The sequence below is a fragment of the Podarcis vaucheri genome (assembly GCF_965113315.1).
Source record: "Podarcis vaucheri genome assembly, chromosome: 7".
Taxonomy (NCBI): domain Eukaryota; kingdom Metazoa; phylum Chordata; class Lepidosauria; order Squamata; family Lacertidae; genus Podarcis; species Podarcis vaucheri.
Window position 1 is genome coordinate 74,944,969 of NC_138765.1, and position 52,397 is coordinate 74,997,365.

Sequence of the window (52,397 nt, forward strand, 5' to 3'; positions counted from 1 at the left end):
GGAAACTGAAATATGTCCTGTTTTAGCTTTTTGGTGTTCGCTTTTGTGTTGTACCCATCTCTGCTTTTTCTCCTTGTTAAAACGAATTGATTCAAAACTAATCCCTCAATGTTTCTCCAACTCCTGCTTTACTCAAATTTACGTAGTTTGAGTACAGCTAGAATGGAGCTACACTGAAAGGAAAGAATCTGGTTGTTTTAAATACCATTTAGTGTTTGACTAAAACTCATTTGTTTGCTCTGGGTTTGCAGCCTTTAGAATTACCATCATGCTTAATTCACCGTGAATTCTGCCACTCAAAGGTACCTTATCAAGATCCGTTCTGACCTTGGGACATTTCAAGATCAGGAATCCTTCCAACAGCAACAAATACCTTTCAAGATAAATTTTGAGAGTGGCAGGCATGAGCATAAAGTGATGAGTTGTCCTAATTTGTTACAAGAACATGGCAACACTCCACAAACTTAATGGATTATGCTGTGTGTGGCAGGGGGAAGGGAATCCTACAATGGGCCAGATAGATAGATAACCATATTTTTCACTCTATAAGACGCACCAGACCACAAGATGCACCTAGTTTTTGGAGGAGGAAAACAAGGAAAAAAATATTCTGAATCTCAGAAGTCAGAACAGCAAGAGGGATCGCTGCGCAGTGAAAGCAGCAATCCCTCTTGCTGTTCTGGCTTCTGGGATAGCTGTGCAGCCTGTATTCACTCCATAACACACACACACATTTCCCCTTACTTTTTAGGAGTGAAAAAGTGAGTCTTATAGAGCAAAAAATATGGTAGGTATGTAGGTAGATAGATAGACAGACAGACCGACAGATAGATGGCACTTGGAAATTTTATAGTAGTTTGTATGGTACACAGAATTTTCAGCCTGGGTTTCTGAAGGGACACAAGTTGCCAATGATAAGAACAAGAATTAATAATACTGGGCATTTACAGAGCCCCTCACTTATATTAACTTGCTGCCACTTAATAATAATAATAATAATAATAATAATAATTTATTATTTGTACTCCACCCATCTGGCTGGGTTTCCCACAACCTTGTACGGTAGGCTGGCTGAGAGCAGGCTGAGCTTAGTGGAGCAATGCCCTGTTCTCCCCACTGAACCAGCCTTCACTGGGTGATGGGAAAGGTGATGCGCTTCTTGAGATCCAGGGAGAGTTTCTGCTAGGGTAAAGAGCACAGGACTTGATGAGCAGATAGCCTCTCCTAGGGGTTAGGGGAGAAATTTGGTTGGGTTCGCATTTTCATGTGGAACTCCCTAGTTCCTGAAACGAGAGGACCAAAACAGAACCCCCGTTCAAAGCGTGTTCTTCTCCTAAGATTGCAGGTGCAGTTCTCCAACCAAACAGTGTCTCCAAAGAACATCTGTTCATGCATAAAGTAGTGAAAATAGGGCATATATCGGGAGAAAATTGCACGCAAATGCTGGTGAATTTCCATCAGGATATTTGGCTTAAAACTGAACCTAAGCTTGGAAACAATGGAAAAGGAGAGAAAATGAAACTGGCAGATTTGACCCATCTTTAGCCTGACCTGGTATTGGACAATTTCTTGGGCTCCTGAATTAAGAGAAATAGAAAAGGTACTGTTTAAATATATGTGTATACAGGCTGAAGAATAGGGGAGTGTGGTCTGCACAGAGTCTTGATTCTCTGGATAAAGTTTTTGAGAGTGTTGTGTTTTTAAAAAAACGCACTCCAAATTACACACCAAATCCTGGCTCTGAATGATTCCTGTTGCAAGCCAATGATATATTTCTGCTTCTAATGACTGAGCATCCTTGATCTCCGCTGTTCTTTCCTAATTTGGGCTCTGGACCAGTGGCTTTTGGCAAGCCTGCTCCAGCTGATCCTCACATGATCTGTGCTCGTAGTTTAAGGACAGGAGGTGGCAGAAAGGAGTTCCTGACCTACAGCTTACTTCTCTGTGTTTTCCAAGGCTTTGACTCACAGCAACTCGAAGAGGCTTGACCAAAATTCCTGATAGCTGTTGAGGTTTGTGTTTGTATTTATCTGTAATATTTATTACCCCAACCCACTTCACCATAGTGACCCAGGGCAGGCTTCAACAATGCAGTATCGAGGTGTATAAAAAAAAACAGATGACAACATTCTGTGTCATGTCCTTTCCCCTTGCCATACATGAAATGGCAACCATCTGGTGCTTCCTACATATTGTAAAGACTTATATTTTCGTCCAGACTTTCCGTGACCCATAGGACTAGACACTGATTTATGCGAGTCAGCCCCTGGACTCTCCAGTTTTCTATCCTGTTTTATTGATTTTTAGGCTATATTTTTGTTGTTGTTGTTGAAATGGATCTTGCTTTTCTATTGCATGTAGCCTACACCACTTGGAGATTTTAAAATATATTAGGTGGTTTAAAAAATGCTTTTAAACAAAACAAATAAGGCCGATGTAATCGTCAAAACAAATAAAACGGTTCAAATGGGAATAGAACAATTTGAGTTTTCTTCCACTAAGTGCACAGCCTTTGGAAGCAATGCACCTAAATTAGTCCTGTCCATTACTTTTGATAACTCTTGAGTAGGATTGACGTTTTTTATTATCAGTTATTAAATTTTTATACCGCTTTATACCCGTGGGTCTCTGGGCGGTAACAACATAAAAAACATCATAGAAAAACAAAATACATAATCAAAATAACACAGCCCAATAAATTCAGCAGAAGAGGTTTTCTCTTTCACACACACACACAACCTTAAGTATCAAAGAGGTGTGTCTTCAGCTTATGGTAGATGCAAGGTGCATGTCTGTGGGTTCAGAGTGCCAGAATCTGGGAGCTGCTGCAGAGAAGCCCATATCCTGTGTTCCCAATCCTCAAACCTCTGTGGGTGGCAGTGCTACCAAGAGGACCTCCTCTACCAGCCTTAAGAAGGTCAGTACAGATGGAAACAGACTTTCAGATATTTGAGGCCTCTGGGTTGTGTAAGCAATACTCAGAAGAAACCCACTTAAACTGAGTTAGCCATGGTCAGTGGGTCTGCTCTGAGTAGGGCCAGCAGTGGCAATACACTTACCGTAAGCTCTCTAGGGTTGGGTTCTTGCCCAGGATTGCTGTGTTAGGCTGTAAATCCTAAGGATGCTTGACCTGGGATGGCGTAAGGCCCGTGGCGATCATGGGCACATAGCTCCGAACAAATGTGTGTAAGACCGCACTGTTTAAAAAAAAAAAAGATTTTGAAATTGAAATGAAAATTTTCTCTCTGGGAGGCATCCGCCTGTTTGGCTTCCAATAGTTTTGCTCTTGGAAAACGTGTGTGTGTGTGTTCCTATTTTCCCCTTGAATAATAATTTCATCTCAGGGAAATGTATGTCTTCCAGCCACATCATGGAATTTATTTGTCACCTGAATTCATTTTAATCTCTTTTTATAAGGAGAAGTGGGGGAACCCCAATTGCCTATTACAGAGTACAGTGGTACCTCGTTCCGGAGGTCCGTTCTTAACCTGAAAATGTTCTTAACCTGAAGCACCACTTTAGCTAATGGGGCCTCCCGCCCCGCTGCTGGCACACGATTTCTGTTCTCATCCTGAAGCAAAGTTCTTAACCTGAAGCACTATTTCTAGGTTAGCAGAGTCTGTAACCTGAAGCGTATGTAACCTGAAGCGTCTGTAACCCGAGGTACAACTGTATTGCAAGGAGCCCAAAATACAGATGCATCATTAAGATTAAATGTTGTCCTCAAATTAAAGCACAAATAACTCCAGGAATTGGGGGGGGTGGAGAGAGAGATAGGGAGAGAGAGACCCTGCCAAAAGCAGGATAGAAAGAAAATTCCAGGCCAGTGTCTTAAATATCTGTGTGGCTTGTTAAAGTGGTGCACCATTTTGCCTAAGTCCTGCTGTGATGCCTCCACAATTAACTGCAGGTTTCAGGTTGGCCTAGCGCAGGAATGAGGAGCTTATGTCCTTCCAGATGTTACTGGACTCCTCCTCCCATCATCCGTGATCCATGGCTGTGCTAGTTAAGGCTGATAGGAGATGGAGTCCAATGACATATGGAAAGTGACAGTTCCCCCCATCTAGTGCCTGCTTTCCCAAGCTCTACTCATTGGACCATACTGCCTCTGAAGATCAGCTATGGTTTGCACACTTCCCCCTACCCTGTGCACATATCAACAGTGGATTAAGGTTACCAGATTTTTTGCAATGAATCTGGGGACACTTTTCAACTTCCTCCTAAATAGATGGATTTTGTCAGGGGACTGATTTGTAAATCTGGGGACTGCCCCGGGGAAATGGGGATGTCTGTTAACCTTACTGTAGTTTATACGCACAAACAGGCACATGATTTTGCATATGATATGACGCTTAGTATGGGGGATAAAATAACTTGGTTCCAGGGATGGATTTGTCGATTTCGCTTCTCTCCATTTCTTCCGACTAAACATTTAAGAGGAACTTTCTGATGCTTTGATAGTGGAACAGACTCCCTTGGAAGGTGGCCGAATCTCTTTTGCTGGAGGTTTTCAGCAGAGGTTGGACGGCCATCGGTGTCAGGGGTCACTGAGCTGCGATCCCTGCATTGCTGGGTTTTGGATAACTCAGAGAAGACCCACTGAAATGAATGGGGCCTAAATGAGTCACGACTCGCACCTGCTAATTTCAAGGACTAGCGTTCGGTTGCAAGAAAATTTTTGTGTGTGGATCTTTCTTTTTTCCTTTAAAGCCTAAAGGTAAAGGGAACCCTGACCATTAGGTCCATTCGTGGCCGACTCTGAGGTTGCGGCGCTCATCTCGCTTTACTGGCTGAGGGAGCCGGCATACAGCTTCTGGGTCATGTGGCCAGCCTGACTATGCCGCTTCTGGCGAACCAGAGCAGCGCATGGAAACGCCGTTTACCTTCCCGCCAGAGCGGTACCTATTTATCTACTTGCACTTTGACGTGCTTTCAAACTGCTAGGTTGGCAGGAGCTGGGACCGAGCAACGGGAGCTCACCCCATCACAGGGATTCGAACCGCCAACCTTCTGATCGGCAAGTCCTAGGCTCTGTGGTTTAACCCACAGCGCCTGATGTGCAAATGAAGCAACCTGAACTTAATATTGGATCGGCTGTGGGAGGGGGGGGATGATTGAAAGGAACCCAGAGCGGCGAGATATGCTTCCATCTCTAGCCTAGCAAGCTCATTTCTAGTGAGCCTGATCTCTGAGCGTACCGAGAGCGTCCAGCAGAGGACGCCCACGAGAGCAGCAGTTCCTACATCTGGTAATCTCAATTTCTCAGCCTTATGGGGAGAGGTCGCTCAGGTCCCTTCCTAAGGAGCGGAGGTGTGCTTCGTGTCCTTTTGCACTTGGGTCGTAACTTTTGCAATGGAGAGCTCTCCACCCATAAACGAAAGACACTCTCCACCCATAAACGAGACCCCCTCCCTTCCTCCAACCATCCCCACCCCCCGACTCAAATTTCCTTCCTTTTCTAATTCTGCACCCTTTCACAACAGCAGCAGCACACAAAACCAGCCCTTTCTGACGGTGAAATCACTTTTGTGGGTGTGTGGAGTGGGCGGGGGGGGGTCACTACTGTCTCCAGGTGAGAGGTGTCAGTGAAGATCTGTGCGAGAGAGAGGGGGAGAGGGAGAGAGATGAACGGAGCCTCTTTTCCACTGGGGATTTCCAGGGCAAAATAGGGAGAGGTGTGATGTGTGATGGCTTTTTCTCCCCCGTTTCTTTTCTTGGTGTGTGCTAATACCAAGCTAGAGATCCTAGGAAGAAAAGGCAGAGCGGAGAGCGAGCGAGAGAGAGAAGGATTCCAAATTTGATCAAGCACCATTTTGATTAAAGGAAGGGAGAGTGGGGAAATTTGTGCAGAGAGAGAGGGAGGGAGGTTAGTAAACACACAGAGAGAGAGCACAGGATCTGCAGCGTGGAGAGTCCCCCCCCCTTTCCTCTCTCTCCCCCACCTCTGTCCCTCCTCCCACCCACCCACCCCCCTCCCTCCTTAAGCAACGAGCCTTTAAGATGGAGCGGCGCCACCTCAAATAGGTAAAAAAATCCTTTCTCTATGCAAGCTGGTGGGTGGGAAGGGGAGAGGGAGAGAGAGAGAGTGCGCGCGAGCAGAGGGATCAAAAAAACCACCTTGCTAATTTCCTAGGATGAAATCGACAAGACCCAGTTGCAAGCCCCTTCTTGCAAGCGGCGAGAGCACCCCCCAACCCAAAAGGAGGGTGCCACCCACCCTGCCGTCCCACATCTTAAAGTCCCGGGGCGGGGCTGGCTTGGTGCGGTGGGTGGGTGGGCTGGGGAAAGGAGGGCTACGATTATGATTATGGTTAATTATGATGATGATGATTTAAAGAGCCTGATTTTGGGGGGTGGGGTGGGGGTGGGAATCGTTCGTGCTGACTTTGCAAAAGCACTAGCGTGTTGTTGTCTTTAAATAATAATAATAATTTCTCTCTCTCTTAAAAAAAACACCCATTTTAAACAAAAATGCCTCTAACTTAGATGGTGCAGGAGGTATTTATTCCAGCTTCAATGTCACCAAGAGAGGGAGGGAGGGAGGGGGACAGGGGGTGGGTGGAGAAAGAGAAGCTGCCAAAATCCATCCTCAGGTCACGTTTTGTGGGGTTTTTCATTCCTCCTCTCCATCCCACCCCCCGGGAGGAAAAAACACAGCAGCAGTTCCAGGCAGGCAGCAGAGCCTGGGGTCTCTCTCTCTCTCTCTCTGAGTGTGTGTGTGCGCGCGCGCTCTCGCGTGTGCGCGTGCATTTCCTCCCCAGCGATGGGTCTCCTCCCCATCAAATGGAACAAGACCAGGCGACTATCTTTTTAAAAGACTCCAACATGACGCCACCCCGTGCCCACCAACATCTCATCTTGCCAGCCGCCTTCTTCCATTTTCCCCCCTGCTAAGGGGGGGGGGGGAGGAGGAGAGAGAGAGAGAGAGGGAAAAAAGAGAGCAGAAAGGGGAAGCAATTTTTAACAGCCTTCCCTCTCCCAGTCTTCTTTGCACCAATTGCTCACCCATACCTTCCCCCTCCAAAAAAAAGGATGGATCCTTCTTTTGAGCAGAGGATGCCGTGAAGCTCCAGAGTGTCATCTGATGGCCCCAGAAGCAGAATCTACTCTTTATCATTCTTTCCCACCCCCCTCCTCTCTTTCTCTCTGCATGTTGGGTATTTTTTTTTTATTTCTTACTTGGTTTCGTGTTTTGCTTTTCTTAACAAAAAACAAAAAAAACCCCCACAAATTATTATTTTTGGGGGCTGGATCAATTCCTCTGCCTGGTGTTGGCGGTGCACCGCTGTGATGTGGTCGACCTTTCGCTTGGACGGCTTGAGTGGATCGCATGATTTGCCCTAGGAATCTGTCTCTTCTGCCTACCTGCCGATCTTTTCCATCTATCGATATATGTTGGACTAATCCGAGGAAGAAGAAGAGGAGGAGGAGGAGTTGGAGGAGAGCGGGGTGGAAAGCAAAAGACCCAAACAGACCAACAAACCAGCCAGAAGGTTCAGCTTGGATAAGAAAATAGAGGAGTGCATTTGTGTATGCTTGGAAATTGGGGGGGCCAGGAGCCTGCCCCCCCTTCAGGACTGCAGATCGGTTTGAAGACCTTGTACCTGACCATCTCTGACCTCTATAGGAAAAGCTGGCACCCCTTTCTCTCCTTTTTCATTCTGGGCAAGGGGGTGGGGGGTGGGCTGGGGGGTAGCGACACAGCGGCTGTCCATTTCCAGTTGATGTCCATGAATACAAACACCATGATATTTATGATCTTGGGGGCCTCAATTGTTATGGTAAGGAGACACTTCGATTTCCTCTTCTTTCCTTCTCTCTCTCTCGTCTTCCCCTTCCCCAAATTCTTAGGTGCGGTTGTGGAACGTCAGATCTGTGTGCCCCATTTCAATGTGTGTGTGTGTGTGTGTGTGTGTGTGCAATATATAATTCTGGGGGCAAGTCGTTCTTTCATAGGCCTAGGTTTCCTTTAATATGTATTAGCAATCAAACACGAGAGACTGTTTTATTCCAACACTTCTAGCCTTATGGGGTTGTGTGATTATTCTTATTCTTATTCTTATTATTGAAACAGGCAATTGCGTGCTTGATGGATATGAACGCACTTTTGGACCGATTTCACAATTATATCTTACCGCATTTGAGAGGTGAAGACAGAGTCTGTCACTGCAACTGTGGAAGGTAAGGCCAGCGGCCAGCGGCCATGCACCATCCCATCCCATTTCTTGGGGGGGGGGGAGTTTGTACACTGCATTTCTCACCTCCCATTGGGAGTGCAGGGGTGAGGGTGAGAAAGAGAGAGGCAGAGAGAAATGTGGCCACGCAGAACAAGGAAGGATGAGGGATGTACTGTTTGGGTATTTTGCCAAATTCTAGGGAATCCGTTGCCTTGGAAAGTGGATGTCATCAGGGATCTCTTGAATGTTTCAAACGGTCACAGGAATCACCCTTTGCCATTCTGCCGTACGCTCCCTTGTAGTTTTTCCTCACGACAACTCTGTGAGGTAGGTGGCAATGGCAGTGTCTGTACTGCAGTCTGGAAAGGGCGGTGTTGTTGGGGGGCCTTACCTGGCGAGTTTACCTCAGGTGAGATTCAGCTGCTAGGGTGCCCGTTGCTGAGTTTGTTTGTTCTCATCATTTAACCCATCCACCGATGTGCAAATAATATACGTATGGATATACCTCTGCAAGGTTTGTGGTGATGGCTGGCAGCTTAGACGACTTTTAAAAAAACCCAAAACCCACGAGGGGGACATCAAGCAGATTCGTTGAGAATAAATCGGCAGCTGTTTACTTTTGAGGAGAAAATGGAACCTGCATTGCCAGCAGCAGTCTACCCTCCAGCGCCGAATTATGGGGGGACGGCCAATCAGGGAAGGCTGTCCGCTTTGGGGTTTTTTTTGCTTCTGAGTTCCCCAGTGACATCTTGACTTCCCGCTCTTGGAAGACAGGATGTAGGGACCCGGTGGATCTTTGATCTGACTCGACAAGCCTGATTTATAAGAGCAGTTGTGGCAGGCACACAAATGGGGCGGCAGTGGTGGTGGTGAAAGAGAGGCTGAATTTCCTTTGAAAACACTTGGTGTGTCCCCCCCCCCCCATAGTTCTAAGACAGTGCCGCTTCCTAAGGGTGTTTTGTGGATATCTGAGAAGTTAGAATCGGGAGCTGCTCAGGAATGTACGAAGCAGCCTTATCCTGAGTCACACCATTCGTTCAGTACTGTGTACACTGACTGGCAGCATCTCTCCAGGGCTTCAAACAGAGGTTTCTCCCTCTACCTGGAGGGATTTGAACCTGGGACCTTTTGTATGCAAGGCCGATGCTCTACCAATGAGCTACAGCCTTTGGCTGTGTTTTATAAGCTCTTGGCATCAGCTGAGCATCTTGGCTCCCAGGCTTTCTCTCCCTGCTCCCATTTTGGGGCTTTCCTTTCAAGATCTACAGTTTCCTCACATTTTTAGTGGTGTCTTTCTTTGATGGTGGTGTTGGAGGAAGTGTCGGAACGAGCTTCTGTTTTTAAGAATTCAAATTCAAAGAATTCAAAGGGCAGGTGATGCCCTTTCAGAGCAGAGAGAGGTGAAGTGAAATGGGTTTCAGAGGAGACCAGAAGCCTGTTTCCCATCGCCAAGTGCCGCTAGGTGCCAACTCCCGTCGCCTCTAACCATTGGCCATGCTGGCTAGAGGAGATGAAAGTTGAAGCTCAGCAAGATTCGGAAGGCAAAAGCCTTTGCTCATCAAGGGTACGGCCAACGAGTCTTAGGTGGAAGGAACTAGGTTTGGGGAAGAGTTGAGGGGGACTTGCGTACCTAAAGTGTTGATGCATAGAAACACAGCAAAATGGCTTATGAGTCAGATTGTAAGTCATGGATAGGCAAACTAAGGCCCGGGGGCCGGATCCGGCCCAGTCGCCTTCTAAATCCGGCCCACGGACGGTCTGGGAATCAGCGTGTTTTTACATGAGTAGAATGTGTCCTTTTAAAATGCATCTCTGAGTTATTTGTGGGGCCTGCCTGGTGTTTTTACATGAGTAGAAGGTGTGCTTTTATTTAAAATGCATCTCTGGGTTATTTGTGGAGTGTAGGAATTCATTCATCCCCCCCCCCCCAATAAATATAGTCCAGCCCCCCACAAGATCTGAGGGACAGTGGACTGGCCCCCTGCTGAAAAAGTTTGCTGACCCCTGGGACTCTAAGTAGCTCAGTATTGTCTGCTCTGATTGGCAGCAGCTCTCCAAGGTTTCAGATGGGAATCCTTACCTGGAGATGCTGGGGGTGAAACCTGGGGTCAAAGCAGGTCTCTGCCTCAAACCTGCGATCCCTTTCTTTAAAGATAAGTAAGCCCCTAGTCCTCATGTTTCTAAGACATGAGCTTTTTCCAGCAGGAAGCTGCCTTTGTACTGCATCGGACCATTGACATATCTAGCTCAGTGCTGCCTACACTGACCACCAGCAGCCAGCCCTCCAGGGTCTCCGATGGGGAACTCTCTCAGACCTCCTTGGAAATGGCGCCTATTGTACCCAAGGCCCCTCCCCAATGAAACAACAGCATAGGAACATAAAGGGACTCCTGACCATTAGGTCCAGTTGTGACTGACTCTGGGGTTGCGGCGCTCATCTCGCTTTATTGGCCGAGGGAGCCGGCGTACGGCTTCTGGGTCATGTGGCCAGCATGACTAAGCCGCTTCTGGTGAACCAGAGCAGCGCACGGAAACGCCATTTACCTTCACAGGGATTTGAACCGCCGACCTTCTGATCAGCAAGTCCTAGGCCCTGTGGTTTAACCCACAGCGCCACCCGTGTCCCTTGCATTATACCAAATCAGACTGTTGGCGTATGTAACACAGTGTTGTCTACACTGACTGGCAGCAGCTCGCCAGGGTCTCTCCAAGCCCTCCCTTTCAGATGCAGGCACCCGCAGCCTTCTGTATGCTGCACTGTGGCCTTGAGGAGGACGAAGGCTGGGCCTTTGGTGCCACAGGGCACAGGTACGACTCTAATGGGCTCAAGTTGCCAGAGGGCAGTGTGTGGCTGAATCTTAGGAGGTGGTGAGAGCCGTTCGATAACTGGAATGATCCCACATTGAGCCAGTGGGCATTCCCTGGCTGGGACAGTGGAGGCTGGTGCACTAGCGCAAAGGGGGCCCTGCCCTGCCAACTTCAGCTAGCCCCACCTGCCTGCCATCTTACTAAGATCCAGTCTAGCTTCTTCCTTCTAATTCTCAGGGTTGTCCCTTGTAGAGCTCAGCAGGGAAGAGAAGGATGGCAATGAAGCTGGACTGCGTTGGTTTGGCCTCTTGTGGGCTCTGGTGCCACCTACTGTTCAGCTCCCAGCCTTCCGCCCAAACAGTTGCAACGGGCACCGGTCACCCCTGATTGGGGTTGCCCTGGTCTCCGATTTTCCTGCTGAAGCCAGAGGGGCGAAGTACATTCCCTACAAGACTCTCTACAGCTACGTACAAACCATAGATTGAAAGCACATAACTTCCCCCCAAAGAAGTGGTGTTTGACCCCGCAGAGCTACAGTTCCCAGGGTTCTTTGGTGGGGACACCATGTACTTTAAACGTATGTTGAGTATGGTGACTGAAATTTGGCCTCCAACCATTTAGCCAAAACCTGTCACTTCCACCCATTTGTTCTAGCTCTGCCTTCTGAAGCAACGCTGTACATTTCAAACACATTGAAAGCTTTCGTCAAAGAATCCTGGGATCTGTAGTGCACCCCTCGGGAACTGTAGTATACCCCTAACAGCCTTGGGAAGCTGCAGTGTCCAGGATTCTTTGGGGGGAACTCTTGGGCTCAAAAAGGAGAGCGTGTGATGCTGTGGTGATCATTCAACCTTCTTGTCATGTTGTGGTCAACTTAAAGTGAGCGATGAAAAACTGCACCGCAAATAAACCTAAGTGAGGAGGTGGTTTACAGAGCTGTGCGTCAGGCGCATTGTGCTCCTTTCGCTTGGGAGAAAAGGAACATTCATGCGCGCCGCCAAGGAGCCAATTCGTAGGGGCCAAGGTCCCTTTGGGGCCCCCCAATAAAATATTTAAGGGGGTTTGGCCCCTGTTGATCAGCACTGCCATTCCCGATTATGTGTGGCAGGGCTTACCTCTCCCCCCAAAAAAAATATTTTATTCAAGTTGGCACTCCGACGCGCATCATGTAAAGTTTGGACTCTGGCTGTGCTGTGTCCATGCCATACATTTCTCCAAAGAGCTCTGGGAACTGCAGTTTACCTTTGCACCTCCTGGCACCTTTAACAAACTACAGTTCCCATGATGCTTTGGCAGAGAACCATGTGCTTTAAATGTATGGCGGGGACAACGTTTTGCAGCAATTAGCAGCATGGCAGAGTTATCTCAGGAAGTTGAACGAGAGCAGAGCCACGGACCCTGTGTCCTTTTTGCGGGAGAGGCAGTGTGGTACAGTGGGCGGATTTGTGGGACCTGAACCAGAGATGTCTGCGTTTATTTCATTTAAAAAAATCTATGTTTTTATGCTACTTGATTGATCAAATTAATTTGTTATGCATTGATATCCCACCTTTTTCTGCAAGGATCTCCCGGTAGCATGCAGGGCTTTCTCCCTCCTCATTTAATCCTCACGACAATCTTGTGAGGTAGAAAAGTCTGAGAGAGGTCTCCCAGGCCCTAGTCCAGCACTCTAACCACTAGACCAACTACCCCCTCCTTATATCTAGGCCTTCCTCCTTAAGCAGCCCATGGAGGCCATCAAATACAGAGTGTGAGCGGCAAACAGATTTTGACCCCTTCCCTTGAAAGACATGAACATAATAATAATAATAATAATAATAATAATAATAATAATAATAATAATAATTTGAGATTCATTTTAGACAAGAGACACCTTTAGCTTGACAGATCACTGGGTGGAAATAATGAGAGAGAGAGAATGAGAATTGCTTCCACGTCAATTGATTCAGGACTGTAATGTCAGAAGAGTCGTAAATCTCACTTTGTTATCGCGGTCCATGTGTTTTGCTTCCACTGTGGACCACCGTGCCAGTGGGCTTGCGGTGATTTTCTACTGGTCATTGGTTAGCGTGGGGGTAGGCAGTGGTGACTAGTAGAGAACTGACGGCATGGGGTACAGGTGCTTGGCGTCTAGAGGCACAAACTTGTTGTGTGAGAGAACGTGGGTTCAAATCATAGCTGTCAACTTTCAGATTTGAAAATAAGGGATAAGCAGCCTCACCTGTCCCGGGGGACAGTCTACGGGATATCTAACAATCCGGGATAGCAGCAGGAAGCAGCAGGAAACGGCGCTGGAATAAGGGAATTTCCCACAAAAAAAGGGAAGGTTGACAGCTGTGGTTCAAATCACTGCGCTTTCCACTCAAAGGGCTTCTAGTAGCCAGAACAGGGAAAACCCTTACTGGAGGTCAGTGGAGGCTGGTGCTTCAAGGCAAATAAGAAAATAAGACCCTGCTTAATCAGGCCAGTGGCCCGACCAGATGCCCATTATGGCAAGCCCAAAGGCAAAACCTGAAGACAAGAACCCTCTCCCTTCCTATAGTTTCAAACAACTGACATTCCTGCCTCTGAATGTGGAGGCAGACATAGCCATCGTGGCCGGTAAGGTAAAGGGACCCCTGACCATTAGGTCCAGTTGTGGCTGACTCTGGGGTTGCGGCACTCATCTCGCTTTATTGGCCGAGGGAGCCGGCGTACAACCTCCAGGTCATGTGCCCAGGATCACTAAGCCACTTCTGGCGAAACCAGAGCAGCACACGGAAACGCCATTTACCTTCCCGCCTGAGCGGTACCTATTTATCTACTTGCACTTTGACGTGCTTTTGAACTGCTAGGTTCACCCCGTTGCGGGGATTTGAACCGCTGACCTTCTGATCGGCAATTCCTAGGCTCTGTGGTTTAACCCACAGCACCACCTGCGTCCCAGGTAAAGGTAAAGGGACCCCGCACCATTAGGTCTAGGCGTGAATGTGGAGGCAGAGCATACCGAACATGGTCGGTAGCCTCTGTGAATTTGCCCTGTCCTCTTTTAAAGCCACCCGAGTCGGTGGCCATCACCGTTTCCTGTGGCAGTGAGTTCCACAGTTTAACTATGAAGAAGTGCTTTTGGCTACCTGTCCCGAATCTTCTAATGTTCATCTTCGTTGGGTGTCCAGTGTTATGAGAGCAGAAGGAAAACTTTCCTCTGCCCACTGTTGCCCTGCCACGCATGATTTTATAAACGTCTTGTCATGTCTCCTGTTAGTCACCTTTAAGAAGGGTCTTATTTTCATGTGTATCTGAAGAAGTGTGCATGCACACGAAAGCTCATACCAAGAACTAACTTAGTTGGTCTTTAAGGTGCTACTGGAAGGAATTTTTTTTATTTTGACTATGGCAGACCAACACGGCTACCTATCTACTACTTGTCATGTCTCCTGTTAGTCACCTTTTCTATAAACTATAAAGTCCCCAGTGTTGCAGCCTTTCCTCACAGGAGAGTCCTCCATCCCCTGAATCATTTTGACTGCCAACCTTTTCCAACTCCACAATAACCTTTCGGAGGTGAGGCCAAACGTGGCACTGCCTGCCTGCCTGCCTACTTACAAGTCCAGCTGCTTGGCTTGGCCAGAGTGTAGCCGCTGTGTCCTCAATTCTGAGATGTGGGGTGAAGAGGAGGCCGATATATCATTTGGCTTCCCCGAGGACTGCTCTGCCCAACACCCAAATCCTCCGCTTGCCAGCTTGGTTGTGTGAATTGGCTGCTTGCATGTCCTTTCTTTCCAAAGCTGGCCAGTTGGCTAGGGAAATAATACCTGGCCCGTTCCTCGCCCTCCTTCTCTGGGCCAATTGCCGTAATGTTTCCCGCAAGAGCCAAAAATGTGTCCTGGTTGCCCCAAAGCCTTTCCCCCTCCCCCAAATTAGTAAACGGTCACACGGTCAATTTCACTCGGCCTGGACACAATTCAGCAGTGTACCTGAAGGGGAATCAAGAGGATCCCTGGTTTCTGATCTCAGCTACCAGGCTGGGCATTGCTACCCAGTGGTAAGTGGTGACATGATCCAGCCCTGGTAGGTTTGCCAGCTTCAGGGGTGCGGGAAGGTCATTTTGGACTCTGGGCTTCGTGGTTTCTTTTTTTATACATATATAAATTTTTATTAGGTTTCTTTTAACATACCATTTTCAACAATAATTAAACATACTTTTACATCTTATACTGTTTTTGGACTTCCATCAATCACATCCAATCTATTCGCTTAATATAAATTTCTTACTTTCACTATTACATTTAAATCTCATAACTAAGATCTCTATTCTTTCTCTACTTTGCAATGTTTCATATATTTCTCTTTACAAAACTTCTTGTAGTCCTACTAGCATAATTTGTTGATTACAGTTGCTCTTCAAATAGTTCGTATATTTCTTCCGCTCTTCTGTGAATCTCTGGTCCCGCAGGTTTCGAATCCTTCCTGTCACTTTATCTAATTCTGTGTAGTCCATAAATTTTGCCTGCCATCCTTCTTTCGTCAGAATCTCTTCTTGCTTCCATTTCTGGGCTAACAATACTCTTGCCGCTGTTGTTGCATATAAAAACGATTTAACATCCTGTCTATTAATATCCTCACCTATAATACAAAGTAAAAATGCTTCTGTTTTATTTTTTTAATGTATATTTCAACATCTTTTTCATCTCATTATACAGTGGTACCTCAGGTTAAGTACTTAATTCATTCCAGAGGTCCGTACTTAACCTGAAACTGTTCTTAACCTGAAGCACCACTTTAGCTAATGGGGCCTCCCGCTGCCGCCACACCGCCAGAGCACGATTTCTGTTCTCATCCTGAAGCAAAGTTCTTAACCTGAAGCACTATTTCTGGGACTAGTGGAGTCTGTAATCTGAAGCGTATGTAACCTGAAGCATGTGTAACCCGATGTACCACTGTACAGTATATCATTTCCCAGAAGTTTTTTACTTTCTTACATTCCCACCACATATGATAAAATGTTCCTTCTTTTTCTTTACATTTCCAACAGTTATTATTTGCTTTATACACGGGCTTTGTGGTCTCAATGGGAGCTTAGAGGTAGAGCATATGCCTTGCCTGGAGAAGATCCCAGGCTCAGTCTCCAGCGGTGTCAGGAGCGAGCCAGCAATAAATCACATCAGGCTTGTTGCAGTTAACCCTTTATTAGCAAAAGCAGGATCTGTGCAGGCCTAATGAACACAGCAACTCATTAGATCAGGCATAGGCAAACTCCGGCCCTCCAGATGTTTGGGACTACAACTCCCATTATCCCTGACCACTGTCCTGCGAGCTAGGGATGATGGGAATTGTAGTCCCAAACATCTGGAAGGCCGGAGTTTGCCTATGCTTGCATTAGATCTTGCCCCCATGAAGCAGTTGCTGAGACTGAATGTCCCCACCTCCCATCAGCTGTCTTAAGTCCTCTCCACTCCAGGGTTCCCCCCCCCCAAGCAATCTGAGACTGCGCCTGCGTGCAGCCTGCTGCTGCTCTGCCCGTTTCAGCCCTCTGCTAGTTCTGGGGGGCAAACGGGGAGGGGAGCTTGTTGCTAGCAGGACCAGTGGTCAGGGATGATGGGAGTTGTAGTCCAAAAACAGCTGGAGACCAAGGGTTGGGAAACACTGGCGAAGCATCACGATGCTGAGAGGGCGGATGGGGCCTAAGTCCCTACTCAGTAAAGCGGAGCCCTTGAAGTCAGCACACCTAAGTTAGTCATGCCCATGAACTTCAGTGGGTCTACTCTGAGTAGGACTTTCATTGGATGCAACTCAAAGTCCGGACGATCACGTGCTGGGTTTAAAAAAAAAATGGTTAAGGGCCAGCCATACCGTGAGGAAGAAGTGATAGTAGAAGGTTGCTTTCTTTGTACGACCTTGGAGCACTTTATCGATGGATAAAGTTAGATGGTGGCCATCTGTCACATTCCTGCATTGCTGGGGGTTGGACTAGATGACCTTTGGGTTCCCCTCCAGCTCTACAATTCTGTGATTCTGTGAAGCGGTTTCTCTAAATAGGTAAAACAGTATTTGAAAAAAAATATTCAGAGCATTCCCATAAGCTGAATAGACCTGAAGCTCTTTGAGAGCACCAATTATTTCCAAAAATAAATAAACCATGATGAGAAATACATATTCTGTCATCCTTATGGGTGTGTATGTTTGGGGTGTGTGTGAGCAGCTTAAAGGGGGAAAGACCCCCCCCCCTGGTTCCTTGCCTTTACCTGTTACCATGTAGAGGTGACCTGCTCTAACCATCTGTGCTTTCTTAGGAGGACACACTCTTTTATTTTATGTTTTTAAATCTCCATTGTTTCCCCGTAGTCTCCTGGAATAGCTCTCCCACTGAGAGCCAAGTGCCTTCCCCCTTTCTATTACCTTTATGGATGTCGCTCGCAAGCCTTTAGGAGGAAAACTGGTCTTTCAAGCCAATTCTGACTTCCCTCGAACCGGAATTGTCAATTAATTTCTTTGAAAGAGCCAAAGAAAACCACACACACACACAGGCCTCGTGTAACAAATCATTGCAGGCTTTTTGATCTGCTTTACGAGAGAGAGAGAGAGAGAGAGAGAGAGAGAGAGAGAGAGAGGCATAAGATGTATGTGGAGATCAGGATCCAAAGGGGTGAGGAAGGGCTGCTCCGTGACAGAGCACGTGCTTGGCATGTAGAAGGTCCCAGGCTCACAACCCAGTGGCATCTCCAAGTAGGTCTGCCAGGCAGGCCAAGAGCATCACAGACTTTGAGATTTTAGGGCCCAAACTTGAGACCTAGGGGTAACTCACAGGGGTAGGCCCTGGAGATGGAGGTTAATTGGGAATGGGGAGCATGTAATTTGCACACAGCTCCTGCGGGGCTATAGCTTGCAAGCTGCATGTACAGCCTTCTTAGTACACATATATATTTATTAAATATATATGTTTATTAAAGGGGCTCTCTCCCACTTGCCCAGTCAAGCTCTGCTCCCACCTCCCCAGCCTATCAGCTGGAGAATTCAGGTCAGACCAGGAGCTCTGGCAAATCTCAGCTGGGAGAGCTTCCCTGTCTGGAACCCTGGAGAACCGCTGCCAGCCTGTGTAGACAGTGCTGAGTTAGATGGACCAATAACTTATGGTCCTGTGATGTGGGTTCCTTGTTCTTTAAAACCTGGGGGAAAGGACCATCGCTGTCTGGAAAGTCAATCGCTGGTGTTTCCAGTTTAAAAGAGGATCAGGTTACATAGGGGTGAGGAACTTCAGATCTGGTGTGTGTGTGTGTGTGTGTGTGTGTGTGTGTGTGAGAGAGAGAGAGAGAGAGAGAGAGAGAGAGAGAGAGAGAGAGACCCTGCCAAAAGCAGGATAGAAAGAAAATTCCAGGCTCGTGTCTTAAATATCTGTGTGGCTTGTTAAAGTGGTGCACCATTTTGCCTAAGCCCTGCTGTGATGCCTCCACAATTAACTGCAGGTTTCAGGTTGGCCTAGCGCAGGAATGAGGAGCTTATGTCCTTCCAGATGTTACTGGACTCTTCCTCCCATCATCCGTGATCCATGGCTGTGCTAGCTAAGGCTGATAGGAGATGGAGTCCAATGACATATGGAAAGTGACAGTTCCCCCCATCTAGTGCCTGCTTTCCCAAGCTCTACTCATTGGACCATACTGCCTCTCAAGATCAGTTATGGATTGCACACCAACCCCTACCCTGTGCACATATAGACTGTAGTTTCCACACACACACACACACACACACACACAAAATTTGGAGTATGAAATGGTGCTTAATATGGGGGATAAAATAACTTGGTTCCTGGGATGGATCTGTTGATTTCACTTCTCTCCAGTTCTTCTGACTGAGAGAGAGGGAGGGAGAATGCGGCCCTCCAGGACTCTGTTTGGCCCCCCAGGTGGCAACCCTCTCCAGCCCTACTTTGAGTGCTTTGGCCTGGCTGAATTGTGTCACTGAAGTACAGTGGAACCTTGGGTTACAAACGCTTCGGGTTACAAATGCTTCGGGTTGCAAACTCCGCTAACCCGGAAGTAGTTGCTCCGGGTTGCGAACTTTGCCCCAGGATCGTAATGGAAATCGCGCACTGGCAGTGTGGCAGCAGCGGGAGGCCCCATTAGCTAAAGTGGTGCTTCAGGTTAAGAACAGTTTCAGGTTAAGAACGGACCTCCGGAACGAATTAAGTTCTTAACCCGAGGTACCACTGTACGATGATGCCTCTTGCTAGCTGGATAGAGAGATGTGTGTTTCGGGTGTTGTGTTGTGGGTGCAAACATCTGACTTGTGCGGGCCAGGATTGCAGCTAACAAGCAATAATAAAAACAAGTTGAATGAATACAACTTAAAAACAATATTAAAATACATTAAAATATTGAAACATTAAAATGCAGCCTCATCACAGGAGGAGAAAGGAAAAAGGAAAGAGGGGGAGGGAATCAAACTGATTCTAAGCCAAAGGCCAGGTGGAAGAGCTCTGTCTTACAGGTCCTGCGGAAAGAAATCAGATCCCGCAGGGCCCGCAGAATAAAATAAAATAAAATAAAATAAAAGTTCCCTGCTCCTAGGTTAGAAGCAGGTGAAGGAAAAGATGGAAATTTGATTCAGTTTGCAATAAAAGCTGAATCTATCAATTGCACGCTTTCTGAAGCAACATGAGAACCAAAACACAGCCACTCTAAAGAAAGAGGCACTTCCCTGAATTTTGCAATGCAGTTCGTCATCCAAACAAGGTTAACCCGAAATGCATCTGTTAGGGGAAAGCATGCATAAAAGGGAATGTATTATTGGTAATAAACATACAAAAACGCAATATATTATGAGAAATTGCCTGCAAAAAAGTATACAAAAATGTACACAAGATAAATTTGTTCTCGGATGCTCAATGCTTTTTAAATGAGGATTTCTTTTTTAAAAAATGCAAATTGCTGCAGAAATGTAGAGAACCGCATTTAGACTGGGAAAATGAGAAAGGGAGGGGATCCCAATGGACAAGATCCTTCGACCCCTACTGGGGAGAAGTGAAATTGACAGGTCTTTCCACCACTGCCAACCTAGCCAAGCCTTGTCCAAATGCACAACACTGAGGTAGAGAGACAATTAGTCTGACCCAATATAAGGCCTCTTTCTGCGTTCCTAAGGACACAGCAGCGTCTTCATACATGCCTGCTTTTCTCAGCGACGGAACACACCTTGGTTGGCAGAGCATGGGTTGTGGGTTCGAGTCCCATGCTGGGCAGAAGATTCCTGCATTGCAGGGGGTTGGACTAGATGACCCTCATGGTCCCTTCCAACTCTACAGATCTGTGCTTCTGTGACAACCCTCCATTTGGCAAGTATGGGGAACATTTCCCAGGGCCACATCCCATGCTGCACCTTTCAAGGGCCGCATGTCAGTGGTAAGCAGAGCTAGAAGCAAATGTGGACAAAGAAAGGCATGTAAATTTTACCCTTGTAAAGTAGTTTATTGGTTTGCTTTTGTTCTCTATTATGTATTTTTCTTTTTTACCTTGTATTTTCATGTTGTGAACTGCCCTGAGAACTACATATGAAGGGCAGAATACTGCTGCTGCTATTATTATTATTATTATTAGGTTTGTTGTTACACACATTTGCACTCACACCTCTCTCTAGCCTCAAAATTTTATTTGTATGCCGCTTTTCCATAGTTAAAACCGTGCTCCAAGTGGCTTGCAATATGAAAATAATTAGGTAAAGGTAAAGGGACCCCTGACCATTAGGTCCAGTCGTGGCCAACTCTGGGGTAGCGGTGCTCATCTCGCTTTACTGGCTGAGGGAGCTAGTGTACAGCTTCCGGGTCATGTGGCCAGCATGACTAAGCCGCTTCTGGCAAACCAGAGCAGCACACGGAAACGCCGTTTATCTTCCCACCGGAGTGGTACCTATTTATCTACTTGCACTTTGACGTGCTTTCGAACTGCTAAGTTGGCAGGAGCAGGGACCAAGCAATGGGAGCTCACCCCGTCGCGGGGATTCGAACCGCCTACCTTCAGATCGGAAAGTCCTAGGCTTTGTGGTTTAACCCACAGCGCCACCCGCGTCCCTTATGAAAAGAATTACACGAATGCAAAAGGAGCCATAAGCAATAAATAAAACACACTGAAAAGTGCACCAAATTGAACAGTAACAAGTAACAAGAGCCAAACATAAAGATACAAAAAAGTTTAATATCGGTAACCCAACAAAAAACCCCCAACAACCCTCCCTAAACAATACTGCAGCCCAAGAGTCTGTTCAGCAGCCTCTGTTTTTGTAGCTGGAGTCAGTCTGGGCCTCGTCCTTCCGAGCCAGGTGGGAAAAGGCCTGCAGGTCCTCCAGGACTTGCAGCCGAGATGGTCAGAGTTCAAGGGCCGAAACACTCAAGGAGGGAGCATAGCAGGGCTGGGGAGGAGTGTGGCCTGGGCAGAGTTCCAGGGGCCAACAGAGAAGCCCGGAAGACCAAATTTACACCCCTGTCCTGGGTCTGAGATTTGCTGCTGCCGCCGCCGCCGAATAGCAATCTTTGGAAACAAACAGGGGCGTGGGAAGGGGGGCGGCGGGGGTGGACTGCCCCGGGTGCCCTCACAGAGGGGGGTCATTTGGCGTGCCACCTGCCCGCAGCTCCCAAGCCTACCCCGAGCCGTTGGGGGAAGGGGCAGAGCTGTGCCGCTTTGCCAACGGCCTTCCCCCTTCGTTTTGACTGCTTGGGAGTTGTGGAGGGCGGTGCGCCAAATGTCCACCATCAGCGGCTCACTCCACCCCTGGCTGCAGGGCACGAACACTGCTCTGGTCACCTAAGTGGCTATCCCGCGCCTGGCACCCTCCGTGCCATGCCCCCCTCGGGAGAGTGCCCACTCTGGGCAGCATGGGCATATGGTCTGCCACTGGGTGCAAAGCAACTCAAGAGCAGATTGCGATCCTTGAACAGAGAAACGAGGCGGCGCCAGTTGCATCTCACGTTGCAAATGAACAGCTAGTCTCAGAGCCGAAGAAGGTTGCCAAAACAAATAAACAGAAGCAGCAGATTTTGCCGGGGGGGGGGGGGCAGAATGGAACCTTTTGTGAAACGCTTGGAAAACTGAGGCAATCCTTTGAGCAGGGCTGGCATGTTCAACATTTCTTTGATGAAAATGGAGATGTCCTATTTCATCATCAACACCATCATTTTAGTTATACCCTGTCCATCTCACTGGGAAGGCCCAGGCACTCTGGGCAGCTTCCAGCATACAGTGGTACCTTGGGTTAAGAACTTAATTCGTTCCGGAGGTCCGTTCTTAACCTGAAACTGTTCTTCACCTGAAGCACCTCTTTAGCTAATGGGGCCTCCTGTTGCCACCGCGCCGCCGGAGCATGATTTCTGTTCTCATCCTGAAGCAAAGTTCTTAACCTGAGGTACTATTTCTGGGTTAGTGGCATCTGTAACCTGAAGCGTATGTAACCCGATGTACCACTGTATATAAAAACATAACAAAACATTTAAAAACTTCCCTATACAGGGCTGCCTTCAGATGTCTTCCTAAGTTTTTATTATATCTTATCTCTTTGGGTACATGACTCCATACCCTTTGACATTTCTCCGATGAAAATAGGGACATCCGAAGGAAAAGCGGGACATTCTGGGATCAGAAACTGGGATGGCTTGTGTAAATCTGGGGCTGTCTTTGGAAGATAGGGACCCTTCTGGGTCTGCAGTCCCTGCCTGCCTGCTCTTCCTCCTCTGGCTCCCATTGGGTGGGCAGGTGAATGTCAGCAATGGGGCGATGGAGGTGGGGGCTGAACAGAAGCGTCCTCCATCTGTTTGTTTGCCGCCTTGTCATCCGGCCAGCGTGTGGGTGGCATCAGGAGCAAGCAGAAGGGGGAGCAGCAGCTGGCGACTGTGGCGGCATGGAGGCGGTAGGCCTGCTGACTGAGGGAGGGGGGACCTACAGTGAAACCCCCGCTAAGCAGCCATTGAGGAGAGCTCTCCCCCAAACCCTCTGAAACCCAAAGCTGGCATTTGCACACGGATGTCAGTGCGCACATCTGACTTGATTACTTTTCCTTTAAATATATATATATATTTATTCATTCAGTTTTTACATTTAACAATTAGAATCAGACATAAATCAATCATCACAAACACATAGGGTTCTCCGAATCCCTTGACTTCCCTCCACGGGTTCCATAGTTATTCTTTCCCGACTGCATTGTATAATGTTCTTCATAGAGTTGTATCTCGGGTTAAGAACTTAATTCGTTCCGGAGGTCCGCTCTTACCCTGGAACTGTTCTTAACCTGAAGCACCACTTTAGCTAATGGGGCCTCCTTCTGCTGTGCCGCCAGAGCATGATTTCTGTTCTCAACCTGAAGCAAAGTTCTTAACCTGAGGTAATATTTCTGGGTTAGCGGAGTCTGTAACCTGAAGCGTATGTAACCCAAGGTATCACTGTATTTCCTTAACACTCAGTTCTTACCATAGTTCTTGTTACATCGCAAGTGTTTTTAAAATCCTGCCAATGTTTTTAATTGTTTACAGTGTTCTTTTAAGTAACTTATAAATTTCCCCCATTCTTTATTAAATTTATCATCTTCTTGGTTTCTGATCTTCCCGGTCATTTTTGCCATTTCAGCATAGTCCATCATCTTTGTTAACCATTCTTCTTCAGTAGGTACATTATCTTCCTTCCATCCAGCATCTGTGCAGCTGTCGTAGCGTGCATAAACTGACTTTTCTATTCCTTTGGTATTTCTGGACCTAAAATTCCTAATAAAAAGGCTTCTGGTTTTTTACACATTTTCTTCAACGCATTATAAATCATTTCCCAATATGCTTTTGTCATCTTGCACGCCCACTGCATATGGTAGAATGTGCCTTCCTTCTCTTTACACTTCCAATAGATATTTGTAGCAGTCCTATACATTTTTTGCTATTTTAGTAGGAGTTAGGAACCAATTATACATCGTTTTCACGACTACTTTTCCAGCTATAGCAAGGTTTGTTTTGATCTGTTGACAACCTGGAGCACATGGTGCGTCATTCTTAACCACCCCGTTTCCCACCCCTTTGGAATATGTCTCCCTGAAAGAACCAAATAACCTTGTGGCTTTTGCATCCCTTGTAGGAAAGGCTCCCACAGTGTGCATGGGGAGGTCTAGGTCTTAGATGAGAGTCATATTGCCTTCTGAATGTTGGTGGACTCCGACTCCCATCAGCCCTAAGCCACCATGACTATTGATGGAGGGCAATGGGAGTTGTAGTCCAGCAATATTGAGAGGGTCACAACTCCTGTCATCTTTGACCCTTGGCCGTGTTTTAGGGGTGGGGAAGAAATCTGACTGAGTTCACATTGAGAGGTGAATTTACATGCACTTTCTGGAAAAAGGACAAGAACCAAAGTGCCCCAACCTTTGAAATCTGTGCTTCTCTGAAGTTTGCTACGCAGGTCGAGCTGATGAATGTGTACCAAAATTGCATCTTATTAGGATACAGTGTGCATAAAAATGCATATATTCGTAAAAATTAAATCCAGGCATGCATTACGTAAGGGGAAATTGCTTTGCAACAATATGAATAATGGGCAAGAACTGCATGCGAAAAAAGGTGAGAAAATCGCACCAGAATGCAAACAGATGTGGGGTTGTGGAGAGCTGAGTATAAGATTCAGATATTTTCGTTTAGGGAAGTCTGTCCAGACATGTAGGTGTTTCATCTCCATCTCTGCTGATTTTTGCCATCTTCTGCATCGTTCTAAATATTTGGTTTTGTGCTGGTCATTTTAATCAATGATTCTAAAGCTTTTGTAAACCATTTAGCGGTTTGTTCGTTGCTGTGGTTGCTGTTTTACAGTCGTGGTATATGGATTTTGTTGAATACACGAAAATCCCTATCCCTGCTGGGGAGATGGAGTCGATGTACAGCTCCACAAACCCTGGCCTAGGCAGCTTCCGTACCGGATTTTTGGATGGGGTCTATGCCTGGCGCCCTCAATGCCTGTCCAAAACATCTGGTTGGTGGGCACCAGGTTGGTGAAGTCTGGCCTAGAAGTTGGTGAAGTTTCTTCCTCCATTCCCAGGCTCTTTTATTCTTTTCAGTGGTACCTCGGGTTAAGAACTTAATTTGTTCTGGAGGTACATTCTTAACCTGAAACTGTTCTTAACCTGAAGCACTACTTTAGCTATGGGGCCTCCTGCTGCTGCTGCGCTGCCGGGGCACGATTTCTGTTCTCATCCTGAAGCAAAGTTCTTAACCTGAGGTACTATTTCTGGGTTAGCGGAGTCTGTAACCTGAAGCGTCTGTAACCCGAGGTACCACTGTATAGTGGACGCTCGGGTTGTGAATGTGATCTGTGCGGGAGGCACGTTCGCAACCCGCAGCACCGCGTCTGCGCATGTGCAGGTTGTGATCCGGCGCTTCTGCACATGCGCAAAGTGTGATTTAACACTTCTGCGTATGCGTGGCTGCCGAAACCCGGAAGTAACCTGTTCCAGTACTTCCGGGTTTCGGCAAGTCTGCAACCCCCCAAAAATGCAACCTGAAGCATCTGTAAATGTATTGCATGTCCTCCAAAGTTCTTCCCGTTCCTTCTTTAATCCCTATAACAAGAGTCCTGTGAGGGAGGCTGGGCTGAGAGGCAGTGACTGGCCCAAGGTTGCCCAGGGAACTTCACGGCCGATTGGGGGATTAAAGAAGGCAAGTGGTAGGACACCTGCTATGCCTGCAGAAGATTCAATTCCCTGGCACCCAGTGGCGTAGCGTGGGGGGGTGCAGGGGGGGCCAGCTGCAACATCTGGGGGTTAGGGTTAGGGGGCACAAATCCACAGGTTAGGGGGCGCAAATCCACGGGTTAGGGGGCGCAAATTACTTGCCTTGCCCCGGGTGCTGACAATCCACGCTACGCCACTGCTGGCACCTCCTAGGAGAGCAAGGATTGCCCCCGAAGTGCAACCCTGGAGAGCCACTGCCATTCAGTGTAGGTGATACTAAGTTTGCTGGGCCAGTGGTCTGACTCAGGATAAGGCAACTTCCTGTGTCTCCAGCAAAGGACCGCAGATCAGGATTGGAGCAGCTGCCTGGCAGGCAGAAGATCACAGGTTCAATCTCCAGTCTGTCCAGGAAGGGCTGCCTCTAAAGTGCTAACAGTCATTACTGACTAGGGCGGAATCTAAAGGTAAAGGTAAAGGGACCCCTGACCATTAGGTCCAGTTGTGGCCGACTCTGGGGTTGTGGTGCTCATCTCGCTTTATTGGCCGAGGGAGCCGGCGTACAGCTTCCGGGCCATGTGGCCAGCATGACTAAGCCGCTTCTGGCGAACCAGAGCAGCGCACGGAAACGCCATTTACCTTCCCGCCGAAGCGGTACCTATTTATCTACTTGCACTTTTTAGCGTGCTTTTGAACTGCTAGGTGGGCAGGAGCTCGGACCAAGCAACAGGAGCTTACCCTGGCGCGGGGATTCAAACTGCCGACCTTCCGATCGGCAAGCCCTAGGCTCTGTGGTTTAACCCAAAGAGCCACCCGCGTCCCTCTAGAGTGGAATCTAGACACAAATAAAAAACGCTGTGAAAAGGCATTAAAAAAACTTTTAAAAATATATATTGAATTTGCCATAAGCTAACCATCGCCATCTAGTGTCACATTTGTATAATGCATTTAAATGTTATATTTTCAGCTGAGTTCCAGGCTTCTTCCAGATCCTCCAAGTGTCCCTATTTTCCAGGAACAGTCCTGGATTTATAGGAGCCGTCCCAGTTTTTGATTTGATCCCCGAATCTTAGGGTGTCCCTGTTTTCATCGGAGAAAGTTTGGAGGGGATGGAGATATGCAACCCCTGAGCCAAGAAGATAAATAACTATACAACCTTTAGAGGACATCTGAAGGCAGTCATGCTTACAGTGAGCCCAGAGCTCAGAAACTACTTGCGCTAATGAAATTCCTTGTCGCAAAATGCACCTAGAGTAATGGGGATTTTGAACACTGCCTGTCTAGGGAAGTTTTTTTATGTTTGATATTTTATTATATTTTGTTGTTTGTTGGAAGCCGCCCAGAGTGGTTTGGGCAACCCAGTCAAATGGCGGGGTATAATTATCATTATTTAGGACATCCCTATTTTCATCATGGGACGCGGGTGGCGCTGTGGGTTAAACCACAGAGCTTAGGACTTGCCGATCAGAAGGTCGGCGGTTCAAATCCCAGCGACGGGGTGAGCTCCCGTTGCTCGGTCCCTGCTCCTGCCAACCTAGCAGTTCGAAAACACGTCAAAGTTCAAGTAGATAAATAGGTACTGCTCTGGCGGGAAGGTAAATGGCGTTTCCGTGCACTGCTCTGGTTCGCTAGAAGCAGATTAGTCATGCTGGCCACATGACCCGGAAGCTGTACGCTGGCTCCCTCGGCCAATAAAGCCAGATGAGTGCTGCAACCCCAGAGTCGGTCACGACATATGGTCAGGGGTCCCTTTACCTTTTTATTTTCGTCAGAGGAATGTTGGAGGGTATGATCTTCCCAGACGATTGACGTTTGCCCTTGATTCAGAACCTTGAGGACTAGAACCTCAGTTTGTTTTTAAGGACTTATACTGTCGCTCAGTGCCGGAGTGTGGATTTTGCCTGGCTCAGGGCTCAGCCGGGCTAGCCTTGTGTCAAGCCCCGCACGTGGAGGGCTGCATATTCTCTCGGGGCGGCATCAAGACGTTTGCCGAGAACCAGAAAAGACCAAACCCGGAGGGTGGGCAGGAGCGATGACAAGGGAGTGAATTAGAAGCAGGGAAGTGTGTGGAGCCTTGTCTGATTTCGTCTCTTGTCTTCCTGGCCCGGCTCTATAGAGTGACACACTTTCCCCCAGCTAATGAATTCAAGACCGTTTGTGCGTTCCCCATCTTGTGTTGTCAGCCGGCGTTATGCTCACCCGTGTGTCAGGAGAGAGGCCTACCAGCCGATCTGGGTGGTTTGTCTCTCTTTCTCTCTCTCTCTCCACATTCTTGCACTCTGGAAAAATAATAATATCGAATTTGGATCCCTGCTCCTGGGGAAATCTGGCAAAGTGGCTGCGATAACGATCGGCTGCTCCTCAGAGCCACCTGTGATGGGAGCATCTTGTTCTGAGAGTGACATGGAGGGGCATGTTCTCCGCGAGCAACAAACGCCGGCATCCGTCGCACTGCCGGGTTTGCGAAAGGCTCGGCTGCTTCTAGAGACGTAGGAAGTGGCCTTGTGTGGAGTCAGAGGACCGGTGCCTTGAGTTTGGTATTGCCTGCACGGACTGGCAGTGTCTCTCTCCAGGGTTTTTTATTTTATTTATTTACTTTTATTTATTGATTCGATTTACAGACCACCCTTCGTCCTGAGATCTCAGGGCAGTTCACAGAACAAAATACAGTGGTACCTCGGGTTACATACGCTTCAGGTTACATACGCTTCAGGTTACAGACTCCGCTAACCCAGAAATATTACCTCGCGTTAAGAACTTTGCTTCAGAATGAGAACAGTGCTCTGGCGGCGTGGCGGCAGCGGGAGGCCCCATTAGCTAATGTGGTGCTTCAGGTTAAGAACAGTTTCAGGTTAAGAACGGACCTCCGGAACGAATTAAGTACTTAACCCGAGGTACCACTGTACAGGATAAAAACAAGTAAATAATTAAAAACGAAACATTGAAACAATAACCCACTTACATCTCTTCTGTCTAGCTTTTGGCTTGGCTGGTTAGTCTATTTGGGTGTTTCTGTCAATCTGTGTTTTCTTTATTATTTAAGTTTTGTTTTAAACGATAAACTCAAGCCACCTTAAACCTTGGGAAATCGACTAATAAATGTCTTTCATTGCCTTTCAGAGAGGGGCACTTCCCAGCCTGTAACTATACTGAGTCAGATCATTGTGCCATTGAGCTCAGTATTGCCTGCACAGATTGGCAGCAGCTCTGCAGCGTTTTAGAGAGAGCCTCTTTCTCAGACCTATTTGGAGATGCTGGGACCTTCTCTATGCTTAGTTGTTCGAACTACTGAATTACAGTCCTTCCTCATCAAAGGAGGAGGTTGCGCCCCAGAGAGAAACACTGCCAGTCAGTGTAGATAGTATGGGGCTTGATGGGCCAATGGTGTGGCTTGTTATAAGGCATCTTTCTGCACAGGGGAGAGAGGCAGTGGCCATGGAGTCAGTTGTGGATGTGAATTTTCCCTGGTTCAATTCCAAGTGGTAGGAAAGATGGCAGCGACCTCTTGCTGCCAGCTGGGCACAGAGGGCACTGATTTCTTGAAAACTCTTCTCTCCTGCCTTTCTTAAAAGTTCAAGGTGGCTAATACAGGGCTCAATGGTGAAAAAAGAGTCAGATCCTGGGGTAAGGAGGTGTGCGGATATAGGCGCCTGCCTCACCATTGGTCCACCCATCTCAAAAGTGGGCGGAGCAACAAATGCAAACGTTGCCTTTGTCCAATAGGCTGGTTCCCACATGCATATGCTTGAACACACCCTTCTTCATCCTCTATCCAGGCAAGCAAGATACAGGTGCCCAAAGTTGGAAGCCATGAGGACTAAAAACTTATTTAGGGAGGTTCACTGGTGGTTCTTTGCGTGCCAAATTCCTCACCGGATACTCCATTCCGGGTAGGACAGATGCTTGATTTGTCTGGCAGCGGAGAGCCGCAGATGTCCAGTTATGGAATTGTTATCATTGTTATTTTTCTCCAGTATATGTGTGTGTGTGTGTGTGTGTGAGAGAGAGAGAGAGAGAGAGGCAGGATGAGATCTGCAAGCAGGGTGACTCCGGGAAGCCCCTTGCGAATAAGCGCAGCCACTAATGGATTCGTGTAATCGCCACATAACACGATGGAGCATGAACAGCCTTGTGGGGGTCTTTCCAATGACCTTGTTAGCAGCCTGGCGCAGGGAGAAGGCGGGCAGTGCCCAGCCTGTCTTAATGCGCTGGCTTTTGCTGCTATCAGCAGCGATCAACTTAGGAAAATTATCCCATCGATCGGCCCTTTTAAAAAGCCATGGAAACTTCTATTGCCTTTTAATTCACCTCGTCTTTTGGGACGCTGGCAGAGAGGATGTCCACCCCCCCTTCCCCAGATGGCTTTCTCCTGCGTTGTGCATTTTGCTCCCCCTCCAACCTTGTTGTCAGTGGACGCATTTGTCGCATTTGTCATTTGAACAACTTGGTTGCCTCAGAAAAGGATATTATAAAGGTTCAGAAGAGGAAGACCAGGGTGATCAAGGAGGTGGGGTGACTCCCCTGTGAGAAAAGGTTTGGGGCTTTTTGGAAATTACTTTAGCCAAAAGTGGAGGCATGACAGAAGCGTAGGAACAGACAGAGAAAAGCTTTTCTCTCTGTCTTGTAACTCGAGAAACGATGGACATCTGGCGAAGCTGGATGTTGGACGATTCAGGTCCAATGGAAGGAAGGACTTCTTCCCACAGTGCTTAAACTATAGAACTCACTGCCCCAGGAGGCTGTGATCGTTGTTGTTGTTGTTGTTATTTATTTATACGCTGCCCATCTGGCTGGGTTTCCCCAGCCACTCTGGGTGGCTTCCAGCAAAATATTAAAACACAGTAATTCATCAGATATTAAAAGATTCCCTAAACAGGGCTGCCTTCAGATGTCTTCTAAAAGTCAGATAGTTGTTGATTTCCTTGACATTTGGTGGGAGGGTGTTCCACAAGGCAGGTGCCACCACCAAGAAGGCCCTCTGCCTGGTTCCCTGTAACTTTGCTTCTCGCAAGGAGGGAACTGCCAGAAGGCCCTCAGAGCTGGACCTCAGTGTCCAGGCAGAACAACATGAAGCTCGAGTAAGCAGCTTCTTGCTGTTTGAAGCATCTGGGTGGCTCTGAAAGGGGATCACATTTGGGGAGGAGAAGGCAATTGATGGCTGCTGAATCCCTGCGACGGGGTGAGCTCCCGTTGCTCGGTCCCTGCTCCTGCCAACCTAGCAGTTCGAAAGCACGTCAAAGTGCAAGTAGATAAATAGGTACTGCTCCGGCGGGAAGGTAAACAACGTTTCCGTGCGCTGCTCTGGTTTGGCAGAAGCGGCTTAGTCGTGCTGGCCACATGACCCGGAAGTTGTATGCCGGCTCCCTTGGCCAATAAAGCGAGATGAGCGCTGCAACCCCAGAGTCGGTCCGGACTGGACCTAATGGTCAGGGGTCCCTTTACCTTTACCTTTTTAACCCTGATCTCAACGTTCTTCCTCCTGCGAATCACAAGTGGGGAGATCGGCGCTTGCACTTGGAACCTGTGTGATGTCTGTGGCAGTTTCCTGTGCTTTGGGTTTGCAAAGGCTGCCTTGGAAGCTGATTTCCTCTGAGTTTCTCAGCTCCTCAAAGCAAGGACTTGTGTTTTTAATATCACCGGTTAAAGCGCCGTGTGCTATGGAGATCTAACGTTGCTCTGAGTACGTTTGTAGAAGGGGAACGAAGACTGCAATTTGAAACACACTTTCTGGGAAGGAAGCCTGATTAAACGCAGTGGAACTTGTTCCCGATGAGGAAAGCACTACAAAGCTTGCCAAAAGACTCTTGGGAATGAAGGAAACTGCCTGATTGTGAGTGAGACCTTTGGTGTAGTGAGCTCACTTAATTCGAACTAAATTCGTTCTGGAGGTCCATTCTTAACTGAAAGTGTTCTTAACCTGAAGCACTATTTTAGCTAATGGGGCCTCCCACTGCTGCACGATTTCTGTTTTCATCCTGCAGCAAAGTTCTTAACCCGGGGTACTATTTCTGGGTTAGCGGAGTCTGTAACCCAAAGCGTCTGTAACCTGAAGCGTCTGTAACCCGAGGTACCACTGTATAGAGTTTGAGGCAGAGGTCTGTCTCTCCTACCTGGAGACGTCGGGGATTGAAGCTGTGACCCTCTGCATGCAGAGCAGGCGATCGTTCCATTGAGCTGTGGTTCTTCCCAGACCAACTCATGCCAAAGAGAGCAGTGAATGGGTAGGCTTTGCAGAAGCAAGAAGTACCATTGCCCCCCTGTAATAATGGATCCGGTTCTCACCAACGATGCTAATTTAAGCAAATGGGAAACTGGCTGGGAGAATTTGTGACTTGGGCTCCCTGCTCATAAGGAAGTATTTGGTTGCCAATGCAAGCTGGCAAATTCCACCTTCCATAATCAGATTCCCTTGGTGTGAGCCAGGACTGTACCTCTCCCCCAACCCCTGTCCACCCACCAATGTCTCTGTTCCGTTAATAGCTCCCCAGGCAAAATGTGAATAGAATCAAGCAATCATAGAATTGGAAGGGGTCATCAGAAATGAGGGGGTTCTCCAAGGAGTTTGGCAGGCTGTAGAGAAAGAGCTGTAGCTCAGCAACAGAGCATCCGCTTCTCATTCAGAAGGTCCCAGATTCAATTCCTGGCATCTCCAAGTAGGGCCGGGGAAAACCACTGCCTAAAACCCCAAATAGCTGCTGCCAGTCAGTGTGGACAGTATTGTTCTAGATAGGCCAGTGGCTTGAACTGATTTCCAACAAGAACTCCAATTTCCAACAAGAACTCCAATTTCTTGAACTGATAGAAGGCAGCTTCCTTCTGAATCCTATTTATCCTTGTCGTTGGGAATCTCAGCTTTCATTTCATTTCATTTTTTTAAAAAGCCCAAGTATCTAGTCCTTATGAAAATGTGCAAGCAGTTCTGCTAAGGTCTCAGAAGGCAAAGGGGTGATCTTGGGACCTTCTGAATTCAAAGCAGCTGTTCTGGGACTGAACTGCAACACCAGCAGTGCCTCTTCCCCCTTTGGAAGGTGCCTGGAGGTTGATTTCACAAATGAAAATGGTGGGACTCTTATGCTCCACACCAAAGACCTCCAATTCCATTTCCACACACACAGAAGCAGGCTTTATTCCACCTGGGCCTTATTACAGGGATGGGAAGCTTCCAGATGTCGACTACAACTCCCATCATCCCTGACTGTTGGCTTTGCTGCCTGGGGTTGGTAGGAGCTAAAATCTCAGCAGCAACCAGAAAAGCCACAGGTTCCCCATTCTTGCCTCTGTTCATTGACTCAGCAATCGCCTGTCCTGGGCTGGCCTCTGAAGCAAGGGACGTTGCCTTAGTTCACCTGACAATTCCCTTTTTCTATTAAAAAGAGAGAGAGAGAGAGAGGTTTCATAGAACATTGAATCCCAGAATGAATGGAGTTGGTCTTTGCTATAGAATAGCTGACTCTCAAAATACATTCCAGCAAAGTTTCCGTATTTCTGCGTCAAAGATCTCGGTGCACTGCCCCTTCTCTCCAGCAGTTCAAAGTCTCTGCAAGTGTGTGCCTAGGACATGGGCATGGAAACTAAGGCCTGGGGGCCGGATCCGGCCCAATGGCCTTCTAAATCCGGTCTGTGGATGGTCCAGGAACCAGCGTGTTTTTACATGAGTAGAATGTGTCCTTTTATTTAAAATGCATCTCTGGGTTATTTGTGGGGGCTGCCTGGTGTTTTTACATGAGTGGAGTGTGTGCTTCTATTTAAAATGCATCTCTGGGTTATTTGTGGGGTGTAGGAATTTGTTCCTTTTTTTAAAAAAAGGTCTGGCCCCCCACAAGGTCTGAGGGATAGTGGACCGGTCCCCTGCTGAAAAAGTTTGCTGACCTCTGGCCTAGAAGGAGCAAACTGCCAAGGCCACCGCGGAAATGGAAGTTCACTCAATTTACAGTGGATCAAAGTGCCCTCTGGTGCAACCAATCCACTTAAAAACAAACAGGCCTTATGCGGTTAGGAAAGTGCGTCACAGGGGGTTGGAATAGATGACCCACGGGGTCCCACACAACTCCACAATTCTATGATTCTATGGGGGAAAGGGTGAGAGGAAGGCATTATTAATAGAAAGGCTTCTAAATGCCCTGCAAGCAAATCAGAAAGAAGGCTTGATAAGGAGCAGGCCTAGTGTCTTTCCAGTTCTGGGGTTTTTAATGTGGGCGTATTCTGCAACATGTCATTGCCGCGATAATAGCGTATTAGCAGTAGATTTGTTCAGGACTGTCCACACAGCGTTCTGCTCTGCTACTTGTTCTGCGATGCTTCCTCCGTATAACCGTGTGATTGCCATCCAGGGGAACACTCTTGCATCGCGGTGTGGCAAAAGGGCATTGTTAAACTATGGAACTCTCTGCCACAGGAGGCAGCGATGGCCACTGACTTAGGTGGCTTCAAAAGAGGGAGAGACAAATTCACGGAGGACAAAGCTATCAAGGGCTACAAGCCATCATGGCCATGCTCTGCCTCCAGAGTCGGAATATACTTCTGAATACCAGTTGCTGGAAACCACAGGGAGGAATAACGCTCTTGTGCTTCGATCCTACTTGTGGGTTCCACAGGCATCTGGGTTGACCACTGTGAGAATAAGAAGCTGGACTGGGTGGGCCATTGGCTCAATCTTCCAGGCAGTGGCGTAATGTATTGGTGGGGCCCCGGGCGCAATATTGTTAGGGGGCGCAAACTTTCAATACAGCTGCATGCTTCTGTTGCTGGGCTCCGTTGAAAACAACTTCTCCATGCAAACCAGGAAGTGACCTCTCCAGATAATGGAACGACTCTTCTTTTCTTATCTCTGCGGTTGCAATCTCTTGGGTGCTGCAGACAGTTGACTGCGCATGTGTACTCTGCTCATTTCCCTCCACATGGCCCCGGGTACTGACAACCCATGCTACATCACTGCTACCAGGCCTCATATTCTTATTCTTGGATGGCTTTAGAAGAGAATTAGGCAGGTTCATGAGGACAAGGCTATCAGTGGCTATGTTCAGTCTCCACCAGAAGAGGGAGCTTGCCTCTGAATATTACCATAGTTGCTGGAGAGTTGCTTTGGTCTTCCTATGGGGGCATCTGGTTGGCCACTGTGAGCAAAGGCAGTTTAGGATGGCGTGACCGGTTCGGGCGCATTGGGTGCCGTGCTGCAGGGGGTGCCACAACCGTGCTGTCGAATGGAGCAAGAGAGGCAAGGGGGCACAGGATTTTAGCACAGCACAAGGCGCCGCCGAAATTTGAGAGCCCAAAGTCTGCCAGTGCTGTGAGAACAGAATGCTGGACAAGATGGGTCACTGGTCTGATCCAGCGGGCTCTTTTTTTAGGTTCTTACAATGAGAAATAAGCCAGAACAATTATTTCAGCAGGAAGTTGCAGGACAGACACCGATTGGAAGCGAAGAAGTATCTCCACATTTAACCATTCTGTAACCACCATAAGCACAGATAACCTCTGTGTAAGCTTTGGGCGAGCAAATTAGGATGAAGGCTCAAGAAACAGGTTATCTGGAGGAGCCCTCTGGGTAAATGCATACCCTCCGACATTTCTCTGATGAAAATTTTGTTGTTGTTTAGTGGTTTAGTCATGTCCGACTCTTCGTGACCCCATGGACCAGAGCACACCAGGCACTCCTGTCTTTCACTGCCTCCCACAGTTTGGTCAAACTCATGCTGGTAGCTTCGAGAATACTGTCCAACCATCTCATCCTCTGTCGTCCCCTTCTCCTTGTGCCCTCCATCTTTCCCAACATCAGGGTCTTTTCCAGGGAGTCTTCTCTTCTCATGAGGTGGCCAAAGTATTGGAGCCTCAGCTTCAGGATCTGTCCTTCCAGTGAGCACTCAGGGCTGATTTCCTTCAGAATGGAGAGGTTTGGTCTTCTTGCAGTCCATGGGACTCTCAAGAGTCTCCTCCAGCACCATAATTCAAAAGCATCAATTCTTCGGCGATCAGCCTTGTTTATGGTCCAGCTCTCACTTCCATACATCACTACTGGGAAAACCATAGCTTTAACTATACGGACCTTTGTTGGCAAGGTGATGTCTCTGCTTTTTAAGATGTTGTCTAGGTTTGTCATTGCTTTTCTCCCAAGAAGCAGGCATCTTTTAATTTTGTGGCTGCTGTCACCATCTGCAGTGATCATGGAGCCCAAGAAAGTAAAATCTCTCACTGCCTCCATTTCTTCCCCTTCTATTTGCCAGGAGGTGATGGGACCAGTGGCCATGATCTTAGTTTTTATGATGTTGAGCTTCAGACTATATTTTGTGCTCTCCTCTTTTACCCACATTAAAAGGTTCTTTAATTCCTCCTCACTTTCTAGGGATGTCCTATTCAATAATAGCAATAACAATAATAACACTTTTATTATTTATACCCTGCCCATCTGACTGGATTGCCCCAGCCATTCTTCCAATTTATATAAAAACATAATAAAACATTAAACATTAAAAAAACTTCCCCATACAGGGCTGCCTTCAGATGTTATTCTAAAGGTTGTATACACCCTTGGCTCGGGGGTCACATAACTCTTTACTCTCCAACATTTCTCCGATGAAAACAGGGACGTCCTAAGGAAAAGTGAGACATTCTGGGATCAAATCAGAAACCAGGACGGCTTCTCTAAATCTGGGACTGTCCCTGGAAAACAGGAAGACTTGGAGGGTTTGCAAACGCACACCCACTCCACCGAAACTTAACTTCTTTGACATCTGGGCAAGGTTGTGACACGATACAGAAGCTCTGTGCCCATATGGAGATGCAGAATCACTTTCCATTATTTTAAGGGACCCCCCTAGCATCTCGCCACCGTGGGCGCAAAGAGGAGTCGTGCCTGTCCCTGACAAAACAGGGAGCGAGAGTCGAGGGAGCGCTTTCCTGCCGCTGTGCTTGGAAGTAATCGGGAGATGTGCTCTTTCGCTGCTGCTGCTGCTGCTGCTGCAGTGACCAAGTTTGACTCTGCAGTGGCTCGATGCGGGCTGTTGCGTTGCCGAAGGGGATGTGGGGGGTGCTGAGCGTCCTTCTTCTCTGTTGCAGCCTGGCTGTCCGGCTGCCAGAGCGAGGTGCGCCGCCAGGGTGGTCCCAGGGGCTGGCTGAACAGAGGGAAGAGGCCGGGAGCGCAGCAGAGAGGGAACCGGGGAAGGGTCGATGGCTGGGGAGGGAAAACAGCACGCCTCCCAGCCGTGCCTGAGCCTCCAAACAGGGCTTGCGGTCGAGGTGGCTGTGGCATGACGCAAGGTGACAAAGCTGCTTCAGCGGAGCGTTTCTGGACACCGTTTACAAGGCACTTAGGCACAGGGATTTAGGAAGGCGCTGGATGTGGAGTCAGCTGATTGGTGCATCCAGCTTGGTGTCGTCTGCACTGACTGGCAGCTGCTGTCCAGGCTTTCAAACAGCCCTACCTGGAGATGCCAGGGATTGTGCTGAGTCAGATCACAATGTTGCCTGCACAGACTGGCAGCAGCTCTCTAGGGTTTCAGATAAGGGACTTTCCCAGCTCTACTTGCAGATGCCATTAGGGTACGGTTACCAGATTTTTTCCAATGAATTCGGGGGTACTTTTCTTTTTCTGTGAAGCTGAGTAGCAACAGGGAGTCAGTTGTGGGGATGGTGAGGCAAAAGACCCTGGGCCCAAGCACACATGCATATTGTGTAAAGGTGCAAAGCTCTTCTTTCACACCCTGTGAATCATAAATGCACAGAGTTTTTAAAAAACTGGGCAACAGTGCGCCTGTGATTCCCGAGCCTTCCCCAATCTCCTGCCCCCTTCCCCCTTTGTTTTGACAGATTGGGGGAGGCTCAGGAGTCAAGGGCAGATGGCCATTGCCCAGGAGGGGCGCAAGGTGTGCGGGTTCCCTGCCAGGCAAGGTGCAAAGCCCTTATTTCACACCCTGTGAAACATAAATGCGCAGAGTTTTTAAAAAACAGGGCAACAGCCGCCCGCCCGCAACTCCCAAGCCTCCCCTGATCAGTCAAAACAAAGGGGGAAGGGGGCACGAGATTTGTACCGCCGGACGTCCCCGATTCACCTCTGGCAGTGGTGGTGGCAGTGGCAGTCAGCAGTCTGGAGCCAGCCTGGTAGCACAGTTGGCTCTGGCTGGCTTCAGGAGTTGCTCGCTGCCATGGCGCCCACCATTTTTCCTCGCTAGAAGTTCTAGCAAGGAAAAATGGTGGGCGCCAGGGCAGCGGGCAGCTCCTGAAGCCAGTGATAGCCCACTGCGCTACCAGGCTGGCTCTGGACTGCTGAGGCTGCTTCTGCCACATTTTCCGGGGACAAATTTGCAAATTGGGGGACATTCTGGGGACGGAATTTGTCCGGGGACAGATTTGCAAATCTGGGGACTGTCCCCGGGAACTGGGGACATCTGCTAATCCTATATTAGGGATTGAAACTGGGACCTTCTGTGTGCAAGGCAGATGATCTGTCCTGGAGCTGCAGCCTCACCTTGAACCATTTGGCCCAAATTATTGGGGAGGAGGGAAAGGGCAGGGTCCCTTTAATGGTACCCATGAGCTCTACCCCCTTAATCCCTCCTACCCATTGCCAAATTTCAGCCTCCCCTGTAACCTTGCAAAACCTGTAAGGGGCCTCCTCTCTCCACACCCCTCCCCGGTAATTTACCTAAAGTACTGTAGTTAAGTTAGCCTCTCCTACTCTGCACTGCTCATATTTTAGTGGGTGGGAGGTTGTTGTATGATATAGAGCAGGGGTCAGCAACCTTTTTCAGCCATGGGCCGGTCCACCGTCCCTCAGATGTTGTGGGGGGCCGGACTATATTTTTTGGGGGAGGGAATGAACAAATTCCTATGCCCCACAAATAACCCAGAGATGCATTTTAAATAAAAGCACACATTCTACTCATGTAAGAACACACTGATTCCCGGACCATTCACGGGCCAGATTGAGAAGTTGATTGGGCCGCATCCGGCCCCCGGGTTGCCTACCTCTGTTATAGAGCAATCCCTATAGCACAGTTGGTAGAGCATGAGACTCTTAATTTCAAGGTTGTGGGTTTAAGTTCCACGTTGGGCAAAATATTCCTGCGTTGCAGGGGGTTGAACTAGATGACTCCCATGGTTCCTTCCAACTATATGATTCTATGATCCATTTAATGGATTTGTATTGTGCATTTTGTTTTTCTGGTTTTTATGTTTCCCTGTTTGTATTTTACCTGGTTAGGTGGCTTGGAGATACACATACACACAAAGGGCTGCCACCCCTGCTTGCTGTGCTTATCAACCCTGCTCACTCTTTTGCCTGCTGCCCTTCCCCCACATGGGACAACACACCCTCCTGTCACAGCCCCCACAGCCCCTCTCACATATCCCACCACAACTCGCCTCCCTCCTTCCATTAAACCTCACAGCAGGCTTGTTTCACGAAATACTTGCCTGCATGCCTGCTATTCAGCATGCTGCAGTTGCAGCGGCCACCTTCTGGTGGCCACAAGAACTGCAGCGTGACAGCATTTTACATTTTCATGTGTATAGGAAGATATGCCACAACTAAGTCATGCAGTAAATAAAATAAAGATACAGTGGTACCTCAGGTTACAGGTGCTTCAGGTTACAGACGCTTCAGGTTACAGACTCTGTTAACCCAGAAATAGTACCTCGGGTTAAGAACTTTGCTTCAGGATGGGAACAGAAATTGCGCGGTGGCAGCAGGAGGCCCCATTAGCTAAAGTGGTGTCTCAGGTTAAGAACAGTTTCAGGTTAGGAACGGACCTCCAGAACGAATTAAGTTCTTAACCAGAGGTACCACTGTAACTACTTGGAGCCCTGTGACCAGCTCTGCTAAGGGGACACCATCCAGTTGAACATTTACCAGTGCAAGCCTCGTTGAACTGAAATGCTTCCTGCAGGAAAATATTCTGGATCGGCTCCACATTGTTCAGTTGGTTGTGGGTGGTGCTATTTGGATTCTCTCTCTCTGTTTCTCTCTCTCTATCACACGTACACCCTGTTGAAATTAACAGACCAAAGCGAGTCATTGTGGTTAGGAGACCCCTATTCCCCTTCAGAAAACTACAAACCCCTTAGTTCCCTGGGAAGAGAGACTGATGGCTAAACCAGTCTGGGAATTACAGTTCTGTGAGGAGAACAGGGGTCTCCTAACACGTCCCGGCACCCTAAACAAACTACAGCTCCCAGGATCCTTTGGGAGAAGCTATGACTGTTTCATAACGCTTTACATGTAGGTAGGCAGGGATGCAGGTGGCACTGTGGTTTAAACTACTGTGCCGCTTGGGCTTGCTGATCAGAAGGTCGGCAGTTCGAGGCCCCATGACGGGGTGAGTTCCCGTTGCTCTGTCCCAGCTTCTGCCAACCTAGCAGTATGAAAGCACATAGTGCAAGTAGATAAATAGGTGCCACTCCAGTGGGAAGGTAAATGGCGTTTCCGTGTGCTGCTCTGGTTCGCCAGAAGCGGCTTAGTCATGCTGGCCACATGACCCGGAAAAACTGTTTGCGGAAGCGGACAAACGCCGGCTCCCTCAGCCTGTAAAGCGAGATGAGCGCCACAACCCCAGAGTCATTCATGACTGGACTTAAATGTCAGGGGTCCCTTTACCTTTTAGCCCTGTTTAGGTATCTGAGGCAGTATTAGCCAGTGACACGGGAGCTAGTGAGCCAGCAGACGGGGTGGACTTAACACGCATTGATGTTTTTAAACGATGCCCCACCAGATCCAGTATCCTACTGATCAGCTGTTTCATTGCAAGAGCCCAGACAACTGCTCAAGGATTCCACCTGATGGCACCGGCCTAGGACCTGGGCGGAATCCCTAATGGCTGCAAATCCATTTGTTCTCCTTTTTTGCCCTCCAATCTTTGATGCTTTCCTCCTTTTCTCTCTCTCTCTCTCTCCCTCCCTCCCTAACCTCACAGGCACCATGTTCATTACGTCATCCCCTACGACGGAGACCAGTCCGTGGTGGATTCGTCGGAGAACTACTTTGTGACTGACAATGTCACCAAGCAGGAAATCGACCTGATGCTGGGACTCTTGCTGGGATTCTGCATAAGCTGGTTTCTGGTGTGGATGGATGGAGTGCTTCACTACGCCGTACGGGCCTGGCGGACAAGCCGACGGTATGGTAAGTGAGTGCTCACCGGCCTGTTGCCGGAGGGGTTTCGCTGTCGCTGGCGATGCCCTAAGGGGAGGTGTTTTCGCATGCCCCAGGGGGAGCAGGTTCCTTGTGGTTTCTGGGTACCTCGTTCATGCTCCTCAAGCTTTCATCCCCATTTTGAGGATCACGTCTCTAGCCCTAAAGGATGTGAAAATGTGCTTATGTTGAAGGGAAAGCCAGAAACGAAGGGTTGTCCCCTCCAACAAAGCCCTACTCAAGAGTTGACCCGTTGAAATTAGTGGGCCAAAGTTATTCTTGTCCATTTATTCCACGTGGGTGAGCAGAACTTTGTACAGTACTGGATGCAGCCCTGAGTGTTTGAACCATGAGTCAACAAATTTATGGCCCCACTATTTTATTTTATTGGGGCTTTTAGATTTAGAGAAAAGATGGGGGGCGGAGAAGGGACAACATGGTAGAAGCGTGTAAAATTATGTTGGGCGCAGAATCATAGAATGTGACCCTGCTCTGTGTTGCCTGCCTGTTTGGTTTTAATTAAAAGCAACAACTACCGAATGTCACAGCAAGCATTTTTTAAATTATTATTATTATTATTATTATTATTATTATTATTATTATTATTATTATTATTATTTATTATTATTATTATTATTATTATTATTATTATTATTATTATTATTATTTATTATTATTATTTATTATTATTATTTATTATTATTTATTATTATTATTTATTATTATTATTTATTATTATTATTATTATTATTATTATTATTATTATTATTTATTAATTAAATTTGTTAGCCCTTTTATTTAGCCCAGGGCAACCCAAAACAACTTACAACCCAAAGCAGCTTACAATCAAACAACTGCCCCCCGCAAACACCACATAGATACATTAAAACAAAGTGGGAAAAGAAATAGATTAAAAAACACCCCACCCACTTCTAAAAGGCCACAGAAAGTTAAGGGCTGGAGGTTATAAGCTCTTGTTTTCTTGCCACTTAAAGATGTCTAAATTAAGGCGCCAGGCAAGCCTCCTTGGGGAGGGCATTCCGCAAATGGGGAGCCACTGCAGAAAAGGCCCCGTTCTCTTGTTGCTGCCCTCCAGACCTCTTGCAGAGGAGGTGCATGAAAAAGGGCCTCAGAAGATGATTTCGGGGTCTGGGGCGGCTCATATGGGGAGAGGCAGTGCTTGTGGTCCTGTGCCGTCTAAGGCTTTATAGCTGAAAACCAGCACTTTGAACTGGGCCTGGAAACTGATGGCAGCCAGTAGGGTCAGGCCAGGAGTGGCGTTATATGCTCAAACCGTCTTGCCGGATTGAACAACCCGGCTGCCTAATTCCGCACCAGCTGAACCATCTTCAGAGGCATCCCCATGTATAATGCATTGCTGTAATCTAATCTAAGGTAAAGGTAAAGGTACCCCTGCCCGAACGGGCCAGTCTTGACAGACTGTGGGGTTTGTGCGCCCATCTCACATCTATTGGCCGGGGGCCAGCGCTGTCCGGGGACACTTCCGGGTCACGTGGCCAGCGTGACATCGCTGCTCTGGCGAGCCAGAGCCGCACACGGAACGCCGTTTACCTTCCCGCTGGTAAGCGGTACCTATTTATCTACTTGCCCCCGGGGGTGCTTTCGAACTGCTAGGTGGGCAGGCGCTGGGACCGAGCAGCGGGAGCGCACCCCGCCGCGGGGATTCGAACCGCCGACCTTTCGATCGGCAAGCCCTAGGCGCTGAGGCTTTAGCCCACAGCGCCACCCGCGTCCCCTGTAATCTAATCTAGAGGTTACCAAAACACAGACAACAAAAATTAGGCTATCCCTGCTCAGAGAGGGGAGCAGCTGATGGAAGGCTTTGGTGACACTGAGGCCACCTGAGCCTCAAGTTGTCACTTGAGGATCCAGGAGAACCCACAAGCTACATGCCTGCTCCTTCAGAGGGAATACAGTGGTGCCTCGCAAGACGAAAAGAATTCGTTCCGCGAGTCTTTCCGTCTTGTGATGTTTTTCATCTTGTGAAGCACGGTCTGTCGCAACTGCGCCTCTTCAAGCAGCTTTTTAAAAAAAGCACAAGACGTTTTCATCTTGCGAAGCAAGCCCATAGGGAAATTCGTCTAGCGAAGCAACGCAAAACCGAAAAACCCTTTCGTCTGGCGAGTTTTTCGTCTTGCGAGGCATTCATCTTGTGGGGCACCACTGTATAACCCCATCAAGAGTGCAGCAAATCAGAAATAAACTGGTCCCAAGCTGTTAAGGGCTCTTTTATGCCCATAATAGCACCTGTAACTTGGACCAGTAGCAAATCAGCCACAAGTGCAGATCTCTGGTGTTCTACACTGAGAGAGTCTAGCATGCAAACATGTACATTAGTCCATTAAAATTTTATTCAAACCTGTGGGTTTGATTTTTGGGAGATGTATTTCCTCTCTTTGGGGACTGTAGTTCAAAGTAGGATGGCTGCCTGATTAAGTAAATCTTAACTAATCGTAGTAATTAAATTGAGCTAATTGATTAAATTTGCATATAAATTAAAGGAGAGTTTCAAAGCCCAAAACTCCATATATCATGATAGGTAAATCATAGATCGGGATCTATTGGTAGATCAGTGGATAATTTGATGTATATCAGCAAGGAATTTCTTCACTCTTTTTAGTTTTTAATGTTTGATGTTTTATCATGTTTTTAATATTCTGTTGGAATAGCCCCAGAGTGGCTGGGGAGGCCCGGCCAGATGGGTGGGGTATAAGTAAATAATAATAATAATAATAGTTCCGGCTGGAAAAAAGCCCCTATTACAAATTGAGCAAAAGTAGTCAGAAACAAGAAATGCTTCTCAAAGTCTACCACCAAATTTAACAATCATGGGCTGGGTTTTAAGCATGGCTAAGCTTTTGGCGCTGTGGGTTAAACCAGAGCCTAGGACTTGCCGATCAGAAGGTCAGCGGTTCGAATCTCCGCGACGGGGTGAGCTCTCGTTGCTCGGTCCCTGCTCCTGCCAACCTAGCAGTTCGAAAGCACGTCAAAGTGCAAGTAGATAAATAGGTACCGCTCCAGCGGGAAGGTAAACAGCATTTCCCTGCGCTTCTCTGGTTCGCCAGAAGCGGCTTAGTCATGCTGGCCACATGACGTGGAAGCTGTACGCCGGCTCCCTCAGCCAATAAAGCAAGATGAGTGCTGCAACCCCAGAGTCAGCCACGACTGCACCTAATGGTCAGGGGTCCCTTTACCCTTTACCTAAGCTTTTGCTGAAGTCTCTCTCTCTCTTTCTCTTTCTGTTGACAGACACCACTTGGTCTTGGATTCCAAAATTTTGTAACTTCAAGGAGTTCAGGAAACGTCACCACCGGCAGTACGAAGAGCCGACCGGGAACATGGTGCACATCAAACAGAAGTTGTACCATAACGGGCACCCCAGCCCCAGACACCTCTAAGAAACCCAAGACTGTCAAGGGGTTGTAGAACTTGGCCTTTTTGCCGTCTGTCGAGGGGCCCCGCCCGTTCCTCAATGGACGCCACTTTAAGGACTTACGTTTAGTTACCCTTATCGGTGTGTGTCAGCCCGGCACACCCAGAGAATGCACAATCCAATCCTGTCCCGGCTGCGAGGCTCCCGGGACGTTGCACTGTGGTTACCATTTTATTGGTGGACTCCTGTATATATGTAAACAAAAAAACAAACACAAAACCGGAAAGAGAATTTGCATTGTACTTCCGCAGCCCACCAAGCTCCTCGATGGTGTGTCCTGCAACGCCGATGTACCCTTTTTGCGTTTTGTTCGTTATTTATTTGTTTTGGGGGGGTTTCTTCTTCTTTTCCGGAAATCTGTTGTTGTTCAAAGTCTTCGTAGGTGAGTTTGGACAGAAGATGTAATGTTTAGCCTAAAGTGTGTCCATGTCCCCCACCCACCCCCAGCCCTGCCGCTGCCGCCACCCCCAGGACCCTTCCCGGATGCAGAACGCGTCTCGTTTCCAGTTGCAGATTTGGCTTGAGGTTCATAATGCCCGGTAGCTCTGTTGCGTACAATAGACGGCGCCCCATTCTTGGTTCCTTTGGAACCAAGTTGCTAGCTTGTTGTCACGACGCCCTCTCCCTCCCCATTTTTACAATTTTGTTCTGTTTCTTAAATTGATGGGATCTGTAGTTCATCCTGTCTGTTTTTTTTACTAGCTCGGAAGAAGCAACCGATGCTGGTTTGCTGTGGAAAAAAATGTTAAGCAGGTTAGAAGCCAGGCGGAAGGACACCGGCTTTTGTGGAATGTGTTTGATGGCCTGTTGATGCCTATATCTGACCACGTCAGCCCCCCTGGGTGTCTCTGCCAACTGTTCGCATCACCCTGCCTTGAGAATGATTTATCCCTTGATAAACATTGCGTCGCTAATGCGTTAGGAGCTCAAAACACGTCGATTACCAAACGGCATTTGTTGGTGTTTGTAATAACTTAACCACTTGTCCAGAACACATGACAGGGTGCATGGCAGTGAAATGAGAGCTAGTTCAGGCAGCCATTGGTCTCATGGTGAAACCATTGAGCCCTGTATATGTGTGTGTGTTGTTGACTGGCCTTGTAAATGTAGAATTGTAGAATTGTAGGGTTGGAAGTAACCCCCTTGGGCAGGCATAGGCAAACTCGGCCCTCCAGATGTTTTGGGACTACAACTCCCATCATCCCTGACCACTGGTCCTGTTAGCTAGGGATGATGGGAGTTGTAGTCCCAAAACACCTGGAGGGCCGAGTTTGCCTATGCCTGCCCAAGGGGCATCTAGTCCAACTCCCTACAATGCTAGAATATGTTTCTTGAGAATGGAGAGTGCTGTTTTATACCAAGTCTTTGTCCATCCAGCCCAGTACTGTCTGCACTGACTGGCAGCCGCTCTCCTGGGTCTCAAGCAGAGAAGGGTCTTCCCCATCACGCTGTCCTTTTCACTCAGGAGTGGGGAACCTTGGGTCCTCCAGATGTTGCTGAACTCTCAACTCTCCCAGCAGCCCTTGCAAGCATGGCCAAGAGCCAGGGATGATGGGAGTTGTAGTTCCGCAACACCTGGAGGGCTCAAAGTTCTTCCGTGCCTGTTTTATGTAGAGATTTGCTGGCCAGATTCAGAAGGTCTTCTTGGCCAGGGGTGGGGAAACCTGCAGCTCTCCAGAGGTTGTCCAACTACAACTCCCATCAGTCCGACAACACCTGGAGGGTCACAGGTTCCCCATCCCTGTTTTAGACCATGGTGATTTTCAGCTTACCATAGCTGGAATCTTCTGTTTGGACGGAAAATGGGGCCCAGAGTCCAGGCGTAGCCAACAAGTGTAGATGTTTCTGGACCACAATTCCCATCATCCCTGATTGGCAGTGCTGGCTGAGGCTGATGGGAGCTGGAGATTGAGACTACGCCTGGACCAGACAGTCAGGGACTGCCATCTCTAACTATTGTAGCATTTCTAAGACCAGCTACCTCCAAGGCTTAACTCCGCAGTGGCTTCAGGATGTTGAAGGAACAAACCATCGTCGTGTGAGTTGGCCGTAGACCTTTTCATGCACTCAAAAGGACATGTGAGGCATCAAGTGTGGAGGGAGTTTATGTGTGAGAGAGAAAACGAAGGGCAGGGGGGGAAATTGGCTTCATTTAGGATTTTAATGCAAACCTACCTGATTCGGACTTCCCAAAACAGGATGCAAACCAAGACACAGCTGCCTTTCAGAATTCTGAAATTTTGCAGTGCAGTTCTCCAGTGCATAACAAAATGTGTACATTAGGGGAAAGCCTGCATCAAAATGCATATATTAGGGTTTTTGTTTTGAAAGAACCCAGCAAAATGCTTTATTTCAAGGAAATTTGCATGTAGATTTCAGGGGAAATTGCGTATGAATTTTGGAAATACTTAAGAGCCAGCATGGTGTAGTGGTTAAGAGCGGTAGACTCGTAATCTGGAGAACCGGGTTCGTGTCTCCGCTCCTTCACATGCAGCTGCTGGGTGACCTTGGGCCAGTCACACTTCTCTGAAGTCTCTCAGCCCCACTCACCTCACAGAGTGTTTGTTGTGGGGCAGGAAGGGAAAGGAGATTGTTGGCCACTTTGAGACTCCTTAAGGGGAGTGAAAGGCAGGATATTAAGTCGAAACTCTTCTCTTCTTAATAATAATAATAATAATAATAATAATAATAATAATTTTATTATTTATACCCTGCCCATTTTGCTGGGTTTCCCCAGCCACTTCTACACTTATAGATTATAGACTTACAGATTTCCGTGAGGATTTAAAAATAATAATCGCAATTATTAGCAGAAAATGTGGAGAACTGAATTTAGGCTTGGAAAAAGGAGAAATTGGGGGAAGTGAAATTATTAATTCTCATTATTCTTAATAATAATAAGAATAGTAATAGTAACAACCTGCTCTTCACCTTCTAAGGCTGCAGGGCGGGTTTCAACAATGGGAATGCCATGTTTAAAACGCATTTAAAACAGCTTCCAGCCACAGAGAATAAGCTGTGTCCTAAAAAATATAAATCTTTGGGTGTCCAAAGCTGGGGAGAAAGGGGGGAAATGGACAGATCTGTTCATTCCTTGGTGGCACAGGGCTCCCGGCATCCTCAGTCAGTTGCTCAATTGCAAGGCGGCTTCTGAGCTCATTCAGCCAGATTCCTTGCTCAATACAGGAGGGTGAGAGGTGGAGTTGGTGAGGACTTTAGGAACGGTGCTGGTCCTCTGACACTTTATGCCCTCATGTCTTCTTTTGGACGCATGAAGTGGGCACCTGCCATTTTCATGCATGGGGAGATAACTCCCAGTTCCATTGCTGCCTGTTTATTAACTCACCAACCAGGATTCATATGAAGAGTGATTTGTTTATTTTTTTAATGCGTATTTATGGGGAAAGGCTTGGTCCCATTTTGTGTGTCAGGTGGCCTCATCCAACCAGGGGGTGGTCTCTTGACTGCCCTGGCTCATAAAGGGGCACGGGACTTTGTTACGAGGCAGAAATTCCACCGCCAGATATTAAAGTTGCTGCCATACCTGCAAGAGCTATGTGGCAGGCAGATATCAAACAGGTGCTGACTCATCCATCATTACTGGGGGGGGGAGGAGGAAGCGGAAGCAGCTGCACCTGTTAAATTCCTGTCTGCCAGGCACAAACTCCCCCCACTTTGAATGCAGACAAAGCCATTTGCATCTGTCGTCTTTTCCTTTTTCCAAATGCCGGATGTCCCACCAGCCAACCGTTTTGACCGTTTATTTATTTTTGAAATTTGAAACGATATCCCGCTTAACTTTTCTTTCTTTTTATATATATAAAGAAATATAGACTCTAGGTGGCTTACAATTATACAGAAAAGAAAAAAAAATCAATAATAATCCAAACGGAATTGCATGCATGCATTAGTGCGGATGAATACCCGTGTTAAAACAAGGAACATCCTCGCCAGGCAATATTGAGAATGTTGTCTCTGTGCTGATTTGGGGAATTGGGGTTTTTTGGAGGGGTGGGGAGGGGAGCGGAAGACCCTGATCTGACACAGAGTTGAGTGTGCTTAAGCCTTTGATTTGAGTGGCTTTACGTGTGCCCTGGCAAATGCTAATGATAGCTTTCCACCTGAGGGGTGTTTATACCTTACGTCCAAAATGTGTACAATCTGCGAACACAGTTTGTGCGAGCTGTGTACCCCTAGTTATTTGCACGTGGTGCTCAATGAGTGTACGGTCTGTGTGCCTGTGCTTACGGCTGTTGTATACAAATGCCCTCCGAAGCAACAAGTGTACACACTCTTGCCATGAAGGGATGGAGGCAGCGTTAATGTACGAAATCTGAGGTTTGCCATGGAAGTAGGACCGGAGCTGGTTTCTGAGTGGTTGGGTGTGGGGGTGAGTAACCTAGTAAAGACTTTGGGAGTTCGCAGGATTGAACCAGTGCAATAGGAAGAGGGAAAGGGGCTTGCTTTTATTTTGTTTTTTAAAGAAAATTATCTAATGGGTCTCTCTGCCTGGGGCTGTTTTGCTTCTGCAGAGTCCAACCTCTCATTCTTTGCATATTTCCGGAGGACAGAGATGCACCAATCAGGACTAGCGGGCTGATACATTTGATAAAAATAAATCTTCTCATTGCCTCAAAGTACCTGGTCTGCTGAAGACAAACACCTGATAAGGGGAATGCCAAATAAATATTAAATATACCCGGTGGCTGCTCTGGTTTAAGCACATTTAACTCTCGTCTTGTGCGTCCGCTTTACTTGGAGGTAAGGTCCGTCCAGTACAAAGGACTTTCCGAGTGAAATCTTTTTAGGATCAGGGCTCTGCGCCAGAAACCCAATTCTCCACCCTTCTCACTTTCAAGTAGACACGGCAAAGAAAGGAGGGGGGAAACCCACCATTGTTATTATGATTTAAAATGTTGCAGGCTTTGTGTTTTGAAAAAAAAGAAAGAGAAGCTGCCCCCTTGTTAAATGTTACCCAAAAAAATTATAATAAGAGGGGAGGGGGGGGGAAATTGGACAGACCCTCCTTCTGAAAAAAATATTGACAATGTCTGTGATTACTCTATTGTTTGATTGCAATGTCTGTGATTAAAAGGAAAAACAAAACGAAACACGAGAAATCTACTGCCAAAGTTAACCCCATGAATCTGACGGCTCATTTGATTCGATGGTTCCTGTCAGAGAGCGGATTTGTGAATGTGTGTGTGATGTGGAAGGCTACTCCAAAGGTTTGGAGTTGTATCAAGGTCAGAGTTAGACCCATTGAAATGAATGGACCCATGTTAGCCATGCCCATTAATTCTGATCCATCTGCTCAGAGTAGAATTATATGCGACCCATTGCATAAAAGCTACATTTTTGTTTCGTCTCTTGATATCCTATATATATATTTATCTATACATCATTACCAGGGTGGTGTAAGTGGTTAGAGTGTCGGGACTGTAACCCAGGGGACTGGGGTTCAAATCCTCCCGCTAAACTATGAACCTGATTGGGTGACCTCACAAGCCAGACAGTCTTTCTCAGCTTAGCCTATGTCACAGATTGCCACTGAATATAGTTGTCAGGGAACAATGGCAAGGACGGTATTTTGCTGAGAAGCCGCCTTAGGGGGAAAAGCTGGAAAAGGTTCGGAACGGGGAAAACAGATATCAAGGGGGTGGAACAACTCCTGTGAAGAAACCTTACAACATTTGAGGCTCTTCTGTTTAGAGAAAAGAAGAGGGAAGGAGGGCCAGAAGCAGATTTAGGGGTGCAGAACTGGTTCTCCCACACTTGGTGCCAAGCCGAGAGGACACTGTGACAATGATAAACAATGGAAGGTGAGAGGTAGGGGGTTGCGCCAAATTTCTGGTGTTGCACAGGGCACACCACTGGAATTTCAAAGCTCACTTTAAATGCCACTGAGAGGGCACGATAGAAGTTTGCAACATTATGTATGGCAAGGGTATGAATAAAAATATTGTTTTTTTGTGTAGCCGAAGGCTTTACCCCCCAAAAAAAGAGAGACAGAGACATAAGACGAAATAAAACACGTTACAAAATAAAACACATCACACAATTAGAATATTTATTAAAACCAGGCATTCTGTCAGATAAGGGCTTGCTCCTCTGGAAAACAATTTAACATCCCTATGAACCTTTCTCCTTAAAATTGCTGCTCTAGAGGTAAAACAGGCCGGCGCCATGGCTTGGAGAAAGTGAGAAGTTTTTCTCCCTCTCTCCTCATGACAGAACTTGTGGAAACCTAGCGAAGCTGAAAGTTGGAAGTTTCTGGTCAGATAAAGAAAGGACTTCTTCATGTAGCACATAGTTCAACCATGGAACTCGCTGCTGCAGGAGCGCCACCAACTTGGATTTGGTTTTAGAAGCAGAAGGGATAAATTCATGGAGACGTAACACTTTCAAGGGCTGCCAGCCGCAATGGCCGTGCTCTGCCTGGTCCATGGCGGAAGACAGCTATGCTTCTGAATACCAGTTGCTGGGAAATGCAGGTTGGGGAGAATGCAGTGATGCTCAGGTCGGGCTTTGGGCTTTCCGACAGAGGCATCTGGTTGGCCAGGACTAGATGGGCCTTTGGCCTGATCCAGCAGGGCTTCTCTTATGTTCTCGCAAGACGCCATGCAGAAAAATGCTTCTCTGCTTCTGCAAGAGAGAGTTCCTTCGCCTTGGGGTGAATGCTACTTTCAGAGCAGCCCAGAAGTTCTTGATCATGGGATACACACACACACACAATAACGTCAAAAAGCTTCAGCAACAGAAAGACGGAGAACACAAGGGCAGGGTGGAACAGCAGGTTGGAAAGGAGCGGGTGGGGACATGTCTGAAGACCTGCTTCCCTCTTGGTTCCATCTGCAGGGCTTCCTTCGAACAGCACCCTCCTTTTTAAAAATAGTTGAGGGCCACATTCCCTACTGGGCAAGCTTCTGGGGGCCAAATGGTGGGAGGAGCTGGCCAGGTGTGTGTGTGGTGAAGGAAGCAGGTGAGAGTGCCTGGTCCTTCAGGACAGAAGAAGGATGCCTTCCCCTAAGATTTACTGCCCTTCTGTTTACATGATGGCAAGTGCTTCCGTATACACACCAATACATGCACAAATATTATGCAGATCTGCGTGGCTACCCTTCTCCAGGTGCATTGGCTGTGGAGGGAATGGGCAGGCGAAACCACCACCAACTTGCCTGCTGCCATTCTTAGGAGATTTCAAGGTGTACGATTGTTCCACAGCGTCACAATTTGGCAACCTGAACGGGCAGGCGATGGTTGTGCCGGCTCCCTGGCGGCCAGGGAAGGGCCTTTGTGCCAACTCGCCCCTTTTTTTCTGCCCAGGCTGTGAGCTCTCCTTAATGGTGCTTGCAGAGGATCTTGGTTCCAAGGATAGTCATAAAGAAGTACATCTGTTTTCATTCCGAAAGCAGCCTCAAAGGAACTGGCCTTCCTCGAAGAGGATTAAGAAAACGCCCGTCACATTAAAAGTGCTCTGATGCAACGAGAGCGAGGAGCGGATCAAAAAGGGGATGATGGAAGGTGATTTTGGCAGGAGAGTCCTGACAGATCTAGTGCATGGGTAGGCAAACTAAGGCCTGAGGGCTGGATGCGGCCCAATTGCCTTCTGAATTCGGCCCATGGACTGTCCAGGAATCAGCGTGTTTTCACATGAGTCGAATGTGTCCTTTTATTTAAAATGCATCTCTGGGTTATTTGTGAGGAATAGGAATTCGTTGTTTTGTTTTTCAAAATATAGTCCGTCCCCCCCTCACAAGGTCTGAGGGACAGTGGACCGGCCCCCTGCTGAAAACGTTTGCTGACCCCTGATCTAGTGCAACCCACCAGATGCTCTAAAAGGGAACACACAAGCAGGACCTGAGTGCAAGAGCACATTTCCTCACCTGTGGTTTCCAGCAACTGGTATTCAGAAACATACTGCCTCCGACTGTGCAGGAAGAGCATAGATTGGTGGCCATCACTGCCTCCTCTGGGAGTGAGTTCCATAGTTACTAGGTACTGAGTGAAGAAGTCGTTTCTTTCGAACATTCAGGCCTACAGAATCATAGAGCTGGAAGGGATCCCCCCCCAAAGGTCATCTAGCCCAACCCGCTGCAATGCAAGAATCTCAACACACACGGTCCCCCATCCAATCTGCAACCCCATCAGACCCTGCTTAGCTTTGCAAATGTGCTAGCAG

General features: G+C 47.7%; 1 protein-coding gene across 1 annotated transcript; it reads left to right on the forward strand.

Annotated features, from left to right (window-relative positions):
• Positions 1-6,671: 6,671 nt before the first annotated feature.
• TMEM240 (transmembrane protein 240) lies at positions 6,672-49,583 on the forward strand. The gene is made up of 4 exons (XM_082230601.1): positions 6,672-7,781; positions 8,075-8,181; positions 40,544-40,752; positions 44,032-49,583. The coding sequence occupies exons 1-4, from the start codon at positions 7,533-7,535 to the stop codon at positions 44,178-44,180; spliced, it is 714 nt and encodes a 237-aa protein (XP_082086727.1). The 5' UTR covers positions 6,672-7,532; the 3' UTR covers positions 44,181-49,583.
• Positions 49,584-52,397: the final 2,814 nt, after the last annotated feature.

What these genes read in the sequence shown, in the direction of transcription:
- TMEM240 (XM_082230601.1), top strand. Translation starts at nt 7,533, where the DNA reads ATGCTTGGAAATTGGGGGGGCCAGGAGCCTGCCCCCCCTTCAGGACTG. An exon ending in TGTCACTGCAACTGTGGAAG is followed by an intron (nt 8,182 to 40,543) that starts GTAAGGCCAGCG and finishes CTAACCTCACAG; the next exon opens with GCACCATGTTCATTACGTCA. An exon ending in GCGGACAAGCCGACGGTATG is followed by an intron (nt 40,753 to 44,031) that starts GTAAGTGAGTGC and finishes TTCTGTTGACAG; the next exon opens with ACACCACTTGGTCTTGGATT.